Source organism: Pinus tabuliformis, chromosome 2_1 (assembly GCF_031772625.1).
Source record: "Pinus tabuliformis cultivar Carrire ecotype Pingquan chromosome 2_1, CPIR1, whole genome shotgun sequence".
Classification (NCBI taxonomy): Eukaryota; Viridiplantae; Streptophyta; class Pinopsida; order Pinales; family Pinaceae; genus Pinus; species Pinus tabuliformis.
In genome coordinates, this window is record NC_142299.1 from 857,190,591 (window position 1) to 857,262,679 (window position 72,089).

Genomic DNA, 72,089 nt, shown 5'->3' on the forward strand with positions numbered 1-72,089 from the left:
CCTCTTCATCCTGGCTGTAGATAGCCTAGGCAGACTGGTTAAGGCTCAGGTTTCCAAGGAACAGATAAAAGGCCTACACATCTACGGAGAAGATATTCCGATCTCCCACCAACAGTTTTTGGATGACGTAATGCTTTACGGTCAGGCCAACCTAAAGTAGGCCCAAATAATTATCAAATCCCTATCTCAATTTAACAGAGCCTCCGGGATGGAAATTAATAAAGATAAATTGGAAGTGTTCTTCTTTAACACCTCCTTGGAAGTCCGAAGGTTCCTTGCTCATACTCTAGGCTTCAACAGAGGATACTTCCCCTCCAAATACCTGGGAATCATGTTACATGAGCACCAATTCCGGTCAGCCAACTGGAATTTTCTAATCAAGAAAATCCGCAATAAAATGGAGAACTGGACCCACCGCTCACTAAATGCCCCAAGTAGGGTAACCTTATTGAAATCTATTTTGCAGGCCATCCCAAATTACCAGCTCTCATGCCAAGCAATTCCTAAAGCTGCGAGCCAAAAGCTGGTCTCACTGGTCAAAAATTTCCTCTCACAAGGGACTAGAAAAACTAGAAAGTTGGCCCTTATCTCATGGGAGTGGCTCTACTGGCACCCTAAAGATGGTGGTCTTGGACTTCACGACCCCTTCGTCCTCAATCAAGTAATGGGCGCGAAGCTCTGGTGGCGGTGGCTTCACGGGGCCCTGACTTGTGGAAGATACTCTAGGAAAGAAAATATGACGAGACAGGGGAAATTGAAGACAAACTGAGAAGGACGACAGAGACCAGAGGTTTTGCAATATGGAACCTGGCTAGAGGCAACAAGGATCAAAGAAGGGAGCACAGCTTCTGGGAAATCCAGGAAGGAGACAAAGCCAGATTCTGGGAGGAATCCTGGCAGCAAAGAGACCGTCTCATTCAAAAAGACAACCTCCATGCCATCCTTACCTTTTCGACCCAGGTAGGGGCTTCAACTGTCAGCAACTTCTGGAAGCTTGACGAGGCAGGATACTGGCGAAATTGGAAATTCAAATAAGACTGGGCAGGAGCACCAGAAACCGATAGATGGCAGGATTACTATACAGAGATGGCTTCTCAGAAAATAGCAAAGAAAACAGGGTCTGACATTCTCAGGTGGGGAAAACGCATACAAGGAAATTTCAATACAGCAGAAGCCTACCACCTTCATAGCAACATCAACCTTCATCCGGAGGCCCATCCCACTACGCCCTTTGCCTCTCCCAAGAGGAAACCATGGAGCATTTGATGAACCACTGCTCCATCAGCTCCTCCGTGTGGAATAACCACCGAAATTTGTTTGAGCGGCAGCACCGTAACCAGCAGAATATCATAAGCACTATCATAAATTGGCCAAAAAAGCCTTACCTGAACCCAGTTGTTAACCATGCCTGGCTCCTCTCCACCGGATTCCTCCTACGGAATATCTAGAAAGCCTGGAATGGGGGCATTTTCAAAGCAGAAACCAGAACTACTGCAGTAATTTGGGAACAAGTCATCAGAAACTTCCGGGAAACAATCCTTTTGGAATGCTGGAAGGACGAAGACTGGAAAGTCTCGAATACGGAAGAAACCATCCTGGAAAAATTAGAGGTCAGATAGAGTATGGTAAACCGTGGGGATTCTCGAGCAGATAAGGCCAAAGAGGTGACTGAAAGCAACCAATACAAATGCCCTCCTCATGGATTCACAAAATTAAACTTCGACGGAGCCGCAAAGCAAAACCCAGGCGAGGCCGGCATTGGCGGAGTCTTTAGAGACGCAGAGGGCAACACTCTCAGAACTTTCACGATGGACTGTGGAGAAACTTCGAACAATGAAGCAGAGCTCATCGCCAAAATGGAACAGACCCCGACGAGGCTCTATATCTCTTATACTGACTCTCGGTTTTCTGCTGTGACAAGTAGGCCCAGAGGAAAAATGGCTCCAAGAAGGACCACTTCTAAACAGAAGAAGGAAGCCGACACCAGTAGTCACCCTAATAAAAGAGGCAAAAAGCCCGACTTTGACAAAATCCTTCACCTGATTGATGGGTACATGACTGGTATTTCTCCTGAGGTCCGCGCTCTCATCCATGAATGGGAACGCGGGCTGAGGGAATAAGTGCGAACCAGGAGATTCCCCGTGAGGACTGGGCTATAATCTCTGACCCAAGCACTTCCAGAGGCAGAAACTCGTTATTCAATAGAACGTTACAATTCTACTGGATCCTGAAGCATGTGGTTGGCAGGGCCATGGAGGTTAACCAAGCGGTGCGCGAAGAGGAAGATGAAGAACGCAAGCAAGCGGAGGAACTCCTCAAACGCCAACTAACGAAAGAATCAGCGTCCATAAAGAACATTCTCTTAAAAGAACTTGCGGCGGTCCAAGTACAAGTTTCCATAAACCATCTGCTGCTAAAAAACATGGAGCAAATGACGCTGGAGCTCAAATGGGCCATTGAGCAGAAGATCCTGAAATCGAGTGCCAACGACTCTAAGCCTGCCCCGGTGAATCTGTCGGATGAAGATTAGTGGTGTGTTTATTTTCTTTACTATTTTGTGATGAACCTGAACTATATCTGGGTACCTTTCTCTATTACAGTAGTTAGCCTCACTTTGAATAAGCAGAACAATGGTTATGATAGGAAGGAGTTAAACATTTTTAAATTTTGGTCTGGCTTTTAGGTCAAAAGGTGGCGGTCTCGTTTCCCTCGGGCAGGCCAGCCACCCAAACTCTAGTTTAATTGTATTTTGATGTTTTATGGAATGAAGAAAGCCTAACCTTACAAAAAAAAATAATAATATTTTCTAAAATGGTGGGGTTTAATTTTATTCAAACTAATTATCCAAAATAATTAAAGAAGACAAAATATAGTAATACATATAGTTAACAAATCAATAATTTGGTAGATAAATTACAATAAATATGGAGAGAGTTATTCATATTGCAAGTTTTTAATAAATAAACAAAATATAGTTTATTGTAAAAATTAATAAATACCCGTTAAAAATATTGTTACCTAAATTTATGTCAATAAACAAAACAACAATTATTACTCAATAAAATCAATTTATTAGAAAGTCCTGATTTAGTGGAAAGAAAGTCATATTTTCTTTTATGGTCAGCTCATTCGTAATAAATACATTGAAGTTTAATATGTTTTATTTTATGTGTTTTATTGATACCAACCACAACCTCGTAGGGAGTTTCATTGACACATGATCTGAAACTGTTTAAACCACCCGAAAGTGCGTAGGGCGTATTTTGGTCGTTCGTTTCAACGTAAAATTGAACTGTTGAATCTCAATCTCAATCTCATAGGGCGTACTTTTGATCGTTCGTTTCAACATAAAACTGTGCAATCTCGATCTCGTAGGGAAATCTGGTATCAAGAGACGCAGAGAGGAGGATGATCCAAGAGTCTACAGGAGAGGGAGAGGGAGAGGGCACCAGTAGTCAAGCTGTGGCACCATGCACTAATTCCACTAAGAATAAGAGGTTCGAAATTAAGAAATGGAATGTTGTTGCACTCTGGGCATGGGGTATTATGTGCTTCCAACCTTACTTGTTGCATTTATTTATTTATTCAAAACAGAGTTGTTTTACACCAGTCTTCAAACTGTCTCTCAAACAAGTATCCTTCTCACTAAAAATATCCAATTTAACTTGAATGATTTACTATTTTATACTAACACAATTTTAATCTCATCATTTCTGCATGCAGACATCCAGGTCGATAATTGTGCAATTTGAAGAAACCACATTATGACTCTCTATATGTGCTATTTATTTATATAATTTAATGGTAGAAAATTGAGAAGATGTATTGTTTTCGGGAGATTTTTGAATCAGTTTGACTAAATTATATGAAATTTGAAAATAATATTATTGTTTTTGTTTTTGTACATATAGGTATAGAGTGTCAGGCAAATCAAGGAACTGAGACCACTGAAGAATGCAGTGTTGCATGGGTATATTATTATTATTATTATTATTATTCACTTAAGCTCTAGGTTATCAAAGTTTTATATGTTTTTCTTTGACATTTGAAACAGGAGCCTGCAATCATGCCTTTCATTTTCACTGCATAAGCCGATGGCTTAAGACAAGACAAGTCTGCCCATTAGGTATGTATTCTAAACTTCCCTCTTGTGCAATTAATCTTTAGGGTTGCATTTTAGTAGAGTGAAATTATTTTGAAATGGAAACACTAATCTTTTTAAAGAAAATTATGGTTAGTTTTTTTGTTGTTCACTTTATTTTTGGTTGGACAATGAGAGAGGAAGTTTACTTTGAAGATTCATTTGAACTTTTATTTTACACCTCACTATGTATATATTGCTGCAGATAATAGTGAGTGGGAGTTCCAGAAATATGGACATTAAAGCTGTGATCACCACCAGTGTCTTATTTTATGTATATATTGCTGCAGATAATAGTGAGTGGGAGTTCCAGAAATATGGACATTAAAGCTGTGATCACCACCAGTGTCTTATTTTTTTCTTTCTAAATTCATTTGTATAATGTTGTTGGTTTGTAAATCAAATATATAATTGGTTGGTTTGTTTGTTTTCATAATTTAAAGTTTTCTTATTAATAATGTGACGTATTTTTGGTAAATGATTTATTATAAAAAACAATTTACAATGTAACATGCAGTATATTCACTAGCTTTGTTAAATTCATGTGTGCATGGGGTATTCTTGTTCCTTGATATTCCATGTTTTTTATGAAATTCTTTCATTTTCGCGAAAGAAATTGCCTTGCATTTTATATTAATGTCTTATTCACTATTTCTCTAGCATTTTATATTAATGTCTTATTCACTATTTCTCTAGCTTAGTTACATTGATGTGTGCATGGGGTATTATTTTTCTTTGATATTCCATGTCTTTTATGAAATTCTTTCATTTTCGTGAAACACTCCATCATCTTCTTTCTTCAACATTCTTATTGTATTGTCTATATGATTATTTACATAAGCCTTAAATTCTTTAAATTTATTAATGACATATTTATTTTGGAGAGAAAAAATCCATATGAATCTTGAGAAATCACCTCTCAATATAAAATAATATATTCACATAATGTTACTCTGTTGTGTTTAAAAAACATGAAATATTAATAGAACTGAAAATCTAGAGCGACATCAAGAATACCTTCAACCATACCCTCAGCATATAATGTTTCAAGGTCCTTATTCTATATGCCTTGGTATTTGATTCCACATCATTTTTCTTCTGTTCACTTTATCTTTGGTTGGACAATGAGAGAGGATGTTTACTTCTAAGATTCATTTGAACTTTTATTTTACACCTTACTATGTATATGGTGTTGCACATAATAGTGAGTGGGAGTTCTAGAAATATGGACATCAGAGCTGTCATCACTACCAGTCTCCTATTTTTATTCTTTCTAAATTCATTTGTATAATGTTGTTGGTTTGTTTATCAAATATATAATTGGTTGGGTTGTTTACTTTTGTAATTTAAAGTTTTCTTACTAATAATGTGATGCATTTTTGGAAAATGATTTATTATAAAAAACACTTTACAATGTAACATGTAGTATGCATTTTTCTTTTCCATACAATTTATGTCTTAATCCAACACATTGATAAATCTCCTTGCATTTTATATTAATGCTTATTCACTATTTCTCTAGCTCCCTTACATTACATTGGAGTGTGTATGGGGCATTCTTTTTCCTTGATATTCCATGTTTTTATGAAATTCTTTCATTTTCGTGAAACACTCCATCATCTTCTTTCTTCAACATTCTTACATGAGCTTTAAATTCTTTAAATTTATTAATGACATATTTCTTTTGGAGAGAAAAAATCCATATGAATCTTGAGAAATCACCTCTCAATATAGAATAATATATTCACATAATGTTACTCTGTTGTGTTTAGAAAACATGAAATATTAATAGAACTCGAAATCTAGAGTGACATCAAGAATACCTTCAACCATACCCTCAGCATATGATATTTCAAGGTCCTTACTCTATATGCCCTGATATTTGATGCCACATCATTGTCCTTGCTCTAAAGATAATGGGGCATCTATATGATTCATTTCCACCCTTGGGTATTTCTTATACTACAACCTTAGAAGCAATCAACATTCAATTATAAGAATTGAAGCAATCAATATTTTTTTTCCTTCTAAATTCATTTTTATAATGTTGGTGGTTTCTTTATCAAATGTATAACTGTGATTTGATTTTTTTTATCAATCCCCTCCACTGGTGAGAAGACTTTGGCTGTAAATTTGGCCTTGTGATTTTCAATATTGCTATTGGTTGCATGTTTCAAATTATACACCCACTTGGAGCCAATAGCATATTTTCCCTCATGTCTAGGAACAACCTCCCAAGAACCATTCTTCATGATGGAGTCATACTACTCCACTATGGCACCTACCCACACCTTCTGGGAAACAACCTCTTCAAAAGAAGATGGCTCAAAATCAATCAACTCTTACATGAGTTCCATATATTCGATATATATGTATGGTGACCTCCTTTGTCTAAGTAAGGAGCTAGGGGCTCCAACATGTTCCTGAGCTTCCTACACCAGCATGTCTTTCTTGCTGGACCTCTTCCTCCCTTCTCTAGAAGGCTCTGTGTGAGTGGGTCCCCTAACTCAGCCTACTCTCTTCTCGTCCATATGTGGCTACTCCACAACATCTTGTTGATCTGATTGAGGCTCCTCCTTTGGATCTAGAAGCTCCTCCTTTGGCAAAATGCTTAACTCTCACTCTAGAGAGCTTATCATGGTTTTCTCTTCGTCAAATCTCACATCCCTCCTCATAGAAGTCATCTTGAGCGATGGAATCTACACCTAGTAAATATGATGGGTCTGTTAGGCCCCTATACTACTAGGGTAACCCCTTATTGTTTTCAGTAAAACCCCCTTATTATATTGATGTACCTATGTAGTGCCTATATTGTTACTATTGTGCCCCATATAAGCCCACTATTGTTATTATTGCGCCCTTACATTATTATTGTTATGTTAGCTTTGATTATATTATGACCCCATAGACTACTATATATAGAAAGGAGGGCTTTTCATTTGTATCATCCAAGAATTATTCATTTATGCAATTTAAAGGAGGTGGCCCCCTTGAAGAGGCTGAATTCTAAGGCGTTGATATATATTTTCTATCTTTTCGTTAGCCGGTTTCATAACATTTGGTATCATAGCTTTAGATTCTAGGGTTTCGTTGCTCCAAATAGGTCATCTTGGCATTTTTGCTATAACTTTTTTTCTACGATATTTCAGAAGTGAAAAAAACTCATTTGAGATGAAATCGTAGTGAACCTTGGGTCCAAATTTCATAGATTTTTGCACTATATTTGCAGAGACATGATCTAAGAAAGTTGCTCTTTTTGCAGACTCCTGATTTACATTCTAAACAGGTGACCTAGGGAAAATCATCATAACTTTCTCTCTAAGCATCGAATTTTGGAAGAAAGTATAGAAAGAGGATGGAGTGTAGTTTCTCATATATATTTTTCAAAGCCAAAGGTTGAAACAGTGACACGTGGCACGTTGTACAAGTTATCTCTATTGAACTAGTCTATAATTAGGTCAATGTGGGATATTTGGCATAACTCTTCCTTGGAGAATCGAATTTGGATCAAACTAGTGCTATTGGAAAGATGATGCATAGGGATACTGCAGGTTGCAATTTCAAAATTGGAAGAACTGAAATTATAGAGTTATAGTCATTTCAAGATCGAGCTCCTAAAATCAAGAAAAGGCGATATGAGAAAGTTTGATGGCAAGAATCCAGTAAATTGGATATTTTAAATGGAGCAATATTTTTATCTACATGGTGTACCACTGGTACAAAAGGTATGTATTGCATCTTCATATTTAGAATCAGATCAATTTTTATGGTATAAAGGGCTTTCTTCTCGTAAACAACTTGTTACGTGGTCAATTTTCATGGAGGAAAGAGTAAAAGGGCTTTGTTACATAGTGGAAAGTAAAATTATGGCAACAAGGAAGTCTACACCTCATAACTATAAAGATGGAAGTGTTGTTTCTGCTAGCCTTTCACAACCTACAAAAGTTACACCACAATAATTGGAAGAGAAAAGAGAAAAAGGGCTTTGTTGCAATTGTGAAAGCAAATGTACTAAAGGTCATAAGTGTGATGAGAAGAAATTATCTTACATAGAGTATGAAGAGGAGGAAGAAAAGGATCAAGAAACATCAAAAGGAGGGGATATACATTAGGACCCAACCCTAGAGAAAGAAGAAATGAATCAGACCATATCTTTTAAAGCATTGGCAAGAATTACCACTCTTCAAACTCTCAAGATAGAAGGACATATCAAGAAGAAAAAGGTGCAAGAAGTGAAAGATCACATCGAGAAAGAAGAAATGAATCCAACCATATCTTGTAATTCATTGGTAAAAATTACCACTCCTCAAACAATCAAGATAGAAGGACATATCAAGAAGAAAAAGGTTCAAGCAGTGAAAGATCACATCGAGCATCTTTTAAAGGATAACACCACTTTGGTGAAAAATTGAATGAAGCAACAGGTAGATCAACATCACAGTGAAAAATGTTTTGATGTAGGTGATTGGGTAATTTTACTGCTACATCTCAAGCAAGCTATTTATGAGAAGGAAATGTTTGCAATACTACATGCACTTAAGAAATGGCGACCTTACCAAATGGGAAGACACTTCAAGGTAAAAATGGGTCATGATAGTCTTAAATACCTTTTAGAACAACTGTTATTTTTAAAAGAATAGAAAAAATGTGTCACAAATATGATGGGTTATGACTTTGACATCATCTATAGAAAATGGAAGAAAAATTTTGTTGCATATGCACTCTCAAGAAAGGATGAGGATGACGAAGCATTGTTTTGTGCTATTTCTATTATTCAACGAGATTAGATAAACGAAGCAAGGGATGAATGGAAAGGGACGAAGAAGTATGGCCACTTATTCAAAAGTTGCAAAAGATCCCAATTCAAACAATATTGCTAGAAATTGAAGCGGAAGGAAAAATCATATTGGAACCTGGAGTAGTCACAGAAACAAGAACCCAACGACTACAAAATCGATGAATTTTGGAGTATCTCATCAAGTGGAATAACTTACCCGCTGAAGATTCCACATGGGAGGACAAGAATTTTTTACAGAAGCATCAAGAACTACTCAAGCATTGAGGACAACACTTTTTGAAGGAGAGCGGCATGTTAGGCCCCTATACTACTAGGGTAACCCCTTATTGTTATTAGTACAACCGCCTTATTATATTGATGTACCAATGTAGTGCCGATATTGTTACTATTGTGCCCCATAGAATCCCACTATTGTTATTATTGTGCCCTTACATTATTATTGTTATGTCGGCTTTGATTATATTATGACCCCTTAGACTCCTATATATAGAAAGGAGGTCTTTTCATTTGTATCATCCAAGAATTGTTTATTTATGTAATGTAAAGGAGGTTGCCCCCTCAAAGAGGTTTAATTCTAAGGCGTTGATCTATCTTTTCTATCTTTTTGTGAGCTGGTTTCATAACAGGGTCTTTCTGTAGCCTACAGAGACCCCCTATCTCTTGTGGGCTCCAACTTCTTCCTACTATCTCAGAGACATGACAATAGACCTAGTATCCAAAAATGTGGAAATGGGAGACTTATGGCTTCCTCCCATAGAATGTCTCGTTAGGTGTGATCATTCCAAGAATTTTTTTTAGGGCTCCTATTTTACAAATAAACAACTGTATTGCATGCTTCTTCCCATAAGTATAATGACAGTCCTTGGTCATGCAACATTTCTCTTGTAGCCCCTACAATTCCTCTATTTTTCCTCTCTGCCACCCATTTTGTTGTGGGTTGTGAGTGCATTCAAATCCCTTCTAATAATCTACGTGGCACGTAATTATTTGAAGGCATTAGACATACTCTCCTCAATTATCACTTCTCAGGGATTTAATTTTCTTTCCAATCTCATTTTCAGCTAAGGCTTTAAATTAAACAAACTCTGAATAAGCCTCATGTTTCTTTCCACACACATATGAGCGAACTCACTGCAAGATGGCTTCAACTCTACTATCTCGGCCCTGGAAGGAGGATTTAAAATATTTCCTATGAGTGAATCCCTTGCAGACATCATGTTGATCAATGATGAATCTTGGAAATTGAATGGTGATCCATTTCATTATTTTCAAAACTCCATAGTGTAGGTCTCCCACACGCCTATGCCATAGCTCTCCAACATCTCAGCCCTAAACATGTTCTTCCTTGCTAATCAATGCAATGCGTGCATCCACCTCTAGCTCGTAAATATTTTTAACCCAAACACCATTTCTTTTACTTGTCTAGCAACAAAACACTCTAGATAAGCCTTCCCTCTCTTGAACACCAAATCATATCCTCTATCTTCCATAACTACATAAATTAATTTATTTTAATTATATCAAATGAGACAATGATCAATTACAATGACAACTTCAATCATTGAATCTCAATCTGCACTACAATACTAATCTCCTTCTTTCCCCACATGAACAACAGTTAGCAAAAATAGGCCTCCAAATTCCTCCTATTTCCTTGCACAATTCCTTCTCCTAAATAATAGATAACTACTATTTCCTTACGCAATTCTTGAGGAAATTCGCTCACCTGCTACATGCAAACATTGTACACTCACTTGTATAGAATAATAATTACATTCATGCCATTTTTTCCTCCACTAAACTGGGAAATTCAAATTTCATGCATGACGAGCTATTTTTAGTACATTGACTAGTTAACTAAGAGATCAGTGGGTTAAAAAACAATTACAACTACTCAACTAAACTCATATTGACTCTATTCATTATTATAGCTCATATAACTAGTTTTAACTAACTATAAATCTACTAGATTGCTATATCTTATCAATCAACTCATACAAAACTCTAACTTTTGTCCACAAACTCAAATTGATTGGCTTAACTAAGTCACTTGGCCATGTCACTCTTGCTAAATGCAACTCAAGTCATCCTACTGATGTGGAAATTCAAATTTCTCCATTTGACTAAGGAACAATTCAAATGAATCCTTTTCTTGCTACAATTTAACACTCCCTCTTAGAAAGAAATGGGTTTTGAGCAACCCCAATCCTTCTCTTATGGAACTTAGACTTACCTCTTGAAAAATTGTTTTTCAATATGTCTACATCCTGCTCCTCTATAGGAATTTACTGTAACATAAAAATCCTCCTATGCACACAATTTCTTAGGTGATCGTACCTAATTGTACCTATCATAAAACATTGGATTTTCAAAGAGTTTTATACAACTCTAATTGTCACACTTGATAAATGTAGGCTCCATCCCATTAATAAAGAGATCAACCAGGATCTTTCTCATCAAAATATTCTCGCATTTTACTTGACTAGAAACCATATACTCAACCTCTACTGAGCTAAGTGCTACAAATCTTTGTTTCCTACTGTAACAATAAACTACTCCTAACCCAACACTGAAGACTACTCTCGATGTGCTCTTACTATCTATGGTTCTCACTGCCTAATCTACATTTGTGAAGCCTTGGAGTTTCACTCCATCAGTCTTCCTATACCATAAACCAAGTCTATTGTGCCTCTGAGGTATCTTAGAATATGTTTTGTTGCTTTCCAGTGAAGCGTGGAAGGCCATACCATAAACTGACTAAGTTGATTAACTGTAAAAAAGATGATAGTCCTTTTTTTCACCATGTACATCAAGGACCCTACCAACTATCTGTAGATAGTTTCATTTACTACCTCTCTTGTAGAATCATTATATTTCCTCCAGTTAGTAGCTAGATGAGTTTATATGGGTTTGCAATCATGCATATGGAATCTATGAAGGAATTCAGAGGTGTACTTCTGTTATTGACCAAATAGCTCTCCATCTCCCCACCACACCTCCAAGCTAAGAAAGTAGTGCATCAAACCCATGTCCTTCATCTTGAACTCTGTTGTGAGGTCCTCCTTGCAATATTGGATCAACCTCTCATCTCATGTCAGTATCGAATCATCAACATACAAAACTAAGATGCGAATAATGTCATCTACCAAAATTTAGTAGACATTGGGATCTACTTCACTTTTAGTGAAGCCCACTCTACTAAGGTTAGAATCTATACGAGTGTACCAAGCACGAGGTGCCTACTAAACACCATAGTGGGCTCTTATGAGTGTACACACATGTGTTTCCCTATAAAATGTCCCAAACCCTTGAGTTTTATCTACGTAAATTTCTTTCTAAACCACTCCTTTGAGGAAGGAAGTTTTCACACCCATTTGGTGGATCCTCCACCCAAACTGTGCTATCAATGAGAGTATGGTCCTGATAGATGAGTATCTTGCCACGGGGGAAAATTTCTCCTCATAATCTATCCCCTCCACCTATTAGAAGCCTTTGGCCACAAATTTGGACTTGTACTTCTCAATACTACCATTAGCTACATGTTTCACCTTGTACACCCAGTTCTATCCCAAACTCTCTAAAAGTGAGTTTGGGTTGACAGAGATGTTGTATCTGGGACACATCATAGGGGTAGATGGAGTGAGGGTCCACGAGGAGAAGATCAGGGCCATCAGAGAATGTCCAGAGCCGAGAAATGTGACGGAACTTCAAGGATTCACTGGCATTTGTACTTACTACCAGAAGTTCATCAAAGGTTTCTCACAGCTTGCTGCACCCCTGACACATTTGATGAGGAAGGGGGATTTTTGTTGGTCAAATATAGCGCAGCAAGCCTTTGATAGGCTCATGGAGGTTATGAGTAGCTGCCCAGTGCTTGCATTACCAGATTTCACACAGCCATTTGTTTTGGAGTGTGACATGTCGGGAGAGGGGATTGACATAGTATTGATGCAGGGAGGTCACCCTATAGCCTTTGAGAGTCGGAAGCTCCTTCCGCACGAGAGGTTGTATTCCATATACGACAAGGAGATGTTGGCCATCATGCATGCATTGGCTAAGTACCGGTAGTATTTGGTGGGTAAAAGGTTTAGGGTGAGGACTGATCACAAGAGCCTCAAGTTCTTTTTGGAGCAGAAGTGGATCAGTAAGATCCAAGCATATGGCTTTGACATTGAGTATGTCAAGGGTAAGAACAAGGTGGTAGAAATGTCCTTTCACGTAGACCAGCCACGTTGTCTCTTATGAGCTTGGATACAGATTGGAGGGCTCGACTCTTAGTAGAGTAGTCCAAGGACAAGTTTGCATGTGAGGTTCTGGATGGGCAGGTGGCAAATGACAGGTACAGGGTGGTCGATGAGATCATCTATTACAGGGACCGGATCTTCTTGATTGAGGGGTCGAAGCTCAAGAAGAAGATACTCCAGGCATCACATGATTCACCTTTGGTAGGACATCAGGGGTTTACCAAAACCTACAAGCCCATTAGAGAGAGGTTCTCATGGAAGGGCCTCAAGGAGGATGTACTCCAACACATCTGGGAGTGCAATGTTTTCCAGAGGAACAAAGGAGAGATGAGCCATCCCGCGGGTTTATTGCAACCTCTTCCCATTCCAGAGGGGAAATGGGAGAGTATTTCAATGGACTTCATCACAGGGTTGCCCATGGTATAGCGAAAGGATTGTATCTTTGTCGTCGTTGATCGACTGATAGAGTACGCACACTTTTTTGCCATATCCCCACACTATACAACAGCACAGATCGTTGAGCTATTCTTCAGAGAGATCTTCAGGCTACACGGTCTTCCTAAGACCATCGTCAATGACAAGGACAGCCATTTCATGGGTGGGTTTTGGCAGGACCTTTTCCGGTTGGTGCAGATAGAGTTGACACCGAGTACTAGTTATCACCTACTGATGGATGGGTAGATAGAGATAGTTAACAAGTGGCTGGAGGGATACCTGTGTAACTATGTCAGTGGGCAGTAGTGAGCATGGTTGAAATGGATGCATCTAGGGGAGTATTGCTGCCATACTTCACATCACATGTCCATTGCTATGTCACCATTCTATGCCTTATATGGGTATCATCCTTTATCTTTTTTTGACGTGATTTTTGGTGATAGCAGGGCTCCTAGAGCCCAGATTTGGACCCAAGAGAGTCAGGATATCCTCCGAGCTCTCAAGGATAACATGGCTACAACACAAAACCAACAGAAGCTGTATGTCGATAGGGGTCAGGTGGAGAGGTTGTTCGAGGTAGGGGACATCATGGTCTACCTACGATTACAGCCATACCGACAATTGTCAGTGGAGCAGAAGGGGGCTGAGAAGCTCAAGCCCCGCTTTTATTGGCCATACAGGGTGATACGCAGGATTGGACAGGTTGCATATGAGTTGGAGCTACCCTAAGGCAGCAAGATTCATAACATTTTTCATGTATGATGCCTGAAGAAGGCATTGGGGTAGCATGTGACAGTGACATATGAGCTACCACCCATGGATGATGAGGGACATTTGGTATTGCAGCCGGAGGCTATCATTGATACCAGGGAGAGGCAGCTGTGGAGCAGGACGGTCCGGGAATTCTTGGTGAGGTGGAAGAATTTGCTGGATGAGGATGCCACTTGGGAGAGTGAGCAGATCTTACAACATCCATCACTTTAGTTGCTTGAGGACAAGCAACATTTTGCCACGAGAGACTATAATATTCCTAATTAGCCATGGCTAATTGGAATATTCAATTTTGTTCGATTTTTTCCTTCTATAGTTATTTGTAAATAAAAAGTGAGGAAGGGGGGATATAACTCACTTTTAGAATAAAAAGTCACTTCCTAGTAGCACAACGTTGTGACTTCAAGGGGAGACAAGGGGGCCAAAAGGGGACACAGAAATGGAGCCCACGCAGACACATAGAGGAATTGCGCAGGAGGAAAGGAACACATGGCAAGAGGGGAATCACAAAGGAGGAGGTGAGCCTTGGGATTAAGAGAGGCAAAGGCTATAAAAAAGAAATGATCACCAATACTTTGGAATAACTTATTCGAAATGGCTTTCCCCTAAATATTACTCCTCAAATTTGACAACTTAACTTAACTAAATACACCATCTAAGTTGGATAATGGAGGCACCTCTCATTTTTCTCATGATAATCTAATAGATGGACTTATTATTTCTTCCTTTAGCGAAATGGAAATAGTGATAGTTGTATCGAGTTAAGAAGCAAAAGCAAAAGTAGGGAAAGTTTTGTACTCACCCGACTAGCTTTCAATAGTTGTTTCCTTCTCTTTGATGCCGACCCGTCAAAGAAATTAGACATTGACTTTCTATACAGGATTGGAGAAGCACAAAAATTTAAGAGGCATATTCCATTGGATTAAAAATAGAATATTTCTATACCTTTCTATTGTTGTTTCAAGTTGTTAAACACTGTAAACATGGAGAACGTAATCTTTATATAATCCATGATTTATGTTGATTGTAAATTTCGTTATTAGATAAATTTTTATAATAATATGCCTCTAAAAATAAGACAATGTTCTAATTATTACAATAATTGATGTAAAGATAAATTTGACAGATCAAACCCTCTCTACTAAGAATTGATTTGACCACTCAAGTCAATGAGATTCATCTCATGTTAGCCACAACATGTGAAAATACAATCACATTGCTTGCTAAGTCCAGATGCTCTTGCATTAATTGACGAAATGATGTGGCAACCCGCAACTAAAATAGTGTTTGATACCAATAGCATACTTTAGTGAGAAACTAAATCAATTGGAGAAGTTTTAAGTCAAGAATATTAGATTTTTAAAAGTTTGAATAAAAGTGTCGTGAACTCACTTCTTTCTATTCAATTCTAAAAGATTCTTAAAATTATTAATTTATTTGAAAATGACTATCTAAAAATCATGTAGAAAAGTGTAATTTATTTTACTATATAATTAACCTAAGGGGAAGCCATCTTATAATTGAATTTCATCCACATTAATATTTAATACTTTTTCCTCTCAACCATGTCATGATTTTGATTTTATTGCGTTGACACTATGGCACTGCTCTAGTGATAAGCCAACCTACAATGTTCCTTGCATTGTTACAAAACCAGTCCATTTAAAACTACCTTTCGTACAAATCAAATCCATATACTATATGTCGCTCTCCCATCCACGTGGGAGAAGTCTCATTCTCTTAGCTCGCCACTCCATTAGGTAAATGTTGCAATTGCTATAGCATGTGTTGTCATTCAATTCAAGAAATTAAAAGTAAAAATTCTTCAAAATGTGCCATAGAAAAACTCATTGCCTATGAATTTCATTTTGAAACTAAAAAATCAAGGGAAAAATAATTAAAACAAGAAAACCCTCATTGTTAAAATCATTACTAAAAAGGAAAAGGGCATTTAGAAATTTAAAATCTCTTCTAAGAGTGAAATTTATTTATGGTAACATAACTGCAACTTATGGGCTTAATCGCTTGAATTTAAGTTGATAGGCAGAATAATTCAAGTAGAAAGCATCTTCATGCCTCCTTAATCCATGCATGACAGCTAAATTCCTCCTAAATACATGTTCATGCCATCATTCACTCTGTAAGATATTCAGGAAAGTACATTTGGAGTATGAGAAGTGGTTATATAGATAAAGACAATAAAATCTGCTTTAGGCTAAAAACCAGCTTGGATTGCAATCACGTTTCTTCATGTATTTCTCATTTTTTGTGTTTCTTCTTAGGAGCCGACATGGGGGCCGTAGCCCAGCAGGAGGCAGAGCCTGGACATATGGGCGATTATTTTTCAGAGTACCAGGCCTATGGGCAAGAGATCAAGGAAGCCCTGTCAGTTAGAGATTTTTTCCAGCTCCAACAGGATAGTAAACCCCACGACCATCACAGAGGGTACCGGCATTACCATGATGGTGACACCCACCGTGCAGCGAGTAGATTGCACTTGCCTATGTTTGATGGTTCATCAAATAGTTTGGCAAAGTCTTGGGTGGAGAAGCTGGACATTTATTTCCAACTTAACCAGATGTCCGAGACAGAGGCCATCAAGGTGGTAACATTGCATTTGGACGGTGAGGCCCAGGATTGGTGGTTTCATGGGATGGTCACACTAGGGCACTCCACAGTGAAGACATATGCCAAGTTTACTAGGAGACTGATGGAGCAATTCGATCGGAGGGATCCAGAGAAGCATTTTGTTGAGCTGACAAGGCTCAAATAGATAGGGAGCCCAGAGACCTACATTGCAAATTTTTTGAAGGTCTCTATGATGGTGCCAGACCTATCCATGGCACGGAGGGTCTATATGTATGTTGAGGGGTTAACAAAGCCACTTTATGGTTTCGTCCAATCCACTAGTCCAACCACACTCCAGGACGCTATCAGCAGGACCCGAGACTTACAGGATGTCTTACCCAGGACCCAGACACTTTACCCCTAGAGACAGACTTTCCAGTCTAATGGGAAGGATGTGAGGATTCCACCTCCAAAGGGGAATCCAGGATGAGTACAGCTTGACGATGATGAAAGGAGGGAGGTGAAGAAGAAGAGGTTGTGCTTCACTTGTCAGGAGCCATGGGCACCAGGACATAAATGTGCTGCTGGTAAAGCACATTTTATTGAGGTCTTCTCTGAGAGCAGTGGAGAGGAGGATGACGAGGATGATGTGGAGGCAGGAGATAGCCATGCCGTATAGGGTCCTTTGCCACAACCACCGCCAGTAGTAGGTGGTGCATATTTTGCACCCACCGGAGGGGCCTTTGCAGCATTGCGAGGAGTTTCCAAGTATTCGACGCTATGCATTCAAGGGATAGTACATGGCTAGAGAGTATCAGTTTTTGTTGACAGTGGGGCAACCCACAACTTCATTGATGCCCAGATGGTTGAGCAGAGAGGTATACAGATAGAGAGCTTCAATGGGTTTTCAGTCTTGGTCCTAGGAGATTCGACCATGATGTGTGGTCATTATGTTTCAAAGCTTTCAGTGACAATGGGCACCTACACATCGAGTGACCACTTTTTCATGGTCGATATTCCGTACACCAACATAATATTGGGTGTTCAATGGCCTGTCACTCTAGGGAAGGTCACGACAGATTGGAAGACCCTGGAGATGGAGTGGGATGATGAGAAGACAGGGAGGCATGAGAAGATACGGGGATAGCACACATATCTTCCTCATATTGTTTCAGCTCATCGAATGGAGGTAGTCTTCCGAAAAGGAGACATAGAGTGGGCAGTGGAGCTACGTGCATCAGAGGTAGGGACTACAGGATAGACGATACACCCAAAGATACAGTCTATCCTTGATCGGTATGCCATAGTGTTTGGGGAGATTACACGAGGGCAACCACCGGATCGGTGGTTTGAGCACACCATCGAGCTTGAGCAAGGCATACAGGCCATAATTACCACCCCCTATAGGCACCCCAAGGCCTATCGAGATGAGATTAAGCGGGCTATCTAGGAGTTCCTGGCTGTTGGGCATATTCGACCAAGCACAATTCCTTTTGCTTCTTCTGTGGTGTTAGTGAAGAAGAAGGACGGTACATTGAGGATGTGCTTTAACTATAGGGCCCTGAATAAGAAGGCCCTAAAGAACAGGTACCCCATACCCAATATTGATGAGTTGATGGACAAGTTGAGAGGGGCCCGTTACTTCTCAAATATTGATTTGAGATTTGGGTGCCACCAGATTCGCATGAGGGAGCAGGACATTCCCAAGACTGGCTTCAGGTGTCACTATGGGAATTTTGAGTTCTTAGTGATGCCTTTTGCGCTAACTAACACCCCAGCTACATTTCAGTCCTGCATGAATCACATCTTCCGTAGTCACTTGAGGAAGTTTGTTTTGGTATTCTTCGAAGAAATTCTCATTTACAGCAGGACTTGGAGGAGCATCTCCAGCACATTGAGACAGTATTGCGTATCTTACGGGAGCAGCAGTTCTATCCCAAACTCTCTAAAAGTGAGTTTGGGTTGACAGAGATGTTGTATCTGGGACACATCATAGGGGTAGATGGAGTGAGGGTCCACGAGGAGAAGATCAGGGCCATCAGAGAATGGCCAGAGCCGAGAAATGTGACGGAACTTCAAGGATTCACTGGCATTTGTACTTACTACCAGAAGTTCATCAAAGGTTTCTCACAGCTTGTTGCACCCCTGACATATTTGATGAGGAAGGGGGCTTTCTGTTGGTCAAATATAGCGCAGCAAGCCTTTGATAGGCTCAAGGAGGTTATGAGCAGCTACCCAGTGCTTGCATTACCAGATTTCACACAGCCATTTGTTTTGGAGTGTGACGTGTCGGGAGAGGGGATTGACATAGTATTGATGCAGGGAGGTCACCCTATAGCCTTTGAGAGTTGGAAGCTCCTTCCGCACGAGAGGTTGTATTCAATATACGAAAAGGAGATGTTGGCCATCATGCATGCATTGGCTAAGTACCGGTAGTATTTGGGGGGTAAAAGGTTTAGGGTGAGGACTGATCACAAGAGCCTCAAGTTCATTTTGGAGAAGAATAAGCTACAGGAGAGGTAGCAGAAGTGGATCAGTAAGATCCAAGCATATGACTTTGACATTGAGTATGTCAAGGGTAAGAACAAGGTGGTAGTAGATGTGCTTTCACGTAGACCAGCCATGTTGTCTCGTATGAGCTTGGATACAGATTGGAGGGCTCGACTCTTACTAGAGTACTCCAAGGACAGGTTTGCATGTGAGGTTCTGGATGGGCAGGTGGCAGATGACAGGTACAGGGTGGTCGATGAGATCATCTATTACAGGGACCAGATTTTCTTGACTGAGGGGTCGAAGCTCAAGAAGAAGATACTCCAGGCATCACATGATTCACCTTTGGCAGGAAATCAAGGGTTTACCAAAACCTACAGGCCCATTAGAGAGAGGTTCTCATGGAAGGGCCTCAAGGAGGATGTACTCCAACACATCTGGGAGTGCAATGTTTGCCAGAGGAACAAAGGAGAGATGAGCCATCCCGCGAGTTTATTGCAACCTCTTCCCATTCCAGAGGGGAAATGGGAGAGTGTTTCAATGGACTTCATCACAGGGTTGCCCATGGTATAGGGAAAGGATTGTATCTTTGTCGTCGTTGATCGACTGACAGAGTACGCACACTTTTTTTCCATATCCCCACACTATACCATAGCACAGGTCGCTGAGCTATTCTTCAGAGAGATCTTCAGGCTACACGGTCTTCCTAAGACCATCGTCAATGACAAGGACAGCCATTTCATGGGTGGGTTTTGGCAGGACCTTTTCCGGTTGGTGCGGATAGAGTTGACACCGAGTACTAGTTATCACCTACAGATGGATGGGTAGATAGAGATAGTTAACAAGTGGCTGGAGGGATACTTGTGTAACTATGTCAGTGGGCAGTAGCGAGCATGGTTGAAATGGATGCATCTAGGGGAGTATTGCTACCATACTTCACATCACATGTCCATTGCTATGTCACCATTCTATGCCTTATATGGATATCATCCTTTATCTTTTGTTGACGTGATTTTTGGTGATAGCAGGGCTCCTAAAGCCCAGATTTGGACCCAAGAGAGTCAGGATATCCTCCGAGCTCTCAAGGATAACATGGCTACAACACAAAACCAACAGAAGTTGTATGTCAATAGGGGTCGGGTGGAGAGGTTGTTCGAGGTAGAGGACATCATGGTCTACCTACGATTACAGCCATACCGACAGTTGTCACTAAAGCAGAAGGGGGCTGAGAAGCTCAAGCCCCGCTTTTATTGGCCATACAGGGTGATACGCAGGATTGGACAGGTTGCATATGAGTTGGAGCTACCCTAAGGCAGCAAGATTCATAACATTTTTCATGTATGATGCCTGAAGAAGGCATTGGGGTAGCATGTGACAGTGACATATGAGCTACCAACCATGGATGATGAGGGACATTTGGTATTGTAGCCGGAGGCTATCATTGATACCAGGGAGAGGCAGCTGTGGAGCAGGACGGTCCGGGAATTCTTGGTGAGGTGGAAGAATTTGCTGGATGAGGATGCCACTTGGGAGAGTGAGCAGATCTTACAGCATCCATCACTTCAGTTGCTTGAGGACAAGCAACATTTTGCCACGGGAGACTATAATATTCCTAATTAGCCATGGCTAATTGGAATATTCAATTTTGTTCGATTTTTGCCTTCTATAGTTATTTGTAAATAAAAAGTGAGGAAGGGGGGATATAACTCACTTTTAGAGTAAAAAGTCACTTCCTAGTAGCACAATGTTGTGACTTAAAGGGGAGACAAGGGGGCCAAAAGGGGACACAGAAATGGAGCCCACGCAGACACATGGATGAATTGCGCAGGAGGAAAGGAACACATGGCAAGAGGGGAATCACAAAGGAGGAGGTGAGCCTTGGGATTAAGAGAGGCAAAGGCTATAAAAGAGAAATGATCCCCCTCATTTTGATCATTCTGGTTATGAGCATTGGTGATAGTCATTTCGACTTAAAGCACACTGGCTGTTTTGCTAGTCTGCGACACTATTTAGTGCATTGAGTGTCTCCGTTCAGAGATCTCACCCTCAGCCCCAGGGGACTTTGAGTGCCTACTCTGGGAAGGTATTTCCATTGGCATTCCAACATTAGTTTCATCAGCATTTTAGCAGCAGTTTCAATAGCATCTTTGAGGAACTGCGCAGAAGACCAAGGGGGTGATTTTCAGGGGTCAGCCATTTCATAAAAGCTTTATGGGTTTTTCTGGGTTTCTTGAGTAAAGTCCAATTCCAGAGTTTCAACCTTTTCTTAGGAGGGAAGGAGCCCCAAATCCTCATTCGATTTCCATGAGCAGCAGTAGCACGACAGTTTTCCAGCAGCTAGGACGTAGATCAGTGTGAGGCCATTCCTTTGTTATTCTGAGTGTATTTCTTCACTTGCCTTGTGAAAGTCAAGGTACTGTCCTTCTTATCACCTCTGTACTCATTCCTTTACTTATTATAATAAAATGGCTTAGTATTTCTCACTACATTTCATGTGTATCTGTTGACATTTCATATGTTCATTATTGTTGCTGCACAACTATTATATCTCTGCCATTATATCTCTGTGATTTCCTCAGCTACTATACCACTTGTACGTTTTCCTGGTTGAGATTTGTCTAGGGTTTGAGGAATAATATGGGTTAGGGATATTATATTTACAGGGTGTGAGATCAGTGTTACACTTGGTAACAACAGGATCACCCATGGAAAAATGTGCAAGGAAATAGAAGCTTAGAGGGCAGAGAGGGAGGCTTATGAGAAGCTTTGATTTCTTATGAGCATCCAAGAGGATTGTACTAAGAGCTAGCTAGTTGTGAGAGCTAAGGCTTTGTATAATTCTGATGTATTTCCATCTTGCATGATAATACAGATAGTGGGGTTTTTAGCTGAGTATTTCCCCTGAGTATTTTATGTGTTTCATGTGTATTGATTCTTCTTCTTCTGGTTATATGTGTTCAGCTCGATCTTGCTCAATCTTTAAGCTTCTGCAAGTTTGATAGTAGAAGAAAATTATAGTATTTTTCTCTGGTATACTGCATTTCTATATGGTCTCAGAGCAAGATTTGTAGAGAATTTGTAGAATTTCTTCACAGTTCTCCTCATCCTCACAATTGGATGAAGTCTCATCTCTAGTATTCGGCCTTATTTCCTCCTGTACCAAAGCAGACCATAAGCATTCCAAATCTAGTAGTTTCTTCCTCCCATTCACCGAATCTTGGTAGTTGTGTGACTCTTAGGAAGGCCTAGAGGGGATATGCCCACAAAATCATCCGCTGCTACAATAACACCAATTTTACCGAGTTCTTCATGACATTGTGTTAACCTGCTCAAGTATGGTGGAATGCTCTCATTCCTCTACATCAGGATATTTTGAAGTTCGTCCTTGAGTACCAGTTTCCTGTGGTCACTGCTATTCTGAAACAAATCTATCAGTGCTTTCCCCATTACATGTAGAGTCTATCTCCCATGGAGATTTGAGAAAATATGATATTGTACTCCCTCCAATATGATTCTCTGCATCTTGGCTACACACTTCTTCCATTCTGCTAGATCCTTAGCATAAGATGTTGCTGGTTTTAGAATATCATTATGAATGAATTCCTTTAACCGATTATCCTCCAGTACTATCTCCAAGAGTTAATCTAAACCTATAATATTAACAATATCTTAATTTTTTAATTTTATTTTTAATCCCACATTCAAGAAACTCTAAATAAACACAATCTTCGCTATTTTGTTTGGGGGGCATTTCAATTCCTTCACAAAAAAAAATCCAAAACTTTTCGATGTCAAAAAAATAAATCCATTTATTGATTTTGTATTTCAAAGAAGCAAAAATAAATAAATAAATAAAATAGTTTTTTTCTTTAAAACCATATAAATTGAGTTTTAAAATTGTATATATATTATTTATTTATTTAAACAATATAAGTATCATTCTTAAAAAAAAAATCTTTTAATTTTTTTTTTTAATTTAAAAAAATATTTATATTTAAATTATTTTAGTTTTGTTAAAAAAATAAGAAATAGTTATAATTTCTTTTATTTTTCTAATTAACATATGTGTTTTTTTAGTGATATATATATATATATTCCTGAAGATGGCATCAAAGAAGGTCTATGTGAATGTTTCTTGAAACAATGACAACAATTCCATCATCTAAAGTTTCAGTTGGACACTTTGGGTATTTCTGATACTACAACCTTAGAAGCAATCAACATTCAATTACAAGAATTGAAGCAATCAATATTTTTTTCCTTTCTAAATTTATTTGTATAATGTTGCTGGTTTCTTTATCAAATATATAACTGTAATTTGAATTTTTTTTTAATTAAATGATTCTAAGAATATAAATATGAAAAAAAATCATTAATATAAGATAGAATTTAATTGTAGTATCATTTATTTAAAATTAAATAATTTAAAAAACTATATGAAGCAAAATATCTATAATGAATAGATGATAATTTATGATGCTATTGAATGATTGTTAAATTAATTAATGTTAAAAATATAAAAAATCATTTAATAATATATATGGTATTAAAATTAAATAATTTAGTTATATTTCTTATTAAAAATTTTAAATGAGGAAATTGGTTATTTAATTTAAAATTTATTATGGATAATAGATTTTGGAAGATGAAATTGGATATTTAATTTAAAATTTTGTTATTGATAATATGTTTTATTTTTGAAAAAGAAAACAATTTAAAAATTGATAACAAAACTTTTATGAGTCACCAATACTTTGGAATAATTTATTCGAAATGGTTTTCCCCTAAATATTACTCCTCAAATTTGACAACTTAACTTAACTAACTCAATGAGATTCATCTCATGTTAGCCATAACATGTGAACATACAATCACATTGCTTGCTAAGTCCAGATGCTCTTGCACTAATTGACGAAATGATGTGGCAACCCACAACTAAAATAGTGTTTGATACCAATAGCATTAGTGAGAAACTAAATCAATTGGAGAAGTTTTAAGTGAAGAATATTAGATTTTTAAAAGGTTGAATAAAAGTGCGATGAACTCACCTCTTTCTATTCAATTCTAAAAGATTCCTAAAATTAATAATTTATTTGATAATGACTATCTAAAAATCATGGAGAGAAGTGTAATTTATTTTACTATATAATTAACTTAAGGGGAAGCCATCTTATAATTGAATTTCATCCACATTAATATTTAATACTTTTTTCTCTCTACCATGTCATGATTTTGATTTTATTGCGTTGACACTAGGGCACTGCTCTAGTGATAAGCCAACCTACAATGTTCCTTGCATTGTTACAAAACGAGTCCATTTACAACTACCTTCCGTACAAATCAAATCCATATACTATATGTTGCTCTCCCATCCACGTGGGAGCAATATAATTCTCTTAGCTCGCCACTCTATTAGGTAAATGTTGCAATTGCTATATCATGTGTCATCATTCAATTCGAGAAATTGAAAGTGAAAATTCTTCAAAATGTGCCATCGAAAAACTCATTGCCTATGAATTTCATTTTGAAACTAAAAATTCAAGGGAAAAATCATTAAAACAAGAAAACCCTCATTGTCAAAATCATTACTAACAAGAAAAAGGGCATTTAGAAATTTAAAATCTCTTCTAAGAGTGAAATTTATTTATGGTAACATAACTGCAACTTATGGGTTTAATTGCTTGAATTTAAGTGGATAGGCAGAATAATTTAAGTAGAAAGCATCTTCATGCCTCCTTAATCCATGCATGATAGCTAAATTCCTCCTAAATGCCTGTTCGTGCCATCTTTCACTATGTAAGAGATTCAGGAAAGTACATTTGGAGTATGAGAAGTGGTTATATAGATAAATACCATAAAATCTGCTTTAGTCTAAAAACCAACTTGGATTGCAATCACGTTTTTTCATGTATTTCTCATTTTTTGTGCAGTAGGGTCTATCGAAAGCATGAAAAATGGGTACTCCTTAGATGAGGAATTATTTTGTGCATCCAACGAGTATTTCCATTCGAAGTTTATGTAAAACCTTACAGAGATAAGTTGAAAATATGAGTTGAAAAAGTATTTTTATTATTTGATTATTTTTTAATATTTTTGTTTTTTAACTCCAAAAGTGGTGAATCATCCCCATGGTTGACACCATCGTATTGAATCCTTTTGGTCCTTATAAAGTTTATCTTGGTTGTACAATTTTCTTAGGAGGCCCATTTTAGACCTCAAAATTCCCATAATGTTTTATTTTTTAATGATTAAAAAATGTTTTTCTTAATTATCTAATTTTGTTTCATTTGATTTTTTTTTAAGTCTTAAAAATAATTCTTAAGTCATGTTTTTTCTGGAAATATGTAATTTTTTCAATTATATATATATATATATATATATATATATATATATATATATATATATATATAGTTACATTTTTAATGTTTTATTTTTTTTAATATTTGATTTTTTTTTAACATTTATAGGAAATTCATCATCCTCCCCTTCGTTAGTGGTGCTCTCATAATCATTAGGATTAGGACTAAGTAGAAACTTTGAATCTCTATTTATTGGAAATTAGTCATCCTCCCCCTCCCCTTCCTCAGTGGTGCTCTCACAATCCCTGGGATTAGGACTATGTGGAAACTTTGAATTTGGAAATCCTTCATCCTCCCAATCATCAGTGGTGCTCTCATAATCTTTAGGATTAGGACTAAGTGGAAAATTTGACTCTCTAGTTACTAGAAATTCATCATCCTGCCCTTCGTCAGTGGTGCTCTCATGATCCTTAAGATTAGTTCTAAGTGGAATAATTGACTCTCTTTTCATAGGAAATTCTTTCTGCTACCCTTCATCAATGTTTCTCTCATCATCCTTAGGATTAAGTCCAAGTGGAAATTTTTTTCTCTCTATTCATAGTGAAAGAATTCCTGTTATATTCAACAAAATGAATATATTTGTTGCATGACGAAGATGTCGATACTAGAGAAAGTAAAACTTCACTATTAGAAGAATCCATGATCTTCAACCAAAAGATGTGAAATGATACAAATGCACTCTCTCCGAATGACAATTTATATCTTACAGTTTGAAATTTCCCTCTAAAGTTTTGCGCCAAAAAATTCCGTTGAAAATTTTCCCTCCAAAGTTTCCCCCTAAAACATTTTGCCTAAAATTTTTCCTCCAAAAACTTCGTTTATATTATTTCCCTCCAAAATTTTTGTCTAAAATTTACTTGAAAAGATAATACTAAAATTTTGGTCTTCAAAAAAATTCACCCTACTTCCTATTCAGTATATCAACATAAATTTTCGTTTAATGCATTCCTTGAAAATTAAAATAATTTTTCTATTTAAATTATTTTACATTGACTACTTAACTAAATTAATTTTTATAATTAATATTTTATTTTTTATTCCACACTTAATAAGAGTTAATCTAAACCTATAATATTAACAATATATTAATTTTTTAATTTTAATTTTAATCCCACATTCGAGAAACTCTAAAGCAATCCCACAATCTTCACTATTTGGTTTGGGGGGATTTCTGTTTTTGTTGACCCTGGATATAATTATAGTTATGTTAGCCTTGACATGGTGGATAGGTGTGGTTTGAGTAAAGAAGTGCATGCAGAATATTGGTTAGTGTAATTGGCTACAAGTACAAAGAGGTGATTTCATCATTGGGTAAGAGCTTGTGCATTTGATTTGAATGGTATGCATACCATAGTACATTTTAATGTATTACCGTTGGGATCATACAATATGTTGTTAAGCATGGATTGGTTGTACCTTCATAGGACCAAGGTGGATTGTTATCACAAAGGCATTGAGTGGTTGGATGACAATGGGAAACCAAGAGTCTTACAGGGAAAGAGGAAAGCCACATCACTTACGATGGAGACAACTATGTAGGAAAAGCATAGTCATAGAAAAGGGTATGCGTTATTTTCATTGCATATTTCTAGTGACAAAGGTAAGGAAGTTGATGATGCAGATGTTTTGAAAAGGTACCCGATTCTGCAACTATTTCAAGATGTGTTTCTGATAGATATTTCAGAGTTTCCACCTCATAGGGAAGTATACTTTTCTATTGAGTTGGTGCTAGGGGAAGTTCCAGTATCAAAAGCACCTTACAGGATGAGCACACCTAATTTGGTAGAGTTAAAGTTGAAATTGAAATATATGTTTGAAAAGGGATACATTAAACCAAGTGTATCACCATGGGGCGCACTGATATTGTTTATAAAAGAATAAGGATGGCACTATCAGATTATGCATTGACTATAGGAAGTTGAACAAACTGACCATCAAGAACAAGTATCCGTTGTCGAGGATTGATGGATTTTTTGATCAAATAAAGTGAGTAGTAGTTTTTTCGAAGATTGATTTTATATCAAGATACTATCAGGTACGCATTAAAGAGGATTACATTTACAAGACAACTCTTTGGACCAGGTATGGGAATTATGGATTTGTTGTAGATCCATTCGGCTTGAATAATGATCCATCTACCTTTATGTGTTTGATGAATAGTGTGTTGTGTCCTTATTTGGACAAGTTTTTTATTATGTTCATTCATTACATATTGGTATATTCTAAAAATGAGGAAGATCATGTTGAGAATTTGGCAACAGTCTTGAGGTTGTTGAGAGAGCATCAGTTGTATGCTAAACTAAACAACTGCAATTTCTTTCAGACTGAGGTACATTGCTTGGGACATGTTGTCTCTAAGGAGAGCATAACAATGGATCTAGAAAAGGTAAAAGCTATCATGGAGTGGGAAGCTCCTAGAAATGTAGATGAGGTGAGATCCTTCATGGGATTGGTAATTTATTATAGGAGGCTCATTAGGAATTTCTCACAAATTTCTTATCTTATTTCATTATTGCAGAGGAAAGGTAAGAAGTTTGAATGGATAGAGGAGTGAGTAGCTAGTTTGAATGGATAGAGGAGTGAGCGGCCAGTTTGAGATCAAATACATCAAAGGAAAGAAGAACATGGTGGTAGATTCTCTTAGCAAGAAGATACTGGTAATTCATATAGCAGCTAGGAGTTCCTATGGGACAAATATGTTGGATAGGGTCTTGCAGGCAGGTTAACGGAATATCAGGTACATGGAGATTATGCACAGGTTGCAACATAACATAGGTACAAGTATAGGCAGTAGTATAGATATAAATGCAAGTACATAGGATGTCGACTATTTTCTTACAGTAGTGGCTTGATCAGGTTTAGAGATAAGATATATGTGCCAGAAAATCATGAGCTCAAGAAGGTGATCTTGAGGGATTTTCGTATGAAACCATATTCAAAGCACCTAGGCTATCGGAAGACGCTGACCGCAATGAAGAAATTCTGTTATGGGCTGAATCTAAATAAGGATGTAGCAAAGTTTGTTGCTAGATGCTTTGATTGTCAACAGATAAAGGTAGTGTGTAGGCATCCAGGTGGACTCCTATAGTCTATTGCAATTTCAGAGTGGAAATGGGAGGCCATTTCCATGGACTTTATCATGAGTTTTCCGAGGACAATGAAAAATCATGATTCCATCATGGTAGTGGTGGAGGGGTTGAAAAAGGTAGCGCACTTCATTCCAGAAGTCTACATTATCAGTGAGTGATGTAGCATAGGTGTTCATCAAATATGTGGTCAGATTGCATGATGTTCGAAAGAATATTATTTTAGACACGGATGCAAAGTTCACTTCTAAGTTTTGGAAGCACTTGAAGGAGCACCCACATTCTCCCTCTCATTCTACATATGTCTCTAAGCTTCCCCAGTTCTCTTCCTACCTTCTTTCGATGATTCTATTAGAGGACTCCATACTTTCTCTTAAAGGAAAAGCATTTCATAAAAAGGTCCAATTGGTGGTTCAAATCCCCATTCCTGTACCTTTACCTTTTGAAGCTATCTTTATTGATTGATGATTGGGTTTCCTCCCCAAACCATGGCCAAGGCTACTTCAGATGACTCATAACTTTCATCATGACCTATGCATGAACTTCTTTCCTATATCATTTCTAGGGTTGTGGGACATGTAGCTACTACTCAATACCACATTGAAAATTATGTCGTCGCTTCAATAATTAATGGTTGATGATTAAACATACTAACCATAAATATACATAAATCAATAAATAATTTTGTAATGTTATTTAACAAATTTGTATTATTTTTAAATTTTAAAAATATGAAACTAATATATTTTAAATAATAATATTTACTAAAATGGTTGAGTTTAATTTTATTCAAACTAATTATTGAAGATGATTAAAAGACAAAATATAGTCATACATAGCATCACGAATAGTGTAAAATGCCATGTCGAAAATGATTTGTTTAAATCAAATTTAATTTAAGGTGTCTGTTCCCCACTACATCATAGGTATTATGGATTTTGAACATAAAGCTCCATAACCACATCCTAAAAATGAATATATTTAGTTTTTATTTATGATATATAAAAAATATTTGATTGCATGTATTAGAATCAACCTATGTAAAACCCTCGCACCTTTCCTAATCCCAAGGTGAAGATATTTCATTATATTTTAATAAAATAAGAACCTTTTTCTTGTAATAGTTTTTATGACTTTCTGCTTATTTATATTTTATTTTCAATGTCATATCATAGTGATGTATATTTATTTCTTATTTCTTAGTAATTTAAATATGTAATATAATTGTAAAAAGTAAGGTTGTCAAGTTTTTATTAATATAAAGATTTAAATGTGAAAATTTTCAAATAATTCTAATTAAAGGTGAATTTCATTAACATAATTTTTTTTATATATAGCATAAAAAAAATAATTATATTTAAAAAATAAAATAATTATAATATATATTTATGAATGGAAATATTTAGTTTAAATGAAAGAGAGTTATGTAATTGATGTGATATTTGGAGTACCTACTAAGTATATGATATGCATTTATAGTTTGGGAAATTTTATTAACGACTATAGTGTTTTACAGTGTTTGTTAGGCTATACTAACTTTTAATAAATTTGAAAAATTAGATTCGTGTCACTTGGCTCCCGCCCATCAATTTCCCAGGGATTTGAGAATATTCCAATTCTAATAAGTTCCTTCAATGATAAGTTCCTCATTATTATTTATAACATCCATTTATATGTAACCAAATGTTATTTAGCAAAATGGTCCTTTAATTTTAATAAATCTAAAAAATTAGATTTGTGCCATGTGGATCCCCACCCACCAATTTCCTAGGGATTTGAGATTATTCAAATTCTAATAAGTTCTTCCATGATAAGTTCCTCATTATTATTTATAACATTCATTTATATATAAGAAAATTTTATTTATAAAGATGGTCCCTTTTACAAAAAGATGTTTAATTCTTTTTTTTCCTAAGTTAAAGTTGACCCGTGTCAAAAAACAAATGGACAAATGTCAAATGGAGATGGAAAAGGTAGACAATGCCTAGCCTGGCCATTTTCAAAAGGAGAATATTCACATAATGTTACTATGTTTTGTTTACAAAATATGAAATATTAATAGAAATTGAAATCTAGAGTGCAATCAAACAAAACTTTAACCATACCTTTAGCATATAATGTTTCAAGGTCCTTATTATGTATCCCTAGTATTTGATGCCACATCATTGTCCTTTTTCTAAAGATAATCGGGGCTCCATATGATTCATTTCCACCCTTGGGAAAAAAAACTCTGAGCCGAAGCACATAGACTCCATTATATCTTTCATACGAAAATTCTCCCATTGGAGGCTTTTTATGGATATTGAGCTCTTGGTATGTTATATGTTTTGCAAGATACATTTAAAGTTATAGGAAATATAGGAACATATGGAGAAGAGTGTTGTTCACCCAATCCCTATGATTAGGTGTCAACATCCCCCCCTTAATCTGAAGGGATGTTGGTGAGTCCAAGCATCGTTCTGAATCTTTCAAGCTTTTCTCTTCCAAGCGTTTTGGTGAACATGTTTTCAATTTTCTCATTACTGGAAAAATCATGAAGATGGATTGTTTTGGCCTCAACATGATCTCGAATCATATGATATTTTGTATTGATGTGCTTCATTCAATCATGGAACTTTGGGTTCTTGACAAAATTTATTGCTGAGGTATTGTCAATCATGAGTGGAGACGATTGTACTTGTTTTACCTACAAATCTTCAAGAATTCCCTGAGCCACACAATTTCTTTTGTTGCCTCAACTGCTGCCACATATTCTGCCTCTATTGTGGAATCTACTGGAATTGATTGTTTGCATGATCTCCAAGAGACAGCTCCTGATCCAAGACTCATAGAATAACCTGAAGTAGATACCCCAGTTTATTTATCTCCATTGAAGTCTAAATCAGAGTATCCAATCAAGCTCAAGTCGCCCACCTGTGTATACTTGATTCCAAAGTCTTGAGTTCCCTTCAAGTACTTTAGAACTCTTTTTGCAGTAGACCAATGTCCCTCACAAGGCTTTTGAATAAATTTGGAGAGGATTTGAGCAGTAAACGAAATGTTCGGTCTGGTAGTAGTTAGGTAGTTGAGACTTCCTACAAGTTGTCTATACTTTGTTGCATCCTCAAACTCTTTTCCTTCAATGGATGTGAGCTTTAAGTTTTATTCCATTGGAGTAGTCAAAGGATTGCATTCATTCATGCAAAAACGTATTCAACAGATCTCGAATGTACCTATTTTGAGAGAGGAATATAGACTTCAGATGTTGAGTTACTTCAATACCGAGATAGTAATGAACATAGCCCAAATTAGTCATTCCAAAACCTTTCGTAAATTCCTTCTTTATGGATGCAATGTAGCTCTCATTGTCCCCTGTCATCAGAATATCATCTACATATACCACAAGATATACGACTATTTTGCCAACTTTCTTGACAAAAAAAGTTGCATCATCAAGGTCATAATGTTTGAAATTGAGTTTCATAAGATGCTCACTTAGTTTTTCATACCAGGCTCACGGTGTTTGTTTGAGGCCATACAATGATTTCACAATTTTGCATACTTTATGTTCATGTTCTTTCATAGAAAAGCCTGCAGGCTGGGACATAAAGACATTCTCTTTTAGATCTCCATTTAAGAAAGCAATTTTTACATCCATTTAATGGACTTTCCAACCGTTTTGAGCTGCTAGGGCAAAGAGTGTCTGGATGGTAGCCCATTTTTCCGTGGGAGAAAAAGTCTCCTCTTAATTGACCCATTCCTTATGTGCAAAACCTTTTTCCACAAGCCTAGATTTGTTCTTGTCAAGTGAGCCATCAACTTTATACTTGTTCTTGTAGACCCACTTGCGGCCAAGTGGCTTGGTTCCCAATGGAGGATCAAGCAGCTTCCAAGTGTCATTCTTTATTAAGGCATCATATTCCTTTTGTATTACTTCTTTCCATTCATCATGAGAAGTAAATTCTTTGAAGGAATTTGGTTCAAAATCAGTAGACAAATTCAATTCACAATCATAAGAAACATCCATATCAACAGGTGAATTAGAGTCATCTACATCACCTCCACTTTTCCTGTTTGAATTTCTAGTTCCTGTCTTTCTAACCTCATCAGAATCAACAATTTCAAGTGTCTTTGTCAGCCACTTTGGGGGACCTTTCCCAGATGGTCCAATCTTCTCCGTTGCTTGAGTTGGGACTAAACGAAGATTGAGTCTCCCAATTCTATCAATCACATCACTCAAAGTATCATTCATTGTTGAAGTTTCATGTGGGGTAGAGAGTGCTTCAGAAGAAGATTCCATGGGTTGATCTAGTATAAGAATCGCCCCTTCAAGATGTTGAATTTGATTATCAAATTCTTGAAATGATTTTTCATTTGCAAATCTATCCAAGCGATCAAGCTATTGTTGAACAACATTGTCAGTTTTTGAAGATTCAAGAAAGATTACATCTCTAGATACAACAGACTTTTTATTGACTTCATCATAGAGACAGTATCTTTGGAGGTGCTTGAATACCCCAGGAAGATACACTTACGAATTCTTGCACCAAGTTTGTTTCTATGTACCTTTGGTATCAAGGCATAACATGTGGAACCAAAGACCCTAAGATGCTTTACCGAAGAAATGTGCCCATACCACATTTCGTAAGGAGTCTTGTTTCTAATAGCATTAGATGGATATGTATTCTTTACATATATAGCACATAGAACTACATCAACCCAAAACATCAATTTTACATTTTTGAAAAACATCATGCAGCGCACCATATTTAAGATTGTTCTATTCATTCTTTCAGCTACTCCATTCTGTTGGGGATTATAAGGCATAGTTGTTTGATGTTTGATCCCATGTTGGCAAAGATAGTTTTCAAGTTCATTTGAGTTGTATTCTTTTCCATTATCAATGTGAATAGAGCCAATATGAGATTGTGCATCATTTTCGATGCATGTATGAAAGTTCTTGAATGTTTTAAAAGCATAAGATTTGTTCTTCAATAAATAAACCCAACACATTCTAGTGTAGTCATCAATAAATGTCATCATATATTCATTTCCATTTGCAGAAGGAACAGGCATTGGACCAAATAACTCTAAATAAATGAGTTCAAGTTTTCTATGTGCTCTGGAATGTGAATCATGAAAAGACTGTTTGCTATGCTTTCCTAGAATGCAAGCATCACATTGTTTAAGTTTCCTAGGAATTGTAGGAAAACTAGTAACACCATTTTTCTTCAACAAGCAAAGGCTATCATAGTTCAAGTGTCCAAATCTAGCATGCCATAATAAACTTGATGGAAATGTACCTTCTTGATAATGAGAATTGTATGAGAGATTTTTTGCACAAACAAAGGTACCCTGTAGCTTGAGAACCCTTTCTTCTTCAATCCTCGTCATGACAAGTGAGTGGTCTAATGCTTTTCTCACCTCAAGCTTGCCATCAAAAATATGAAAGGATTGTCCTTGCTTGTGGATGTGCACCAAGGACAACAAGTTTCTCCTCAACTATGGGAGATATAGAACATGATGCAGAAGAATGTCTGGAAGACCAAGCAATTTAAGCGTTATTGTGCCAGGCCCTGATGGCTTGAGTTTTGATTTTTCTGTAAAGTATACTACAACAACATTGTCAGTAAATTCTTCAAAAGAATCTCTTCTAAATTCACATGGCAAGTTGCTCCTGAATCAAGCAACCAATCGTTTTTCCAAGATTGAATTAAGTGAAGCATTAAATAAGCCTTCATTTACTCCAATATTATAGTGTGCCCCAACATAGTGAGTGGATTCTGGTGCTTTACCTTTCTCTTTGTCATTAGTTTTACCTTTGGTTTGGTTTCTTTCCTGCTCAATTCTATCCCAAGGAAACTTGCATGTGGATGCATCATGTGATCCATCTCTTTTACAGTGTATGTACTGCAAATCTCATTTTTCTCCTTGAGAGTGTCTGCCCCCTTGCCTCTGAAATTTCTTCCTCTTCCTCTTCGACCACCTCTTCCTCTAGAAGAATATTGAGAAATATTCTTTTCTCTATGAGCAAGGCACACAACCTTTTCAGAATACCGAGGGGCTGTCTTCTTCCAAAAATCTTTCTCTCTTTCAACAAATTTTTTCACAAGGGAGTCAAAGGTAATACCTTTGAGGTTTCCATTTCCTTGCAATGACTCAAGATAATTTGAGTAAGTGGGATAAAGTGCCTTGAGAAAAGCTATCAAAGCAATATCCAGTTCAACATTAGTGACTTTGATATCATGCATAATAGATTTCACTTCTGATGCAAGAGCAAGAGGATCATCATTTTGTAATTCGAGGGTAAATAGTTTAATCATGAGTTGAACAAATTCAAGTGCAGAGTGTGAGTCATAGGGTTCCTTCAGTTTTTGTAAGTCTTCAAAAGCATTTGAAAATGGAAAAATATGGTGACTCACCTCTTCATTTACTGATGCCGCAATCAATGCATAAGCCTTGCCGTTATTATTTTCGCAAATAGCTAATTCCTTATCTGAGGTAGGTTGTTCTCGCTCTTTGTCCCCATTTCCAACACACACTCCTTTCCATAGCTCATTAAAAATGAGAGGATGTTCGATTTTCCGCGACCATTCTGGATAGTTCTCCTTGCTGGTGAGAACCACTTCCACAATAGATATTAATGAATGCATTTTAAAAATCTGTGTATTGTAAAAGTACTTCTGCTGCCAATGTATACAATTTTTACTTCTGGTGGTAAAACAATCACAATATGATATGTATAGGGTGGAGGTATCACTGGGGGATGGTATATTTGGGAGAGGGAGTATGTAGGGGAGATTTTAAAAATAAATCGGATTTATTTACCGTGTAATGGAGTTATATGGAGGCATTGCGAGTGGTGGGACTTGTCCTGCAAGTTAAGAGGGAGAGGATACCCTATAGCAGATATATGTGGAGGAGCGACAATGTGGGAGTAGTGCAACATAGGAGGAGGGGCTGTATGGTCTAAGGAATAGCACAACATGGGAGGAGGGGCCGTATGGTCTGAGGAGCAGTGCAACGTGGTAGGATTTTAATGCAACGTATGGAGTGAGTAGAGTGGAAGTCTACGGATATCTTATATTTCACAGTTACAATTCTGTTGTGGGTAACCCGGGAGTGGTATGGCCACACATCGTATATAATAGGTAGTGACAGGCCTTTGTAATATGACAGTGTGCAAGTCGTATGGAGTATGGGAGGTGCTGGACAGTGTGGGAGTGATGGTATGGGAGCATATACTTTCATAACAATGCATTCATAACGATAAAAAAAGGTGTATTAAACAGTGTGAGGGAGGTGTCAAGAATGATACTAGTGTGAGGGAGGTGCTATGAAAACAACGTTGAAAACAATACAGCTCAGAGCCACAATGGCACCACAGCAGTTGAGTCTTGTCCCATAGTGGTGTTCCCTCCTTAGCCTTCGATTTTGCTTCTGAAAGTTTTGGACTTAGTGGAGTTTTGATTTGGGAGTGCTACTATCCGAATCGGAGGTGTCGATATTAGATGTTGGAATAGGCACCATAGTACACTCAAAGGTGTCAGTTTTGCAATATGAGCAGAACATAGGTAGAATAGGAAGAATAGGAGTCAAAGGGGAAGGAATGCTAAAAATAGAGTTGGCTCTGTCAGGCTAGGAGGTAAATCCTCAAATGTAATTGTATTATTCATTCAGGTTGTTCATTATTATATACAAGAGGGAGTGATTGTTCAGTTCATCTCTCGATGACTCTCCATTTTCTCTATTATTTATTTATAGTTATTCACCCAATCCCTATGATTAGGTGTCAACAAAGAGTAAAAAAACTTTGATAGTTCCTATGGAATATCTTCAAATTGTGCAAAATCTAATGGAGCAACAAGTTGATGAACATGGAACTCAAAAGACAGTTAGAGGAGGGTGATTGGGTAGTGAACATGGAAGTGAAATACAATTAGAGGAGGATTATTGGGTAATTTTGATACTACAAACTTAGAAGCAATCAACACTCAAGGAAAAAAATTGAATCATAAACTTGCTCCGGAATTTTACTTACAAGCAACCTGTATGCCCTAATTCCAATGTTTCCTTCTGCTATCATGTAACCTTGTTAAAGACATTAATGATGAGAGGTAACTCTTAAATCCTCTAATGAGATTGATATCCCCATATTGAAGGGTGTACATTGGAAAAAATAATTTACTCATAGAAGTGTGCGTCCATTCTTGAAAGCGCTAAAAAATTCAAGTCCATCCTCAAAAGTATGTGTGTGGGGCTTGGTGCAGCATTGGTATACAACAGTAGGATTGAGTGCATGTTTCCAAAAATGATTAGATGCAAAAAAAAAAATCCATGTACATAACTTTATTAAATGAAAAAGTGCATCTAAAATATTTGTTATAAAAGCTCATTCTCATTATACCACTATTCATTATACTACTATCCCATGATATAGTAGGGAATAAAAAGAATGTACCAATAATGCTAAAGATTATTGCTAAAACAAAATAATATTACTTCAAAATAGTCTAAGGATTGAATAGGAAATCATAATAAAAAGAAAAAAAATGTAGGATGAAGTAAATAAAATATAAGTGATTTCTTAAAAATAGAATGAGATTTTCTTAAAAACTAAGAAACAAAGATAAAGAAAAATAAAATATAAATATCTATAATAAGTTATGTGTGTTGAAACAACGAAAGAGGGAAAATAAATATAATATTTATAAAATGATATGTGTGTTGTTAAAGATACTCATATACAACATCTGTCACAAAAAGAAATAAATATACAACGAACTCTATTCTCAACTCTATTCTTAATTCTTTTCTCAGCCAATAAAAGAATTGAGAAACACTAAATCAAATTTGACATCCCTTCGAACATCTGTCACTCTGAGGGATGGAAAATACAAATGGTAGTTTTGGGGACTTTTTGTGTAACCCACAATTATGCCCAACTCTTTTGTAGGCTCTAACTTCTTCCTTTACTCTTTGGAGACATGGAAACAAGTAGAGGCTCCAAAGGTATTGAACTGTGATACATCAAGCTTCCTCCACGAGAAATTCTACTCTGGTGTGATCATGCCAATAATCCAATGAAGATTCTTGTTCTGTAAATACACCATTATGTTGCATGCTTCAACCCACAATTGTAGAGGTAGGATTGGTCATGCAACAACACCTGTGCTACTCCCATAATGCTATGGTTCTTCATCTCAGCAACCCCATTCTATTGTGGGTTGTGGGGTGTTGTCAACACTCACCAAATTCCTTCTTTTGCACAATTTTTTTTAAACTCATTTGACATGTACTCACCTCCATTATCACTTCTAATATCCTTCAACTTCTTGCCCGTTTCTTTCTCAACTGGTGCCTTGAAATCTAATAAATTAGAGAAAGTCTCAGCCTTCTTCTACATGAAGAAGACCCAACACTTTCCTGAGAAGTCATCAATAAATATGACAAAATTTGTGTCTAGCAGTGGAGGTTGTTGAGAAAGGTCCATAGACATCAAAGTGGATCCTTTCAAGGACTACATGTTCTGTGATGTCACAATCATGGAAAGTGGCTTTTGTGTACTTCACTAAGGTACATCCCTTGCATGTACCTTGTTTCTCTTGTGCTCCTTTGGGGAGCCCTGTGGTAATCTATTGCATGATCTTTAAAGTGCCATGATCAAAATGATCAAGTATTTTATGCCAAAATTCACTCTTATCGTGACTCTACACCATCTCTGCCTTTGTGCTCAATGAAGCACAATCCTCCATATCTAGCTTGTAGAGGTTCTTCACATGAACCTCAATATTCTTCACCTATCATGTGGCTATGTGTCTCAGGAATTCCTTTCCTTTGTTGAAGATCACATTGTAGCCAAAGTCTTCGAAAACTGCAATAGATATAAGATTCCTCTTTAGACCCAAAAAAACATCACATCCTTGAGACTGAGAGCGGAGCCTAACTCACTCTAAAAGGTGACTGCACCAATATCGGTCACGATGTACCTTCCATGATATCCCATATTGATGTGCATTTGGAGATCCTTCTCCTCCAAATCATTGAAAAAATATTTGTTCCCCGTCATATGGAATGAGGCACCAATTTCAAGGTACCATACACTTCCCATCGTTGTGATGGCCATGCATGCAATTACAGTAAAATCAAGCTCAAATTGTGCAGCTAAAGCTTCACCTATTGCTCCTCTTGAGGTCTTCTTATGTATCTTCTTATGTGTACACTTCGTGGAATAGTGCCCAAATTCATGAAAGTGAAAACACTTGATTAAGTCTTTCTTCTTCCCCCCTTGGCTAGATTCTGCTTTTGATTGGGATTTCTTCCCTTCCCCTTTATTTTCATTTCCATCCAAGGCACAATTACCCTCGTCCTTGGCATTGGATGAAGTCTTGTCTCTGGTAAAGCGCCTTATTTCCTCCTGTAGCAAATCAGACCATAAGCATTACCAATTTGATAGTTTCTTCGTCCCATTCACTGGATCTTGGTAGTTGTTGCCAACTCTTAGGAAGGCTTAGAAGGGATAGGCCCACCAAATCATCCACTTCTATAGTAACAGAAATTTTTCCAAGATCTTCACGACATTGTGTGAAGCCGTTGAGGTATGGTGGAATGGTCTCATTCCTCTACATCTTGATATTTCAAAGTTTGTCCTTGAGTGCCAACTTCTTATGGTCACTACTATTCTAGAACAAATCTATCAGTGCTTTCCACATTGCATGTAGAGTCTATCTCACATGGAGATTTGAGAAAATATGGTATCATAATCCCTCCAATATGATTCTCGTCACCTTGGCTACACACTTCTTCCATTATACTAGATCCTTAGCATCAGATGCTGCTGGTTTCAGAATATCATTATCAATGAATTCCTTCAACCGATTATCCTCCAGTACTACCTCCATGCGGTACTTCCAAGACACATAATCTGAGCTTCCCTCAAGGGCATACTCGAGAATTAGTCCATTGAAAACCATATTTTCATTCCTGGAGTAAACCTGCAACATTGATCTTCAAATTTAAATCTCCTGCAATGACAAATTCAAAATATTTTCACTAGAGTGATTCCAACTCTAATACCATGTAGAAATTAATGTGTAGATTCAATACTTCTCATGAATTTACTAAATCATAAGACTTGAAGCTATTTTGCCTATTGGCGGAAGTTAATTCACCATATAGAACACAAATCATAGACATGCAAAAGGAAACATCACACACATGCACACATATTTATCTAGGGGAAAGCAACTACTCAAAACTGCTTACTATCTATATTTCATTAATCACATAATAGAGATGAAATATGTATGCTTAATCAATCTTGAGCACACCTTGCACGTGTATAGTCTATCCCTTTGCTTGACTGATTGACCCTAACCAACATTTAGCCAATTTTAAGCCCCCCAAGCTCTTATTTCCTTGTGATGTTTCCCTAGCAAATTGGCCCATATTATTTAGGAATTTCCACTATTGAATTGTGCAATTCCCTAGGGTCCTTCATGTGACTACATGCATCACCTGTACACATGGGAATATGCTACCACTCATAGTACACTACCTTGGAATCTCAATCTCAACTAGGTAACTCAAATTCTCTACATGCAACAATTATTTTTGATTGATTGATTAGATAACTGGTTGATCACTAAGTGTGGTTGAAGTTCCGCTTCCATAACTTGACCTCCACTAGTTCTTATGATAGTTAGAACTAGTTAAACTGATAATAACTCAAATTAACTAAAACAGATTGCTGCAAATTAGTAATCAAACATACTGAACTGAACTCAACTCAGTGACAAGTGCCTCGAACTGAAATAGAAATTCTTACTTCAGTTTCAAAAGAAAGTGAATAGTTATTCCCATTCTACGCCAAAATGAATTAGAGGATTTTTTTATTATGAAGTTTAAATCAAACCAATGTTATTTTTTCCAATTAAATTTATTTATAGGAATTAAAAATGACCAGTATAGGTCATTTCAATAACCTTTGCAGGGAAGGAGACAAAAAATGGGACATCTTTGTCACAAAAATAATGAAATCTCCATTCACTCCATCTCTCTATCTCCATTTTTCTCGCGTTCTTTCTCTCTCCCTTTGCCTGCCTCCCTACCTCATTATCTCTCTCCCTCTCTCCCCCATCACTATTTCTCTCTATAGATCTCCCTTCATCTCTCTTTATGTCTTTCTTCTTCCCTCTCTCTCCCCAAACCATATCTATCTCTATATCCCTATGTATTTCTTCTCGATCTGTCTCTTTTTATCTCTCCCCTCCAACTCTCTCTCTCCACTTTTCTCTCTCTCCCTTTCTCATCCCTAAAACCCCATCTCTATATTTTGGGTCTAAGGCTTGAGATTCTTCGCCTAATCATGGTAAAGGCCACCTTGGACACCTCAATTGTTTTTTGGGACCTATTGCATTAAATTATTCCATAAATCATTTATAGGGTCCTATGAGACATAAGTACTAGTGAAAACCACTTAGTCGCATGGGATCCATAATCACAAGCCAAACACATCTCTAAGAGCCCATGTGTGGTTTTTCAAGGCATTCTTCTTGGCCTAGATGGATAAAATCTTTGTCTGTGGTTGAAAGTCCATGTTTCCATCATAGCCATGTCCTGGGATAGAAAACCCATGTTTGAGCTAACATTATTATCCATAGGTTCCTAAAGAATTTCTTTAGGGCTTAGGGCTAGGTTCCACACCTCCATCCATCGCCCAACCCCAAAACAATTTTCATGGCACTATGACCCAAATCTATTGCTAAAAACCTTCTAGAGGACTCCATACTTTCTCTTAAAGGAAAAGAATCCCACAAAAAGGTCCAATTGGTGGTTCAAAACCCCATTCCTGTCCCTTTACCTTTAGAAGCTATCTTTATGGTTTGATGATTGAGTTTCCTCCCACAACCATGGCCAAGGCTACCTGGGATGAATCATAACTTTCGTCATGACTTATGCATGCCTTCTTCCGTATATCATTTCTAGGGTTCTGGGACATGTAGCTACTACTCAATACCACCTTGCATTGAAAATTACATGGTCGCTTCAATAATTAATTAATGGTTGATGATTAAAGATACTAACCATAAATATACATAAATGAATAAATAATTTTGTAATGTGATTTAATAATTTTTATTATTTTTTAAATTTAAAAAATAAAAAACTAATATATTTTAAATAATAATATTTACTAAAGTATGGGGAATCGATAAAAAAACGAGCTCTGCAACTCAAACCCTAATGGCGGCAAAGCGGTGAAAACCTAAGGAAGTCGGGACAAAAGTGTGGACAACCGACATAGTCCAGTCCAGCAGAACTGTCAGCGGCCAAAGTAGAAAAGGAATGCCAAAAAATGTTAGGAGGGGAGAGATCCCCTCCTACTGAGAAGTGGCGGCTGGAGACAGACAAAGCAACCAAGCGTCAGAGTAATGGAAGAGCACGGGGCCGGTGCTAGGAGTGGCCTGGCAATCAGGCTGCAGAGGAAAGTGCCTGCCATGTACAATAAAGAAACCCAGATATGTGATCCCAACGAACAAGCTGGAAATGTACCGAAGTTACATGAGGGACCATGCCCTTATCTACAAGTTTTTCGGAGTCTGGCCGTCAGAAAGGGAGCTCACCAAGTGGATACAGTAGAAATGACAGCCTCAAGGCCACATTGAGCTCAAGCTCGGAGCGAAAGGCTTCTTTACGGTAATCTTCTTTAACCTGAAAGATAGAGAACGGGTTTTTGATAATGGCCCATATTTTTATAATAATGTCGGTCTATTCTTGCATTTCTGGGAAGACTGTTATAACCCAGACAAAGAAACCTTTCTGGCTACTCCTGTCTGGGTCCGTCTATTTTGGCTCCCCATAGACTTCTGGGACTCGGATATCCTGGAAGGAATAGGAAACTCAATAGGAATCTTTGTGAAAATAGTAGATACTACAAAGAAAGGTAGATACGCCTCGTATGCTAGGATTTGTGTCTACATGAACCTAGCAAACCCCATCCCTGACACTATAGAGCTTGAATACCACGAAGAGATATGGCAGCAAAGCATAGACTATGAACATATTCAGTTTAAGTGTCATAGATGCCATACCCATGGCCATCTAGCAAAGGAATGCCCAATAACCCAGGAGGAAGAAGAAATCAGAGGATCCCAAGGAAACAAGAGAGAGTCGGATCAGGAGGAATTCCAAGAGGTGAGAAACAAAAAGAAAGCCAACAAGGAAACCCCCCAGAAAGATAGGAAAGGAAAACAACCTGACACAATGAAACCAAACAGTTTAGCTATACTGCAGGTAGAACAGGATGAGGAAGATCAGCACATGGAACATCAGGAGGATAAAGGCTCAGACTGGAATGAAACTAGTGAAAGGATCCTAGCTAAAAGAAAGGGCCCGAGTGAGACACAAGAAAAGGAGAAGGAAACAGAGGAACAAACGGATCAAATGGAGACAGACCAGGAGTCCAGTAGGGAGGACTTAAGCCAGGAAGAGGAAGTGTTGGAAAATCTAATGCATGAATGGAAGAACCTGGATGAGTGGTTTATCCCCGAAGATCAAAAGAAGCTGTATACTGAAACCTTCCAACAATACAAAACCAAATTAGAAAAAGGCAAATCCCGAACAACAGAAAACCAAGAGACTCAAAAAGAAACCCGATTAGATCAGACTGGTCAAAATAAGGGGGGAAAAAAAGAGGAAGAAGAAACATCAAGGAAACCATACAACTCATGGGAGAAACCCTAGTCAACACTGGAAAAGTAGTCCCGCTATCAGCGGTGTTCCAAACCCTCTCTCAAGTTAATCAATGATTTTGACGTCATGGAATATCAGAGGCTTAAATAGTAAAGGAAAACAGAGACATCTGGAAGCACGACTCAAACAAGACAAACCTTAGATCATGCTTCTACAAGAAACCAAAATCCCAGGACAGAAAATGGAGGAAATCCTAAATAAAATAAAACCAAGATACGAACATGTCACTATAGACCCCAAAGGCAGTGCAGGAGGAATAGCTATCCTCTGGAACCCAGTTGAAGTCCTCGCTAACTGGTGGATAGGAATGCCAAGAATCCTCACCGAGCGATTCAGACTAATAGGACAAAGTGAATGGGTCGCAATCTCAGCTGTATATGGGCCCCACATCTGAGTAGACAGAGACCTGTTCCTCACTCAACTGACTAAGCTCCGAAGTTTACACCAGGAACAGAGATGGATCCTGGATGGAGACTTCAACTTAATTGCTTCTCGAGAAGAGAAAAAAGGTGGAATAAGAAGGGAAGACATAGAAATGGAAAAATTCAGAGAAGTGCAGACAGAATTAAGAGTAGTGGATATCCCAACCATCGACGGAAAATTCACATGGAACAATAGAAGAGGCGGTTCCAAACAGATTGCTTCAAGACTGGACAGATTCCTCATCTCAGAACACATAATTGAGCTGGATATCTTCTATGAAGCCTCTATCATACCCTCAGCAGGGTCGGATCACTGGCCAATAAAGATGGAAATAGCCTTAAATAATTAGAGCAAAAGGAGACCCTTCTGGTTCGAGTCCTTTTGGCTCTGAGCCCCTGACTTCCTAGACAAAGTAAGAGGCTGGTGGCAGGACAAAAAAATTGGAAAGGAGGGCCTCAGCAAAATGCACTCATTTCAACAAAGGCTCAAAGAAATTAAAAGCAAAATTAAAAAGTGGAACAAGGAAAAATTTGGCAATATCCGGCAGGAGCAGGGCAAACTCCAAGCCATAATGGAAAGAATCCAGCAGCAAATCATCTTGGAAGGGAGAAGTCAGGCTCTTGCAGAGGAGGAAGGTAGAGTAATCACCCAATTAGAGGAAAGGAGAAAACAGGAGGAAATCCTGTGGAAACAAAAATCCCGAATCCAATGGCTCAAAGAAGGAGACAAAAACTCCAAATTCTTCCACAAAGCCATGATAAATCACCGCCAACACAACAAAATTTTCTCCTTGAAAGACAAGGAAGGAAACAGAGTGACTCAGCAAGATGAAATTGAACATCTTTTGGTGGAGCATTTCAAAGGTATTCTCTCTGAACCTAATATCAACAGAGCTGAGGACATAGACAAAATCAGCCACCATATTCCCAAGAAAGTCTCTAGAGATCAAAACTTGGACCTTCTTCCGATAATCTCCAAGGATGGACTGGAGGAAGCAATAAACAAAATGGCTAAAAATAAGGCCCCAAGACCTGATGGCTTCACCATAGAATTATATCAGGCCGCTTGTAGCTTCATGTAAAATGATCTACTTGATCTAGTGGAGGAATCCAGATGCTCCAAACGCATGCACCAAGGTTTGAATGCCACCTTCGTGGCATTAATTCCAAAGTTTGGTTGCTCATATGAACCGCAGGGTTTCAAGCCCATCTCCCTATGTAATGTGGTTTACAAAATTCTTGCAACTATCATTGTCAATAGGCTTAAGCCTATCCTTCCGAATCTCATTGCCCCAGAGAAAACTGGCTTTGTCTAAGGAAAGCAGATCACTCATGGCATTATAGTTGCCCAGGAAGTGATCCATTCCCTGAAAAGCTCTCGAGCCCCAGGCATGCTTATCAAACTGGATCTAGCCAAGGCGTTTGACAGGCTAAGCTAGACCTATCTGGAAGGTATCCTAAAAGCCTATGGATTTGATCAACGATGGATAAAATGGATCCTGTCTATGGTTAGCTCCCCCGTCCTATCAATTCTCCTAAACGGCTCCCCCTCTGAAGCTTTCACTCCATCCCGTGGGCTAAGGCAGGGTGACCCCCTGTCTCCTTTCCTCTTCATCCTGGCTGGAGATGGCCTAGGCAGACTGGTTAAGGCTCAGGTTTCCAAGGAACATATAAAAGGCCTACACATCTACGGAGAAGATATTCCGATCTCCCACCAGCAATTTTTGGATGACGTAATGCTTTACGGTCAGGCCAACCTAAAGGAGGCCCAAAGAATTATCAAATCCCTATCTCAATTTGACAGAGCCTCCGGGATGGAAATTAATAAAGATAAATTGGAAGTGTTCTTCTTTAACACCTCCTTGGTAGTCCAAAGGTTCCTTGATCATACTCTAGGCTTCAACAGAGGATCCTTCCCCTCCAAATACCTGGGAATCATGTTACATGAGCACCAATTCTGGTCAGCCAACTGGAATTTACTAATCAAGAAAATCCACAATAAAATGGAGAACTGGACCCACCGCTCACTAAATGCCCCAAGTCGGGTAACCTTATTGAAATCTGTTTTGCAGACCATCCCAAATTACCAGCTCTCATGCCAAGCAATTCCTAAAGCTGCGAGCCAAAAGCTGGTCTCACTGTTCAAAAATTTCCTCTCGCAAGGGACTAGCAAAACTAGAAAGTGGGCCTTTATCTCATGGGAGTGGCTCTACTGGCACCCTAAATATGGTGGTCTTGGACATCACGACCCCTTCGTCCTCAATCAAGTAATGGGCACGAAGCTCCGGTGACGGTGGCTTCAGGGGGGCCTTGACTTGTGGAAGATACTCTTGGAAAGAAAATATGACGAGACAGGGGAAATTGAAGACAAACTGAGAAGGACGACAGAGACCAGAGGTTTTGCAATATGGAACCTGGCTAGAGGCAACAAGGATCTGAGAAGGGAGCACAGCTTCTGGGAAATCGAGGAAGGAGACAAAGCCAGATTCTGGGAGGAATCCTGGCAGCAAAGAGACCGTCTCATTCAAAAAGACAACCTCCATGCCATCCTTACCTTTTCGACCCAGGCAGGGGCTTCAACTGTCAGCAACTTCTGCAAGCCTGACGAGGCAGGATACTGGCGAAATTGGAAATTTAAAGAAGACTGGGCAGGAGCACCAGAAACCGACAGATGGCAGGATTACTATACAGAGATGGCTTCTCGGAAAATAGCAAAGAAAACAGGGTCTGACATTCTCAGGTGGGGCAAATGCATACAAGGAAATTTCACTACAGCAGAAGCCTAGCACCTTCATAGCAACATCAACCTTCATCCGAAAAACAATCAACGAAAAAATCTCTGGGATATTAAGCATTGGCCTAAAATTTCTTTCTTCAATTGGACAGTTCTACACGGTAGAGTGCTCACCTGGGACCAAATTCTGTGGAAAGGTAGCCGAGGCCCGTCCCACTGTGCCCTTTGCCTCTCCCAAGAGGAAACCATGGAGCATTTGATGAACCGCTGCTCTGTCAGCTCCTCCGTGTGGAATAACCACCGAAATTTGTTTGAGCGGCAGCACCGTAACGAGCATAATATCATAAGCACTATCATCAATTGGCCAAAAAAGCCTTACCTGAACCCGGTCGTTAACCGTGCCTGGCTCCTCTCCACTGGATTCCTCCTATGGAATATCTAGAAAGCCCGGAATGGGGGCATTTTCAAAGCAGAAACCAGAACTACTGCAGTAATTTCGGAACAAGTCATCAGAAACTTCCGGGAAACAATCCTTTTGGAATGCTGGAAGGACGAAGACCGGAAAGTTTCGAATACGAAAGAAACCATCCTAGAAAAATTAGAGGTCAGATAGAGTATGGTAAACCGCGGGGATTCTCAAGCAGATAATGCCAAAGAGGTGACTGAAAGCAACCAATACAGATGCCCTCCTCATGGATTCACAAAATTAAACTTCAACGGAGCTGCAAAGCACAACCCAGGCGAGGCCGGCATTGGCGGAGTCTTTAGAGACGCAGAGGGCAACACTCTTAGAACTTTCACGATGGACTGTGGAGAAGCTTCGAACAATGAAGCAGAGCTGCACACCCTGAAACGAGGACTCGAAATAGCTCTCAGGGAAAACTTTAAATGACTCCAAATCGAGGGGGACTCAAAGTTGGTAATTGACATGGTCAGAAAGCTCCAGCAGAAAATCCCAGCGGAAAGAATCAGCAAAAGCTGGAGAACCGCTTGGCTGGTAAGTGAAATTGGAAAGCTCATTCCAAAAATTGATTATCTCCTCCCAACCCACACCAGGTGCGCAGGTAACAAGCCGGCTGATTGGCTTGTGAACTGGGGTTGCCAGAACTGGGGCAAGGAAATTGATAGCGAGGGTCTACCACATTTGCATCAGGAGGAGAAAAACCAACTCCAACAACTGTTAAACGGTGATGCAGGAGGGAAAAGCATGGGAAAAACGAACGGCCAAGACCAAGCGACACGCAATGGAGGCAGAGATAATCTTCATCAACAAGGCTCGGACAGCTCCTACGTGGGGAAAGGCAGAGGGGTAAGGCAGGCACATGACAGGCAGGTGATGGGGTATGGCCAGAATGGCCGAAAAAACGGAGGGGACATGCGAGCTGAGGCATCATTAAATAAAAATCTAGAACCAGCTTCGAAACTCGAGATAATGGGCAGGGGAAGGACGACAGGTGGCAACAGGAGTCAAGTTAGGCTACGACAAGAGCAGCCGGACAGAGAAAGGAATGATGAAGCATGAAGTGGAAAGGACAATCCACGCCACTTTCCGAGATGAAAAAACCAGTTGGCGTGACAGAAAAATAAATGGACAGGTCGAGGCCGGAATTTCTATAAGCCAAGTGGTGGCATGCTCGACACGACATTGAGTTAATAAACCTGAGAAAACAGATGGCAGGCTCATTCTGCTCGACAAGAACAATGAAAAAGAATGGAAAGACGCCTGCTCACCTCTGCGACCAGCCCTCCTCATCGGCCTCAGCAAGAAAAGGTGGTATGTTTCCTTCTGTCCTCATCCCTCAGACATCTATGCTTGTTTCTCTAGTCTCTTGGTCTGGCTGGATATGCTTTGGCCCTGTAGGCAGACCCCCTGTTGTTGTGATGTTAAGGGTCCCTCGGGCTCCTTCTGGTTTCTCCTTTCCCAGTCCCTAGATGGGGAAGATTTGATTTATGGCAGTGCTACGTCCTAATCCAAGAGTCAGGCAGTTTGGGGGGCTTCGCCGGGCTACGCCATGCTTCTGGAGGGTCCTAGAACCCCTGTTATTCTCTTCTCTCTGGATTTCTACCATGGTTGGCTCCAATTTTGTTCTTCCCCTCCGCTGATCAAGGTCGTTTGGTCTCTTTCCTCTGTTGGTTGGGGGGTTCTTCGGACTCCTATAAGAAGGTGGCGGGTCTATAACCAACATGAACATAATGGCACTTTTCTAATGTCACGTGAGACTGCCCATGTTAAGCTCATCGCCAAAATGGAACAGACCTCGACCAGGCTCTATATCTCTTATACTGACTCTCGGCTTTCTGCTGTGACAAGTAGGCCCAGAGGAAAAATGGCTCCAAGAAGGACCACTTCTAAACAGAAGAAGGAAGTCGACACCAGTAGTCACCCTAATAAAAGAGGCAGAAAGCCCGACTTTGACAAACTCCTTCACCTGATTGATGGGTACATGACTGGTATTTCTCCTGAGGTCTGCGCTCTCATCCATGAACGGGAACGCGAGCTGAGGGAAATAAGTGCGAACCAGGAGATTCCCCGTGAGGACTGGGCGATAATCTCCGACCCAAGCACTTCCAGAGGCAGAAACTCGTTATTCAATAGAACATTACAATTCTACTGGATCATGAAGCATGTGGTTGGCAGGGCCATGGAGGTTAACCAAGCGGTGCGCGAAGAGGAAGATGAAGAACGCAAGCAAAAACGCCAACTAACGAAAGAATCAGCGTCCATAAAGAACATTCTCTTAAAAGAACTTGCGGTGGTCCAAGTACAAGTTTCCATAAACCATCTGCTGCTAAAAAACATGGAGCAAATGATGCTGGAGCTCAAATGGGCCATTGAGTAGAAGATCCTGAAACCAGGTGCCAACGACTCTAAGCCTGCCCCGGTGAATCTATCGGATGAAGATTAGTGGTGTGTTTATTTTCTTTACTATTTTGTGATGAACCTGAACTATATCTGGGTACCTTTCTCTGTTACAATAGTTAGCCTCGCTTTAAATAAGCAGAACAATGGTTATGATAGGAAGGAGTTAAACATTTTTAAATTTTGGTCTGGCTTTCAGGTCAAAAGGTGGCGGTCTCGTTTCCCTCGGGCAGGCCAGCCACCCGAACTCTAGTTTAATTGTATTTTGATGTTTTATGGAATGAAGAATGCCTAACCTTAAAAAAAAAAAAAAATATTTACTAAAATGGTTGGGTTTAATTTTATTCAAACTAATTATCCAAAATAATTAAAGAAGACAAAATATAGTAATACATATAGTTAATAAATCAATAATTTGGTAGATAAATTACAATAAATATAGAGAGAGTTATTCATATGGCAAGTTTTTAATAAATAAAGAAAATATAGTTTATTGTAAAAATTAATAAATACCCGTTAAAAATATTGTTACCTAAATTTATGTCAATAAACAAAACAACAATTATTACTCAATAAAATCAATTTATTAGAAAGTCCTGATTTAGTGGAAAGAAAGTCATATTTTCTTTTATGGTCGGCTCATTCGTAATAAAAGCTTGAAGCACCAAATGGCACATTTTGAATATGTATATCTCTGTGTTTTATTGATACATGATCTGAAATTGTTTAAACCACCCGAAAGTGCGTTTAATCTCAATCTCAATCTCGTAGGGCGTACTTTTGATCGTTCGTTTCAACATAAAACTGTGCAATCTCGATCTCGTAGGGCAGGGCAGGGCGTGATGGCATCAAGAGACGCAGAGAGGAGGATGATCCAAGAGTCTATAGGAGAGGGAGAGGGAGAGGGCACCAGTAGTCAAGCTGTTGCACTCTGGGCATGGGGTATTATGTGCTTCCAACCTTACTTGTTGCATTTATTTATTTATTCAAAACAGAGTCATTTACACCAGTCTTCAAACTGTCTCTCAGACAAGTATCCTTCTCACTAAAAATATCCAATTTAACTTGAATGATTTACTATTTTATTCTAACACAATTTTAATCTCATCATTTCTGCATGCAGACATCCAGGTCGATAATTGTGCAATTTGCAGAAACCACATTATGGATCTCTGTATGTGCTATTTATTTATATAATTTAATGGTAGAAAATTGAGAAGATGTATTGTTTTCGGGAGATTTTTGAATCAGTTTGAATAAATTATATGAAATTTGAAAATAATATTATTGTTTTTGTTTTTGTACATATAGGTATAGAGTGTCAGGCAAATCAAGGAACTGAGACCACTGAAGAATGCAGTGTTGCATGGGTATATTATTATTATTATTATTATTATTATTATTATTATTATTATTATTATTATTATTATTATTCACTTAAGCTCTAGGTTATCAAAGTTTTATATGTTTTTCTTTGACATTTGAAACAGGAGCCTGTAATCATGCCTTTCATTTTCACTGCATAAGTCGGTGGCTTAAGACAAGACAAGTCTGCCCATTAGGTATGTATTCTAAACTTCCCTCTTGTGCAATTAATCTTTAGGGTTGCATTTTAGTAGAGTGAAATTATTTTGAAATGGAAACATGAATCTTTTTAAGGAAAATTATGGTTAGTTTTTATTTCTGTTCGCTTTATTTTTGGTTGGACAATGAGAGAGGAAGTTTACTTTGAAGATTCATTTGAACTTTTATTTTACACCTCACTATGTATATATTGCTGCAGATAATAGTGAGTGGGAGTTCCAGAAATATGGACATTAAAGCTGTGATCACCACCAGTGTCTTATTTTTTTCTTTCTAAATTCATTTGTATAATGTTGTTGGTTTGTAAATCAAATATATAATTGGTTGGTTTGTTTGTTTTCATAATTTAAAGTTTTCTTATTAATAATGTGACGTATTTTTGGAAAGTGATTTATTATAAAAAACAATTTACAATGTAACATGCAGTATATTCACTAGCTTTGTTAAATTCATGTGTGCATGGGGTATTCTTGTTCCTTGATATTCCATGTTTTTTGTGAAATTCTTTCATTTTCGCGAAAGAAATTGCCTAGCATTTTATATTAATGTCTTATTCACTATTTCTCTAGCTTAGTTACATTGATGTGTGCATGGGGTATTCTTTTTCCTTGATATTCCATGTCTTTTATGAAATTCTTTGATTTTTGTGAAACACTCCATCATCTTCTTTCTTCAACATTCTTATTGTATTCTCTATATGATTATTTACATAAGCCTTAAATTCTTTAAATTTATTAATGACATATTTCTTTTGGAGAGAAAAAATCCATATGAATCTTGAGAAATCACCTCTCAATATAAAATAATATATTCACATAATGTTACTCTGTTGTGTTTAAGAAACATGAAATATTAATAGAACTCAAAATCTAGAGCGACATCAAGAATACCTTCGACAATACCCTCAGCATATAATGTTTCAAGGTCCTTATTCTATATGCCTTCGTATTTGATTCCACATCATTTTTCTTCTGTTCACTTTATCTTTGGTTGGACAATGAGAGAGGATGTTTACTTTTAAGATTCATTTGAACTTTTGTTTTACACCTTACTATGTATATGGTGTTGCACATAATAGTGAGTGGGAGTTCTAGAAATATGGACATCAGAGCTGTCATCACTACCAGTCTCCTATTTTTATTCTTTCTAAATTCATTTGTATAATGTTGCTGGTTTGTTTATCAAATATATAATTGGTTGGCTTGTTTACTTTTGTAATTTAAGGTTTTCTTACTAATAATGTGATTCATTTTTGGAAAATGATTTATTATAAAAAACACTTTACAATGTAACATGTAGTATGCATTTTTCTTTTCCCTACAATTTATGTCTTAATCCAACACATTGATAAATCTCCTTGCATTTTATATTAATGCTTATTCACTATTTCTCTAGCTCCCTTACATTACATTGAAGTGTGTATGGGGCATTCTTTTTCCTTGATATTCCATGTTTTTATGAAATTCTTTCATTTTCGTGAAACACTCCATCATCTTCTTTCTTCAACATTCTTACATGAGCTTTAAATTCTTTAAATTTATTAATGACATATTTCTTTTGGAGAGAAAAAATCCATATGAATCTTGAGAAATCACCTCTCAATATAGAATAATATATTCACATAGTGTTACTCTGTTGTGTTTAGAAATCATGAAATATTAGTAGAACTCGAAATCTAGAGTGACATCAAGAATACCTTCAACCATACCCTCAGCATATGATATTTCAAGGTCCTTACTCTATATGCCCTGATATTTGATGCCACATCATTGTCCTTGCTCTAAAGATAATGGGGCATCTATATGATTCAATTCCACCCTTGGGTATTTCTCATACTACAACCTTAGAAGCAATCAACATTCAATTATAAGAATTGAAGCAATCAATATTTTTTTCCTTATAAATTCATTTCTATAATGTTGGTGGTTTCTTTATCAAATGTATAACTGTAATTTGATTTTTTTTATCAATCCCCTCCACTGGTGAGAAGACTTTGGCTGTAAATTTGGCCTTGTGATTTTCAATATTGCTATTGGTTGCATGTTTCAAATTATACACCCACTTGGAGCCAATAGCATATTTTCCCTCATGTCTAGGAACAACCTCCCAAGAACCATTCTTCATGATGGAGTCATACTACTCCACTATGGCACCTACCCACACCTTCTGGGAAACAACCTCTTCAAAAGAAGATGGCTCAAAATCAATCAACTCTTACATGAGTTCCATATATTCGATATATATGCATGGTGACCTCCTTTGTCTAAGTAAGGAGCTAAGGGCTCCAACATGTTCCTGAGCTTCCTACACCAGCATGTCTTTCTTGCTGGATCTCTTCCTCCCTCCTCTAGAAGGCTCTGTGTGAGTGGGTCCCCTAACTCAGCCTACTCCCTTCTCGTCCATATGTGGCTACTCCACAACATCTTGTTGATCTGATTGAGGCTCCTCCTTTGGATCTAGAAGCTCCTCCTCTGGCAAAATGCTTAACTCTCACTCTAGAGAGCTTATCATGGTTTTCTCTACGTCAAACCTCACATCCCTCCTCATAGAAGTCATCTTGAGGGATGGAATCTACACCTAGTAAATATGATGGGTCTGTTAGGCCCCTATACTACTAGGGTAACCCCTTATTGTTTTTAGTAAAACCCCCTTATTATATTGATGTACCCATGTAGTGCCTATATTGTTACTATTGTGCCCCATATAAGCCCACTATTGTTATTATTGCGCCCTTACATTATTATTGTTATGTTAGCTTTGATTATATTATGACCCCATAGACTACTATATATAGAAAGGAGGGCTTTTCATTTGTATCATCCAAGAATTATTCATTTATGCAATTTAAAGGAGGTCGCCCCCTTGAAGAGGCTGAATTCTAAGGCGTTGATATATATTTTCTATCTTTTCGTTAGCTGGTTTCATAACATTTGGTATCAGAGCTTTAGATTCTAGGGTTTCGTTGCTCCAAATAGGTCATCGTGGCATTTTTGCTATAACCTTTTTTCTACGATGTTTCAGAAGCGAAAAAAACTCATTTGAGATGAAATCGTAGTGAACCTTGGGTCCAAATTTCATAGATTTTTGCACTATATTTGCAGAGACATGATCTGAGAAAGTTGCTCTTTTTGCAGACTCCTCTGAGCATCGAATTTTGGAAGAAGGTATAGAAAGAGGATGGACTGTAGTTTCTCATATATATTTTTCAAAGCCAAAGGTTGAAACAGTGACACGTGGCACGTTGTACAAGTTCGCTCTATTGAACTAGTCTATAATCAGGTCAATGTGGGATATTTGGCATAACTCTTCCTTGGAGAATCGAATTTGGATCAAACTGGTGCTATTGGAAAGATGATGCATAGGGATACTGCAGGTTGCAATTTCAAAATTTGAAGAACTGAAATTACAGAGTTATAGTCATTTCAAGATCGAGCTCCTAAAATCAAGAAAAGGCGATATGAGAAAGTTTGATGGCAAGAATCCGGTAAATTGGATATTTTAAATGGAGCAATATTTTTATCTACATGGTGTACCACTGGTACAAAAGGTATGTATTGCATCTTCATATTTAAAATCGGATCAATTTTTATGGTATAAAGGGCTTTGTTCTCGTAAACAACTTGTTACGTGGTCAATTTTCATGGAGGAAAGAGTAAAAGGGCTTTGTTACATAGTGGAAAGTAAAATTATGGCAACAAGGAAGTCTACACCTCATAACTATAAAGATGGAAGTGTTGTTTCTGCTAGCCTTCCACAACCTACAAAGGTTACACCACAACAATTGGAAGAGAAAAGAGAAAAAGGGCTTTGTTGCAATTGTGAAAGCAAATGCACTAAAGGTCATAAGTGTGATGAGAAGAAATTATTTTACATAGAGTATGAAGAGGAGGAAGAAAAGGATCAAGAAACATCAAAAGGAGGGGATATACATTAGGACCCAACCCTAGAGAAAGAAGAAATGAATCAGACCATATCTTTTAAAGCATTGGCAAGAATTACCACTCTTCAAACTCTCAAGATAGAAGGACATATCAAGAAGAAAAAGGTGCAAGAAGTGAAAGATCACATCGAGAAAGAAGAAATGAATCCAACCATATCTTGTAATTCATTGGTCAAAATTACCACTCCTCAAACAATCAAGATAGAAGGACATATCAAGAAGAAAAAGGTTCAAGCAGTGAAAGATCACATCGAGCATCAACAACAAGTTCTCCAACTTTTAAAGGATAACACCACTTTGGTGAAAAATTGAATGAAGCAACAGGTAGATCAACATCATAGTGAAAAATGTTTTGATGTAGGTGATTGGGTAATTTTACTGCTACATCTCAAGCAAGCTATTTATGAGAAGGAAATGTTGGCAATACTACATGCACTTAAGAAATGGCGACCTTACCGAATGGGAAGATACTTCAAGGTAAAAATGGGTCATGATAGTCTTAAATACCTTTTAGAACAACTATTATTTTTAAAATAATAGAAAAACTGTGTCCCAAATATGATGGGTTATGACTTTGACATCATCTATTGAAAATGGAAGCAAAATTTTGTTGCATATGCACTCTCAAGAAAGGATGAGGATGATGAAGCATTGTTTTGTGCTATTTCTATTATTCAACGAGATTGGATAAACGAAGCAAGGGATGAATGGAAAGGGGCGAAGAAGTATGGCCACTTATTCAAAAGTTGCAAAAGATCCCAATTCAAACAATATTGCTAGAAATTGAAGAGGAAGGAAAAATCATATTGGAACCTAGAGTAGTCACAGAAACAAGAACCCAACGACTACAAAATCGATGAATTTCGGAGTATCTCATCAAGTGGAAGAACTTACCCGCTGAAACATCATGAACTACTCAAGCATTGAGCACAACACTTTTTGAAGGAGAGCGGCATGTTAGGCCCCTATACTACTACCCCTTATTGTTATTAGTACAACCCCCTTATTATATTGATGTACCAATGTAGTGTCGATATTGTTACTATTGTGCCCCATAGAATCCCACTATTGTTATTATTGTGCCCTTACATTATTATTGTTATGTCAGCTTTGATTATATTATGACCCCTTAGACTTCTATATATAGAAAGGAGGTCTTTTCATTTGTATCATCCAAGAATTGTTTATTTATGTAATGTAAAGGAGGTTGCCCCCTCAAAGAGATTGAATTCTAAGGCGTTGATCTATCTTTTCTATCTCTTTGTGAGCTGGTTTCATAACAGGGTCTTTCTGTAGCCTACAGAGACCCCCTATCTCTTGTGGGCTCCAACTTCTTCCTACTATCTCGGAGACATGACAATAGACCTAGTATCCAAAAATGTGGAAATGGGAGACTTATGGCTTCCTCCCATAGAATGTCTCTTTAGGTGTGATCATTCCAAGAATTTTTTTAGGGCTCCTATTTTACAAATAAACAATTGTATTGCATGCTTCTTCCCATAAGTATAATGACAGTCCTTGGTCATGCAACATTTATCTTGTAGCCCCTACAATGCCTCTATTTTTCCTCTCTGCCACCCATTTTGTTGTGGGTTGTGAGTGCATTCAAATCCCTTCTAATAATCTACGTGGCACGCAATTATTTGAGGGCATTAGACATACTCTCCTCAATTATCACTTCTCAGGGATTTAATTTTCTTTCCAATCTCATTTTCAGCTAAGGCTTTAAATAAACAAAATATGAATAAGCCTCATGTTTCTTTCCACACACATATGAGCGAACTCACTGCAAGATGGATTCAACTCTACTATATCGGCCCTTGAAGGAGGATTTAAAATATTTTCTATGAGTGAATCCCTTGCAGACATCATGTTGATCAAGGATGAATCTTGGAAATTGAATGGTGATCCATTTCATTATTTTCAAAACTCCATAGTGTAGGTCTCCCACACACCTATGCCATAGCTCTTCAACATCTCAGCCCTAAACATGTTCTTCCTTGCTAATCAATGCAATGCGTGCATCCACCTCTAGCTCGTAAATATTTTTAACCCAAACACCATTTCTTTTACTTGTCTAGCAACAACACACTCTAAATAAGCCTTCCCTCTTTTGAACACCAAATAATATCCTCTATCTTCCATAACAACTACATAAATTAATTTGTTTTTATTATATCAAATGAGACAATGATCAATTACAATGACAACTTCAATCATTGAATCTCAATATGCACTACAATACTAATCTCCTTCTTTTCCCACATGAACAACAGTTAGCTAAAATAGGCCTCCAAATTCCTCCTATTTCCTTGCACAATTCCTTCTCCTAAAGAATAGATAACAACTATTTCCTTACGCAATACTTGAGGAAATTCACTCACCTGCTACATGCAAACATTGTACACTCACTTGTATAGAATAATAATTACATTCATGCCATTTTTTCCTCCACTAAACTGGGCAATTCAAATTTCATGCATGACGAGCTATTTTTAGTACATTGACTAGTTAACTAAGAGATCAGTGGGTTAAAAAACAATTACAACTACTCAACTAAACTCATATTGACTCTATTCATTATTATAGCTCATATAACTAGTTTTAACTAACTATAAATCTACTATATTGCTATATCTTATCAATCAACTCATACAAAACTCTAACTTTTGTCCACAAACTCAAATTGATTGGCTTAACTAAGTCACTTGGCCATGTCACTCTTGCTAAATGCAACTCAAGTCATCCTACTGATGTGGAAATTCAAACTCCATTTGACTAAGGAACAATTCAAATGAATCCTTTTCTTGCTACAATTTAACACTCCCTCTTAGAAAGAAATGGGTTTTGAGCAACCCCAATCCTTCTCTTATGGAACTTAGACTTACCTCTTGAAAAATTGTTTTTCAATATGTCTACATCCTGCTCCTCTATAGGAATTTACTGTAGCATAAAAATCCTCCTATGCACACAATTTCTTAGCTGATCGTACCTAATTGTACCTATCATAAAACATTGGATTTTCAAAGAGTTTTATACAAATCTAATTGTCACACTTGATAAATGTAGGCTCCATCCCATTAATAAAGAGATCAACCAGGATCTTTCTCATCAAAATATTCTCGCATTTTACTTGACTAGAAACCATATACTCAACCTCTACTGAGCTAAGTGCTACAAATCTTTGTTTCCTACTGTAACAATAAACTACTCCTAACCCAACACTGAAGACTACTCTCGATGTGCTCTTACTATCTATGGTTCTCCCTGCCTAATCTGCATCTGTGAAGCCTTGGAGTTTCACTCCATCAGTCTTCCTATACCATAAACCAAGTCTATTGTGCCTCTGAGGTATCTTAGAATATGTTTTGTTGCTTTCCAGTGAAGCGTGGAAGGCCACACCATAAACTGACTAAGTTGATTAACTGTAAAAAAGATGATAGTCCTTTTTTTCACCATGTACATCAAGGACCCTACCAACTATCTGTAGATAGTTGCATTTACTACCTCTCTTGTAGAATCATTATATTTCCTCCAGTTAGTAGCTAGAGGAGTTTATATGGGTTTGCAATCATGCATTTGGAATCTATGAAGGAATTCAGAGGTGTACTTCTGTTATTGACCAAATAGCTCTCCATCTCCCCACCACACCTCCAAGCTAAGAAAGTAGTGCATCAAACCCATGTCCTTCATCTTGAACTCTGTTGTGAGGTCCTCCTTGCAATATTGGATCAACCTCTCATCTCATGTCAGTATCGAATCATCAACATACAAAACTAAGATGAGAAGAATGTCATCTACCAAAATTTAGTAGACATTGGGATCTACTTCACTCTTAGTGAAGCCCACTCTACTAAGGTTAGAATCTATACGAGTGTACCAAGCACGAGGTGCCTACTAAAGACCATAGTGGGCTCTTATGAGTGTACACACATGTGTTTCCCTGTAAAATGTCCCAAACCCTTGAGTTTTATCTACGTAAATTTCTTCCTAAACCACTCCTTTGAGGAAGGAAGTTTTCACACCCATTTGGTGGATCCTCCACCCAAACTGTGCTGTCAATGAGAGTATGGTCCTGATAGATGAGTATCTTGCCACAGGGGAAAATTTCTCCTCATAATCTATCCCCTCCACCTATTAGAAGCCTTTGGCCACAAATTTGGACTTGTACTTCTCAATACTACCATTAGCTACATGTTTCACCTTGTACACCCAGTTCTATCCCAAACTCTCTAAAAGTGAGTTTGGGTTGACAGAGATGTTGTATCTGGGACACATCATAGGGGTAGATGGAGTGAGGGTCCACGAGGAGAAGATTAGGGCCATCAGAGAATGGCCAGAGCCGAGAAATGTGACGGAACTTCAAGGATTCACTGGCATTTATACTTACTACCAGAAGTTCATCAAAGGTTTCTCACAGCTTGCTGCACCCCTGACATATTTGATGAGGAAGGGGGCTTTCTGTTGGTCAAATATAGTGCAACAAGCCTTTGATAGGCTCAAGGAGGTTATGAGCAGCTGCCCAGTGCTTGCATTACCAGATTTCACACAACCATTTGTTTTGGAGTGTGACGTGTCAGGAGAGGGGATCGACATAGTATTGATGCAGGGAGGTCACCCTATAGCCTTTGAGAGTCAGAAGCTCCTTCCGCACGAGAGGTTGTATTCCATATACGACAAGGAGATGTTGGCCATCATGCATGAATTGGCTAAGTACCGGTAGTATTTGGTGGGTAAAAGGTTTAGGGTGAGGACTGATCACAAGAGCCTCAAGTTCTTTTTGGAGCAGAATAAGCTACAGGAGAGGTAGCAGAAGTGGATCAGTAAGATCCAAGCATATGACTTTGACATTGAGTATGTCAAGGGTAAGAACAAGGTGGTAGCAGATGTCCTTTCACGTAGACCAGCCACGTTGTCTCTTATGAGCTTGGATACAGATTGGAGGGCTCGACTCTTAGTAGAGTACTCTAAGGACAGGTTTGCATGTAAGGTTCTGGATGGGCAGGTGGCAGATGACAGGTACAGGGTGGTCGATGAGATCATCTATTACAGGGACCGGATCTTTTTGACTGAGGGGTCGAAGCTCAAGAAGAAGATGCTCCAGGCATCACATGATTCACCTTTGGCAGGACATCAGGGGTTTACCAAAACCTACAGGCCCATTAGAGAGAGGTTCTCATGTAAGGGCCTCAAGGAGGATGTACTCCAACACATCTGGGTGTGCAATGTTTGCCAGAGGAACAAAGGAGAGATGAACCATCCCGCGGGTTTATTGCAACCTCTTCCCATTCCAGAGGGGAAATGGGAGAGTATTTCAATGGACTTCATCACAGGGTTGCCCATGGTATAGGGAAAGGATTGTATCTTTGTCGTCGTTGATCGACTGACAGAGTACACACACTTTTTTGCCATATCCCCACACTATACAACAGCACAGGTCGCTGAGCTATTCTTCAGAGAGATCTTCAGGCTACACGGTCTTCCTAAGGCCATCGTCAATGACAAGGACAGCCATTTCATGGGTGGGTTTTGGCAGGACCTTTTCTGGTTGGTGCGGATAGAGTTGACACCGAGTACTAGCTATCACCTACAGATGGATGGGTAGATAGAGATAGTTAACAAGTGGCTGGAGGGATACTTGTGTAACTATGTCAGTGGGCAGTAGCGAGCATGGTTGAAATGGATGCATCTAGGGGAGTATTGCTACCATACTTCACATCACATGTCCATTGCTATGTCACCATTCTATGCCTTATATGGGTATCATCCTTTATCTTTTGTTGACGTGATTTTTTGTGATAGCAGGGCTCCTAGAGCCGAGATTTGGACCCAAGAGAGTCAGGATATCCTCCGAGCTCTCAAGGATAACATGGCTACAACACAAAAGCAACAGAAGCTGTATGTCGATAGGGGTCGGGTGGAGAGGCTGTTCGAGGTAGGGGACATCATGGTCTACCTACGATTACAGCCATACCGACAGTTGTAACTGAAGCAGAAGGGGGCTGAGAAGCTCAAGCCCCGCTTTTATTGGCCATACAGGGTGATATGCAGGATTGGACATGTTGCATATGAGTTGGAGCTACCCTAAGGCAGCAAGATTCATAACATTTTTCATGTATGATGCCTGAAGAAGGCATTGGGGTAGCATGTGACAGTGACATATGAGCTACCACCCATGGATGATGAGGGACATTTGGTATTGCAGCCGGAGGCTATCATTGATACCAGGAGAGGCAGCTGCGGAGCAGGACGGTCCAGGAATTCTTGGTGAGGTGGAAGAATTTTCTGGATGAGGATGCCACTTGGGAGAGTGAGCAGATCTTATAGCATCCATCACTTCAGTTGCTTGAGGACAAGCAACATTTTGCCACGGGAGACTATAATATTCCTAATTAGCCATGGCTAATTGGAATATTCAATTTTGTTCGATTTTTGCCTTCTATAGTTATTTGTAAATAAAAAGTGAGGAAGGGGGGATATAACTCACTTTTAGAATAAAAAGTCACTTCCTAGTAGCACAACGTTGTGACTTAAAGGGGAGACAAGGGGGCCAAAAGGGGACACAGAAATGGAGCCCACGCAGACACATGGAGGAATTGCGTAGGAGGAAAGGAACACATGGCAAGAGGGGAATCACAAAGGAGGAGGTGAGCCTTGGGATTAAGAGAGGCAAAGCCTATAAAAGAGAAATGATCCCCCTCATTTCGATCATTCTGGTTATGAGCATTGGTGATAGTCATTTCGACTTAGAGCACAAGGGTTGTTTGGCTAGTCTGCGACACTATTTAGTGCATTGAGTGTCTCCGTTCAGAGATCTCACCCTCAGCCCTAGGGGACTTTGAGTGCCTACTCTGGGAGGGTATTTCCATTGGCATTCCAACAGTAGTTTCATCAGCATTTTAGCAGCAGTTTCATCAGCATCTTTGAGGAACTGCGTAGAACACCAAGGGGGTGATTTTCGGGGGTCAGCCATTTCATAAAAGCTTTATGGGTTTTTCTGGGTTTCTTGAGTAAAGTCCAATTCCAGAGTTTCAACCTTTTCTTAGGAGGGAAGCAGCCCCAAATCCTCATTCGATTTCCACCAGCAGCAGTAGCACAACAGTTTTCCAGCAGCTAGGACGCTGATCAGTGTGAGGCCATTCCTTTGTTATTCTGAGTGTATTTCTTCACTTGCCTTGTGAAAGTCAAGGTACTATCCTTCTTATCACCTCTGTACTCATTCCTTTACTTATTATAATAAAATGGCTTAGTATTTCTCGCTACATTTCGTGTGTATCTGTTTACATTTCATATGTTCATTATTGTTGCTGCACAACTATTATATATTGTTTAGTAATCTTCGGCAAAATCACATAATCAATCTTTTGTCGATGCGTTTCGAACCAACCAGTGTGGTTCATCATTAGGACAAGTTGAAGAACCAATCTGGCTAAGCTTGTATACCAGATCAGATTTCAACTTAGTAACCTGCATGCGTGACCGCTCGAATTGATGAACCTTCTTAGCAGCGGCTTCTCCGTGCAGGGAAATTATTAAGGAATTTAGACTTCTGTGATCCGTAACATTGTTTAGTAATCTTCGGCAAAATCACATAATCAATCTTTTATCGACGCGTTTCGAACCAACCAGTGTGGTTCATCGTCAGGACAAGTTGAAGAACCAATCTGGCTAAGCTTGTATACCAGATCAGATTTCAACTTAGTAACCTGCATGCGTGACCGCTCGAATTGATGAACCTTCTTAGCAACGGCTTCTTCGTGCAGGGAAATTATTAAGGAATTTAGACTTCTGTGATCCATAACATTGTTTAGTAATCTTCGGCAAAATCACATAATCAATCTTTTGTCGACGTGTTTCGAACCAACCAGTGTGGTTCATCATCAGGACAAGTTGAAGAACCAATCTGGCTAAGCTTGTATACCAGATCATATTTCAACTTAGTAACCTGCATGCGTGACCGCTCGAATTGATGAACCACAAAAGATTTTGCCGAAGATTACTAAACAATGTTATGGATCACAGAACTCTAAATTCCTTAATAATTTCCCTGCACGGAGAAGCCGCTGCTAAGAAGGTTCATCAATTCGAGCGGTCACGCATGCAGGTTACTAAGTTGAAATCTGATCTGGTATACAAGCTTAGCCATATTGGTTCTTCAACTTGTCCTGACGATGAACCACACTGGTTGGTTCGAAACGCATCGACAAAAGATTGATTATGTGATTTTGCCGAAGATTACTAAACAATGTTATGGATCACAGAAGTCTAAATTCCTTAATAATTTCCCTGCACGGAGAAGCCGCTGCTAAGAAGGTTCATCAATTCGAGCGGTCACGCATGCAGGTTACTAAGTTGAAATCTGATCTGGTATACAAGCTTAGCCAGATTGGTTCTTCAACTTGTCCTGACGATGAACCACACTGGTTGGTTCGAAACGCGTCGACAAAAGATTGATTATGTGATTTTGCCGAAGATTACTAAACAATGTTATGGATCACAGAAGTCTAAATTCCTTAATAATTTCCCTGCACGGAGAAGCCCCTGCTAAGAAGGTTCATCAATTCGAGCGGTCACGCATGTAGGTTACTAAGTTGAAATCTGATCTGGTATACAAGCTTAGCCAGATTGGTTCTTCAACTTGTCCTGACGATGAACCATACTGGTTGGTTCGAAACGCGTCGACAAAAGATTGATTATGTGATTTTGCCGAAGATTACTAAACAATGTTATGGATCACAGAAGTCTAAATTCCTTAATAATTTCCCTGCACGGAGAAGCCGCTGCTAAGAAGGTTCATCAATTCGAGCAGTCACGCATGCAGGTTACTAAGTTGGAATCTGATCTGGTATACAAGCTTAGCCAGATTGGTTCTTCAACTTGTCCTGACGATGAACCACACTGGTTGGTTTGAAACCCGTCGACAAAAGATTGATTATGTGATTTTGCCGAAGATTACTAAACAATGTTATGGATCACAGAAGTCTAAATTCCTTAATAATTTCCCTGCACGGAGAAGCCGCTGCTTAGAAGGTTCATCAATTCAAGCAGTCACACATGCAGGTTACTAAGCTGAAATCTGATCTGGTATACAAGCTTAGCCAGATTGGTTCTTCAACTTGTCCTGACGATGAACCACACTGGTTGGTTCAAAACGCGTCGACAAAAGATTGATTATGTGATTTGGCCGAAGATTACTAAACAATGTTATGGATCACAGAAGTCTAAATTCCTTAACTATTATATATCTGCCATTATATCTCCGTGATTTCCTCAGCTACTATACCACTTGTACGTTTTCCGGGTTGAGATTTGTCTAGGGTTTGAGGAATAATATGGGTTAGGGATATTATATTTACAGGGTGTGAGATCAGTGTTACACTTGGTAACAACAAGATCACCCATGGAAAAATGTGCAAGGAAATAGAAGCTTGGAGGGCAGAGAGGGAGGCTTATGAGAAGCTTTGATTTCTTGTGAGCATCCAAGAGGATTGTACTAAGAGCTAGCTAGTTGTGAGAACTAAGGCTTTGTATAATTTTGATGTATTTCCATCTTGTATGATAATACAGATAGTGGGGTTTTTAGCTGAGTATTTCCCCTGAGTATTTTATGTGTTTCATGTGTATTGATTCTTCTTCTTCTCGTTATATGTGTTCAGCTCGATCTTGCTCAATCTTTAAGCTTCTGCAAGTTTGATAGTAGAAGAAAATTATAGTATTTTGCTCTGGTATACTGCATTTCTATATGGTCTCAGAGCAAGATTTTTAGAGAATTTGTAGAATTTCTTCACAGTTCTCCTCATCCTCACAATTGGATGAAGTCTCATCTCTAGTATTGGGCCTTATTTCCTCCTGTACCAAATCAGACCATAAGCATTCCAAATCTAGTAGTTTCTTCCTCCCATTCACCGAATCTTGGTAGTTGTGTTGACTCTTAGGAAGGCCTAGAGGGGATATGCCCACAAAATCATCCGCTGCTACAATAACACCAATTTTACCGAGTTCTTCATGACATTGTGTTAACCTGCTCAAGTATGGTGGAATGCTCTCATTCCTCTACATCATGCTATTTTGAAGTTCGTCCTTGAGTACTAGTTTCCTGTGGTCACTGCTATTCTGAAACAAATCTATCAGTGCTTTCCCCATTACATGCAGAGTCTATCTCCCATGGAGATTTGAGAAAATATGATATTGTACTCCCTCCAATATGATTCTCTGCATCTTGGCTACACACTTCTTCCATTCTGCTAGATCCTTAGCATCAGATGTTGCTGGTTTCAGAATATCATTATCAATGAATTCCTTTAACCGATTATCCTCGAGTACTATCTCCAAGAGTTAATCTAAACCTATAATATTAACAATATCTTAATTTTTTAATTTTATTTTTAATCCCACATTCAAGAAACTCTAAATAAATCCCACAATCTTCGCTATTTTGTTTGTGGCGCATTTCAATTCCTTCACAAAAAAAAAATCCAAAACTTTTCGATGTCAAAAAAATAAATCCATTTATTGATTTTGTATTTCAAAGAAGCAAAAATAAATAAATAAATAAAATAGTTTTCTTCTTTAAAACCATATAAATTGAGTTTTAAAATTTTATATATTTATTTATTTATTTATTTAAACAATATAAGTATCATTCTTAAAAAAAAAATCTTTTATTTTTTTTCTTAATTTAAAAAAATATTTATATTTAAATTATTTTAGTTTTGTTAAAAAAATAAAAAATAGTTATAATTTCTTTTATTTTTCTAATTAACATATGTGTTTTTTTAATGAACATATATATATATATATATATATATATATATATATATATATATATATATATATATATATATATATATATATATATATATATATATATATATATATATATTCCTGAAGATGGCATCAAAGAAGGTCTATGTGAATGTTTCTTGAAACAATGACAACAATTCCATCATCTAAAGTTTCAGTTGGACACTTTATGAATACTATTGAACATAACTGAACTGAAAAATAGCATAAAAATCAAGCAAATGGCTCGTCAAGTACATTCAAGATTATTCCTGAATGGAGGAATTCACGAGAAATAAATAAAACAAATTTTACATTGCATGTTAAAGATATTGAAAGAGATGATTTTACACATATCTATCTATATTGTGGTATGATTAACTTTGGTGGACCATATGAGGTGATGGGCAGAGTACCAGACATATGTTTGGTGCCAAATTTAGACACTATCTATGTTCTTGCAAAATTGCCCAAGACACATGAAAATGTTAGATATCTTCTCTGAATGGTCAAGTATGACACATATGAAGAATCTACACCATTGTGTGATGAAATCACATCCAACATTTCAAGTAGCATTGTAAGCATGTTTATTTATATTTATCTTATGCATTATTGTAAGGATCACTAAATTTTTTATAAATGATTGATCATTGACATATTGTATTTTGTTTGATAGGATTTTCCTAAGAGTCTTTCAATGATTTTGGAAGGTATTTATTTTATAGAGCCAAATATTATTAATGTGATCAACAGTTTCCATAGATAGACAAAAGAAGAAAGGAGAAGGAAGCAAAAAGCAATAATCCATGACACTGCAATAGTACATATAGGGGATCATCAAAGAATCCCTAAGGTGGTTCAATCTAGCAAAGCTAAACATGTTTTTTTGTAGATGTCAAAACTGAAGCTGAAAATTATGTTACCATTAGTGAGGAGGAGATTAGAACTGTTGTTCAAAGGGAGAAAAGAAATAAAACACCAGAAAGAAAAATGGCCATGAATGTCTCTCTTCTAGTTTAACTTGAATGATTTACTATTTTATTCTAACACAATTTTAATCTAATCATTTTTGCATGCAAACATCCAGGTTGATAATTGTGCAATTTGCAGAAACCACATTATGGACCTCTGTAACTACTATTTATTTATATAATTTAATGGTAGAAATTTGAGAAAATGGATTGTGTTTGGGATTTTCTTGAACCAGTTTGACTAAATTATATGAAATTTGAAAATAATATTATTATATTTTCTTTTGTACATATAGGTATAGAGTGTCATGCAAATCAAGGAAATGAGACCACTGAAGAATGCAGAGTTGCATGGGGTATGTTAAAAATATATATTATTATTATTATTATTATTCACTTAAGCTCAAGGTTATCAAAATTTTTTCTTTGATATTTGAAACAAGAGACTGTAATCATGCCTTTCATTTCACTACGTAAGTCAGTGGCATAAGACAAGACAAGTCTACCCATTAAGTATGTATTATAAACTTCCTTCTTGTGTAATCAATCTTTAGGGCTGCATTTTGTTAGAGTAAAATTATTTTGAAATGGGAACATGAACCTTTTTAAGGAAATGGTTAGTTGTTTTTTCTATTCACTTTATCATTCGTTGGAAAATGAGAGAGGAAGTTTACTTTTAGGATTTATTTGAACTTTTATTTTACACCTTACTATCTATATGTTGTTGCAAATAATAGTGAGCGGGAGTTCCATAAATATGGACATTAGGGTTGTGATCACTACCAGTCTCCTACTTTTGTCTTTCTAAATTCATTTGTATAATGTTGTTGGTTTGTTTATCAAATATATAATTGGTTGTCTTGTTTATTTTTGTAATTTAAAGTTTTCTTACTAATAATGTGATGTATTTTTGGAAAATGATTTATTATAAAAACCACTTTACAATGTAACATGCAGTATGCATTTTGCTCTTTTCCCTACAATTTATGTCTTAACCGAACACATTGATAAATCTCCTTGCATTTTATATTAATGCTTATTCACTATTTCTCTAGTTTCCTTACATTACATTGAAGAGTGTATGGGGTATTCTTTTTCCTTGATATTCCATGTTTTTATGAAATTCTTTCATTTTCGTGAAACACTCCATCATCTTCTTTCTTCAACATTCTTATTGTATTCTCTATATGATTATTTACATGAGCCTTAAATTCTTTAAATCTATTAAGGACATATTTCTTTTGGAGAGAAAAAATCCATGTGAATCTTGAGAAATCACCTCTCATTATAAAATAATATATCCATAGAATGTTACTCTGTTGTGTTTACAAAACATGAAATATTAATAGAAATGGAAATCTAGAGTGAAATCAAGCATACCTTTGACCATATACTTAGCATATAATGTTCAAGGTCCTTATTCTATATGACTTGGTATTTGATGCCACATCATTTTCCTTGTTCTAAAGATAATGGGGCATCTATATTATTCATTTCCACCTTTGGGTATTTCTCATACTACAACCTTAGAAGCAATCAACATTCAATTACAAGAATTGAAGCAATCAATATTTTTTTCCTTTCTAAATTTATTTGTATAATGTTGATGGTTTCTTTATCAAATATATAACTGTAATTTGATATTTTTTTAATTAAATGATTCTAAGAATATAAATATTAAAAAAAATCATTAATATACGATAGAATTTAATTGTAGTATCATTTATTTAAAATTAAATAATTTAAAAAACTATATGAAGCAAAATATTTATAATGAATAGATGATAATTTATGATGTTATTGAATGATTGTTAAATTAATTAATGTTAAAAATATAAAAAATCATTTAATAATATATATGGGATTAAAATTAAATAATTTAGTTATATTTCTTATTAAAAATTTTAAATGAGGAAATTGGTTATTTAATCTAAAATTTTATTATGGATAATAGATTTTGGAAGATGAAATTGGATATTTAATTTAAAATTTTGTTATTGATAATATGTTTTCCTTTTTGAAAAAGAAAACAATTTAAAATTTGATAACAAAACTTTTATGAGTCACCAATACTTTGGAATAATTTATTCGAAATGGTTTTCCCCTAAATATTACTCCTCAAATTTGACAACTTAACTTAACTAACTATACCGTCTAAGTTGGATAACGGAGGCATATCTCATTTTTCTCATGATAATTTAATAGATGGACTTACTATTTCTTCCTTTAGCGAAATGGAAATAGTGAGAGTTGTATCAAGTTAAGAAGCAAAAGCAGAAGTAGGAAAAGTTTTGTACTCACCCGACCTGTCAAAGAAATTATACATTGACTTTCTATACGGGATTGGAGAAGCACAAAAATTTAAGAGGCATATTCCATTGGATTAAAAATAGAATATTTCTATACCTTTGTATGGTTGTTTCAAGTCGTTAAACATTGTAAACATGGAGAACGTAACATTTACATAATCCATGATTTATGTTGATTCTAAATTTCGTTAGATAAATTTCGTTATGTTGATTAAAAATAATACAATGTTTTACTAAGAATTGACTTGACCACTCAGGTCAATGAGATTCATTTCATGTTAGCCATAACATGTGAACATACATGATGCTCTTGCACTAATATACGAAATGATGTACCAATAGCATACTTTAGTGAGAAACTAAATCAATTGGAGAAGTTTTAAGTGAAGAATATTAGATTTTTAAAAGGTTGAATAAAAGTGCGGTGAACTCACCTCTTTCTATTCAATTCTAAAAGATTCCTAAAATTAATAATTTATTTGATAATGACTATCCAAAAATCATGCAGAGAAGTCTAATTTATTTTACTATATAATTAACTTAAGCGGAAGCCATCTTATAATTGAATTTCATCCACATTAATATTTAATACTTTTTTCTCTCAACCATGTCATGATTTTGATTTTATTGCGTTGACACTAGGGCACTGCTCTAGCCATAAGCCAACCTACAATGTTCCTTGCATTGTTACAAAACGAGTCCATTTACAACTACCTTCTGTACAAATCAAATCCATATACTATATGCCGCTCTCCCATCCACGTGGGAGCAATATAATTCTCTTAGCTCGCCACTCTATTAGGTAAATGTTGCAATTGCTATATCATGTGTCATCATTCAATTCGAGAAATTGAAAGTGAAAATTCTTCAAAATGTGCCATCGAAAAACTCATTGCCTATGAATTTCATTTTGAAACTAAAAATTCAAGGGAAAAATCATTAAAACAAGAAAACCCTCATTGTCAAAATCATTACTAACAAGAAAAAGGGCATTTAGAAATTTAAAATCTCTTCTAAGAGTGAAATTTATTTATGGTAACATAACTGCAACTTATGGGTTTAATTGCTTGAATTTAAGTGGATAGGCAGAATAATTTAAGTAGAAAGCATCTTCATAACTCCTTAATCCATGCATGATAGCTAAATTCCTCCTAAATGCATGTTCGTGCCATCTTTCACTATGTAAGAGATTCAGGAAAGTACATTTGGAGTATGAGAAGTGGTTATATAGATAAATACCATAAAATCTGCTTTAGTCTAAAAACCAACTTGGATTGCAATCACGTTTCTTCATGTATTTCTCATTTTTTGTGCAGTAGGGTCTATCGAAAGCATGAAACATGGGTACTCCTTGGATGAGGAATTATTTTTGCATCCAACGAGTATTCCCATTCGAAGTTTATGTAAAACCTTACAAAGATAAGTTGAAAATATGAGTTGAAAAAGTATTTTTATTATTTTATTATTTTTTAATCTTTTTGTTTTTTAACTCCAAAAGTGGTGAATCATCCCCATGGTTGAGACCATCGTATTGAATCCTATTGGTCCTTATCGAGTTTATTTTGGTTGTACAATTTTCTTAGGAGGCCCATTTTAGACCTCAAAATTCCCATAATGTTTTATTTGTTAATGATTAAAAAAATGTTTTTCTTAATTATCTAATTTTGTTTCATTTGATTTTTTTTTAAGTCTTAAAAATAAATCTTAAATCATGTTTTTCTGGAAATATGTATTTTTTTCAATTATATATATATATATATATATATATATATATATATATATATATATATAGTTACATTTTTAATGTTTTACTTTTTTTTAATATTTGAATTTTTTTTAACATTTATAGGAAATTCATCATCCTCCCCTTCCTCAGTGGTGCTCTCACAATCCCTGGGATTAGGACTATGTGGAAACTTTGAATTTGGAAATCCTTCATCCTCCCAATCATCAGCGGTGCTCTCATAATCTTTAGGATTAGGACTAAGTGGAAAATTTGACTCTCTAGTTACTAGAAATTCATCATCCTGCCCTTCGTCAGTGGTGCTCTCATGATCCTTAAGATTAGTTCTAAGTGGAATAATTGACTCTCTTTTCATAGGAAATTCTTTCTGCTACCCTTCATCAATGTTTCTCTCATCATCCTTAGGGTTAAGTCCAAGTGGAAATTTTTTCTCTCTTTTCATAGTGAAAGAATTCCTGTTATATTCAACAAAATGAATATATTTGTTGCATGACGAAGATGTCGATGCTAGAGAAAGTAAAACTTCACTATTAGAAGAATCCATGAGCTTTAACCAAAAGATGTGAAATGATACAAATGCACTCTCTCCGAATGACAATTTATATCTTACAGTTTGAAAATTTCCCTCTAAAGTTTCCCGCCAAAAAATTCCGTTGAAAATTTTCCCTCCAAAGTTTCCCCCTAAAACATTTTGCCTAAAATTTTTCCTCCAAAAACTTCGTTTAAATTATTTCCCTCCAAAATTTTTGTCTAAAATTTACTTGAAAAGATAATACTAAAATTTTGGTCTTCAAAAAAATTCACCCTACTTCCTATTCAGTATATCAACATAAATTTTCGTTTAATGCATTCCTTGAAAATTAAAATAATTTTTCTATTTAAATTATTTTACATTGACTACTTAACTAAATTAATTTTTATAATTAATATTTTATTTTTTATTCCACACTTAATAAGAGTTAATCTAAACCTATAATATTAACAATATAGTAATTTTTTAATTTTAATTTTAATCCCACATTCAAGAAACTCTAAAGCAATCCCACAATCTTCACTATTTGGTTTGGGGGGGATTTCTGTTTTTGTTGACCCTGGATATAATTATAGTTATGTTA

The 72,089-nt window shown here is 37.3% G+C and overlaps 1 protein-coding gene across 1 annotated transcript; it reads left to right on the plus strand.

Moving 5' to 3' along the window:
* The first annotated feature begins 2,251 nt into the window (after positions 1-2,251).
* On the plus strand, positions 2,252-51,462 carry LOC149203378 (RING-box protein HRT1-like). The gene is made up of 6 exons (XM_089401852.1): positions 2,252-2,506; positions 3,376-3,541; positions 50,765-50,815; positions 50,953-51,011; positions 51,131-51,203; positions 51,425-51,462. The coding sequence occupies exons 1-6, from the start codon at positions 2,252-2,254 to the stop codon at positions 51,460-51,462; spliced, it is 642 nt and encodes a 213-aa protein (XP_089257978.1).
* The last annotated feature ends 20,627 nt before the right edge of the window (positions 51,463-72,089 follow it).

What these genes read in the sequence shown, in the direction of transcription:
- LOC149203378 (XM_089401852.1), top strand. Translation starts at nt 2,252, where the DNA reads ATGGAGGTTAACCAAGCGGTGCGCGAAGAGGAAGATGAAGAACGCAAG. An exon ending in ACGACTCTAAGCCTGCCCCG is followed by an intron (nt 2,507 to 3,375) that starts GTGAATCTGTCG and finishes TCGATCTCGTAG; the next exon opens with GGAAATCTGGTATCAAGAGA. An exon ending in TGTTGCACTCTGGGCATGGG is followed by an intron (nt 3,542 to 50,764) that starts GTATTATGTGCT and finishes TTCTGCATGCAG; the next exon opens with ACATCCAGGTCGATAATTGT.